The following is a 72,089-nucleotide window of genomic DNA, read 5'->3' as shown; positions in this document are numbered from 1 at the left end:
TATTTTTTTTAGTAAATTCATTTTCTTAACCTGGTAAACTGCGAATATACACGTTTCAAGGTAATTAGTTCCTGTCATGTAATGATATCATCACTAAATTGTTTTGTTCGCACAGTTCAGGTAGTGTGATATTAAAGCCTCGAACGAAAATTGTTTTTACTATTAAAACCTTGCATGAAAATTGTGGCACGAATCTTGCTGGTAGTTTGTCTCTTTGTCTATGCAAAGTACAAAGAGAGGAGCTAGATTATACATTTGGTTCAAGAAAAGCAAACTGTAGCACGATCCTTGGTGGCAGTTTGTTTTTGTCTAGGTGGAGTTTTAACAGGAGACAGCTTACGTTTGCCTATATACACAAACAGACAAGTTCCAAGTTTTTCTCTTCTAATTTTAGTAAGTTTTTCTCTTTTGTTGTTTATATTGCTGAAGATAATGAGCACCTTTCGTCATTTCAAGTACAGCCAATATTTAGGTTGATGAGCGTTGCGCAGGGGAATTTGGTATTTTATGTGTGGTGGACTGTACGAATTCATTTCACATGTATTTTGTTTGGGTGAGGGTTAGGAAGAAATGACAAGCCAAGCATTACGACTACAAGAGAGAAGCAAAACTCCATAGACAGATAACTAGATGAATATTAGGATCGGAGGAGGAGTGGGACGACAAATTAAATAGTACTCGTAGTATATATGCACAGAAGAACAAGTTTGAAATGTCAGATTACACTTAACAGGTTAAAACAAGATAAGAAGGAATATGCACGTAACACAATGTCCTTAAAGTTTGTCATTTGTCATTTGTCATGTGATGATCTTCATTCTTCCAATGATTCAGAAGGTTGCTTTAACCTTATATTAGCTACACTGTCGAGCTTAACAAATGAGGTATATACAAATAATGCATCACCTATACCGCATTCCCCAAGGATGAAAACTTTTAACATCTGATCCTAGAAATTATATGCATTTTAATTATGAATATAAAAGTGAAAATGTCAAAACTAGGGGCGTTAATGGAGCTAAGGGATAAGTCACATTTGTTAGTCAGACTAGAAGTGTTTTTGTGCATGGGCAGAAAGGGAAGAAGATTGCAAGTAATCGATGAAATTAAAATAGTTTATGTTTGACTAGAAAATATAGAACTTGGTTCAACTAATTAAATTTATATAAATAAGGGTTAATCTTAGTTAACGATAATATTCTAAAGATGAAATTTTAAGAAGTGCAATAAATAATACGTAGATATACTTCAATAGCAACGGTGGCACACAATCAATATTTAAGAAGTCAAAGGAAGTAATGTAGCATTAAATAGTGATGAATAGCAATAAATGACATTTATCTAAATAGACCGAATGAGTCATCCAAGAAAGGATGAAATCAGTGAATGTTCTTCCTGACAATGATGAGTGATGGATAAGCCTTTGAATATCTGAGTTATTCTCGGATCTAGTGAAAAAGTGTAGATAAGAATCTTAGTGAAAAGATTGTGTTTGTATCCTTGCAACGAGATCTGATTCTCTCTTTTAAAGTTAAAGAGTATTTTACAAATGAATATCACATGTCCCCTATCATTGTGTCTCTTTCTATTTATAGAGAACATGTTCCTAAACAAGTGCAGAGAATATCTACTAGAATATTCTCTTTTATGTCTTATCTTGAAACTAGCCGTTATAACTCTTTCAAGGGTACTCGACCTCGGCCTTGATCCATGATGACTTCCTCGGCTTCATCCCTTGCTGACTCTTCGACCACGGCCTTCACTGTTTCTTAGATTACTTCGACAAGCGATAGCTGGGAACGTTCCACCAATACGAATATGAACAAAACATGTGCATCCAAACACTCGCAAATACCTATTATAGTACTGCCCCAGTAAAAAGTTCGTGAGGTGCCGCTGCGGTTTTGACTTAAGTATTCTAAAGATAGATTTTGACCCATACAGTTTATATACTTGGTTCTCCGCCTCATTGAAAGAGGCGGGCGTATGATATTGATAGGGTAATAATCTAATTATGTCATATACTTATAGTTTATATCGGTCTCTACCTTTTATTCTCTAACTTGGCAGTACAGCATTTCATGGAAGGTGCAGTAAGGGAAAAACAAAAAGATATTATTAAAGTTTGGTAATTAGAGTTCAACTTGTCCATTTTAAAATCTAATATATGTATCTATTCTTGTGCACTGACTTTATGACCCCTCTTGTCGAGATGTGTCAACTTAAGAATTTCTACATTATTTCATATCTGATTCTACTTCGCAATTTGATTAAGGAAGTCACTTTATTTGTGTCGGGAGTTATACAAGTATGAAACTTCGGTTAGTTTAGAAAAGAAAAGTACTCGTTACGTATTCTGATTTACCAGTTAAAGTTTAGTGCCCTAAACACAAAATACGATTAATCGACTGTAACGGTTATAATAAAAGATGATACTGATATGGTTTTCGAGCTGTTAATAACCAATCTCCAATCATTTTGTATTACCTGGGAGCTGGTACTAGTAATTGTAATTGGGCTAAACAAGTGGTATGCTGCTTGGTTTAAGAAAATGTCTTGTAATGGGGTATAAAAAGATTATCTGAAACTGATCCAATGGTGCTACCTCCTTGTGTTTCGCAACAAGGTGACCCATGGAGGATGCTTCAGAAGTGAAAGCTATTAGACAAATCATTGAAGAAAAGGGGTAGTTGCCTAGCATTAATATAGTGAAGCTAATAAATTAACACCTCCTTTTCGGGGAAAAAAAGAAAAAAGAAAATAGCACCTCCTTAGCATGCTTATCAGCAATACATGGAGATTACTAGTTTTTGGCAACTACAGAGAAAAATTAGAGGCCTTCTACAACTGGACAAATGGCAAATGATATCTATCAAAATTTGAAAATTGAAAGCAACAGAAATTTGTTTTGATCCTCTTTGAAATAGGAAACCACATAAGGGTAGACTGCTTACATCACTAGCACTTAATCAACAATCAGAAGAGAGAGTGACGAACTCTAGCTGGCTATCAGTTCTTTTATAGATGCAATGCGTTAACCAGATGTCCGAAATGCCTACTATCCTTGCACATAAATGACGTTAGGAAAAATTCTGAAATCAAGCAAGCAGGCGAAGAGGAAATTCAATTAAAGGTCCCCGTGAAAGTGCCTTTCTCACTATGAAGAGTCAAAAGAGCTCCACTCTGCCTGAACGGCTCAACCTAAAAAACAGGCAGATTTAACAGCAGTACTTTAAGATTGATCACTTAATTACATTTGGTAAAACATTAAAGGGAGAATTTGTACAATTCGAATCATGCTTTTTAAGCCTATAGTCGTGTCTCCTATGCTGAGACTTGTTCAGCTATTAAATTAATTGAGCTGAAATAAAAGTTGGTTCCCTCACAGAAGATCAACAATGATCAGCCAAAACACTTTTCGATCATTTAATATTACAATGTCTAATTTAACCATACAAAAACTAAAAGCACAACGGCATTTGACAGAATACATAATGGTGAAACTAACAAAAATTTCAAAACTTATACAAACTTCCCACACTGGCAACCGCAGAAATGAGCAGCATGGTATTGAGCTTCACCTGAAGGCTGGATAAGATCAACATACTCACAATAGGCAAAATGATGCAAGTTCTGAATACAATGAGAACACTGATACTTGAAGATATGTTGCTACAAACATTTGCCTGAACCAGTGGGAAACTTAGGCTAACTTTTAGACTTCAAATAATCAATCATAACTTGCATTCAGGAATTTGAGTAATTCATTTCGTTTACTCTCTGCTTCCTTGTCCTCCTTTGTCTTGTCTAGCTTCAAGAGAATCTACAAATAAGAACATATAATCACTAAAATTCCATAGCTTTAACCCCACCCATGTTTCAAGGCGATTAGTAGGCAAGCTAAAGGCAGCAAACACTAGTAGCATAGTTTCCTGACAATCCAAGAAAGATGAACGGACCTTTTTGCCAGAGACAGCACTCCGACGGACGCCATCATCCTTATCACGCCCCAAAAACTGGATATGGTAGATTATGTATATGAAAAAAAGAAAGAAAGGAGAACAACTCTAAAAGAGAAACTAAAATTAAGTATGAGAAAATAAAACCTTAGAAAGCTGCACAGGACCACTACTTTCCTCCTGCTGCTTCTGCATATGGCTCCCATTGCCATCATAACCCACAAACAAGTAACAAAACCAGGCAAACCATCAAGCACCCAGCCACCATGTCACAGACCACAGCTCCAAATTCGAAGAGCCATAAAAATAAACAGGCAGAAAAGTACTATCAGCATCTCATACATTAATAAGCACAGTAACTGCCAACAGCTGAAATCTAAAAAGTTTATATGGACTATGTAACAGTGTGCTTAAAGTTTGTATGCTCGGAGCAATAGCGTACAACATTAAAAAGGCCAGCTCGGTGCACTAAGCTCTCGCTATGCGCGAGGTCCGGAGAAGGGCCGGACCACAAGGGTCTATTGTACGCAGCCTTACCCTGCATTTATGCAAGAGGTTGTCTCCACGGCTCGAACCCATGACCTCCTGGTCACATGGCAGCAACTTTACCGGTTATGCCAAGGCTCCCCTTCTAATAGTGTACAACATTAAAACATAAAAAGCAGAAGAAGTCTGACTGCATGGTCATGCGAACAAAAATCTACCTCTTTAGTTTTAAGCTTATGACGTTTTTGCCTGTGACTTTTCCCTCTCTCTTTATCCTTCTTCTGAAAAGGAAACAAGCTGGTAATATGTCAATGTTCAAGCAAAATATGTAATTGAAAAAATAATAACCAAATCTTCTCAAGCAACCACCTTAGTGGCTCTATCTTTCTGTCTGTGTCTTTTTGAACTGTTGACTGCTTCACGTTCACTGTCTGAAGAACTATAAGCAAAAGAGTTGTAACTAGATGGTTACAATGGAAAAAAGAGGCAATCTAATTTAGAAACACTTGAGACCTCCCAGTAACAGCAGGCTGGAATCTACACACATTGTGGAACAGGCAGAGGCATGCAACAGTTTTATAAGAAGCAACAACGCAGAGGCATGCAACAATCATGCTCATCTTGAAAGCCCCATGCTTGGATTTGAGATATTCCAAAATAAAATAGGACCTTTAAGAATTTGGATACGAAAGAATTCCTTTGTTCTGGAAAGAGAGAACTATTAAAGCTTCCATTTCCTTTTTCTTTCTGACCCCTAGTTTCCGGTCTAAGTTCCCACAAGCTGGTGTGAACCCCAATATCTCATGTCGAAACTGTGACAAAGCAATATTTATTTGCTCGTTCTGCCCCAGTTCGGCAAAGATCCAACTGTAGGATCTATTGAGAGCAATGTCTTCATCACCAAGCAACTAAATAGGAAAAACTCAAGATATTTTTCTAACATTAAGTTACCCATATAGAACACTGTTTTACCATATTAAAACTTCTATTACTTCTCTTTCTCTTATCTTCTTAAGAGGATGCCTTCGTCCTAGCGAAGGCTGACCTCCCCAGCTTTGGTTAAACTTTCAGCAATTAACAGTGACTTAAAAGATATAGCTAAGGCGCTAGGAAAACACCTCGCCTTCTATTTATAATGATAATGATAAGGTGACAAACATCTTAAGTGACGAATACTGCAGTTTCCAATACTTCTTAGGCCTAAAACACTGATTTCGACATAGAATAAACAAATACAAAGCAAACAATTCGAACAATCATTTGACAACAACTAATTGTTTACTAGAATTAACACTTAGGATTAATTTACACAACTAATTAACCCTAAGTTCATAAAACTAGATCGTCAAATCCCTAAACAACTCTCCATCAAAGCAAATTAATCTATGTAAATAAACCTGTAGTCTTCAGAGGAAGAGGAAGAAGAATAGCTGTCGGAGGATGAATGACGGCTACGACGACGTTTGGTGTGAGAGCGGCTCTTCTTGAGAACCTTGAGAGCGTCCTTATCTTTGTCTTTTCGGTGGCGCCGATGACGCTTACGATCCCGGTGACCAGAAGACGACGAAGAGTCCGACGCCGATGAGGACGATGAGGCGGCCATCGAGATCGGCGGATGAGTTGGGAGCTTTTTCTTTCCCCTTGTGAAGAGACAAATTGGTGCAAATTGTATCTGCAAGCAACGCTACTTGAATTTTACGTTTTTCGAAAGGGTAATCTTGGTATTATGCTAGTACTCCATTTCAATTAAACCCCTAGTTCTAAAGACCAGCTTATGACTTTTTTATCAAACTTTTGGGAAGTCAAAACTACCTTTTTTTTCCCTTTAAAAACGATCCATTTTTTACGAGAATTTTGGGGTGTTTGGCAAGGGAAAAAATACTTTGAACTAATGATCAACAGCAGAAGCATGTTGTGGGAGAGAAACTACTAATTTCCTGAATTACACTTCTGGTTTTTATTAAACAATAAAAAATTACTGTAGAAACAGAGAGTGAGGCCGAAGCATGCTATTTTATAGGAATTTTTACCTACCTACATTAAATTATAAACTTAACTAGTGAACTTGTGAAAGATTTCATTATATTTATAAGATGATCTTTTTCTAATATTCAAATACTAAAAATAATAAAATCGGATATGTACACTTAATTGTTTACCTTCTCGTTCTCCAACACAATATCCGATTTCATAACGAGGAGAGGTAAGATAAAGGAACTAATTACATCTATTTATTTTCTTTGCATGAAATGTTTACAGTTTACTTTGAAATGTTTACAGTTTACTTTGTTGTTTGGCACGAATGCAACAAAAATAAAGAAGACAAATTTTTGATCTTTGTCTAATTTTGATGTAATATAACAAATTGAGGTGAATAGCCTCATTTGTTTTTTTTATTTTATAATTAAGACGTCAGAATCTGAATACATATCTGAATATCAAGATATGTATTAAGATTAAGATATCTGAATTCGAATACACATCTGAATATCAAGATATATATTAAGATCTGAATACTAAATGATTTTTAACGTCTGAATATATAAAATCTTTATTTGAAAATTAATAAATATAAAATTCAAATAAAATATTAATTAATCTAATATTCTATCAATAAAATATATTTTTTTTAAATATGGTAGTTGCTGGTGGTGATGATGGCTAACGATGGTGCTTGTGAATGCCGACTAAAGACGTGGTTGTTGGTGGTTTTGGTTGATGGTGGTGGTTCTGGGTAGTAGCTAGTGGTGATTGGTAGCAATAACGATTATGGTGGAGGATAGTGGTGGTGCATGGTGAATGTTAATAATGGTGGGTGGTGGCGATGGTTGTGGTTGTGATTGGCGATGAGTGATGATGGGTGATAGTAGTTTATAATAATGGGTGGTGTCATCTATGTTTATTAATGGTGATGAGGTGGTTGATTGTGGTAGTTAAGGTGGGTGAGTGTGTGGTTATGGTTGAGGATGATGGTAGTGGAGGCGACTATGGTTGCGGGTGGTGGTAGTGGTAGTTGATAATGGTAGGTGGTGGCGGCAGTTAGTAATGATTGTGGATGATAGCATCTTAATGAAATCAAGTCTTGGTTATAGATCTTAATCATACAGACCTATTCACACTCATTAAGTGGTTGTGAGTAAAAAAAACAAACACACTTAATTATTAGATCTGAATGTTTAAGATTCAGACTTTAAAATCAAATACACTTAATGTCTGAGAACTGAATGATTAAGATTCAGATCTCCACTAAGTGCAAATAAATGAGGCCTACGTTTATCTTGTACTTTCGTCTTCTTTAAGTTTCTGAAGGAAAATGACTCTTATATATCGCAGCTCTATATATCCTTCATTTATTTATTTCTTGCTCGTTGTTCGAAAATTATTTTTGGTTCTTCCTTTTCTTCCTTTTTGTCCCTTCATTCTAACTCCTCCTTATCTATTACTTATTCACCAAAATCTGAAGCCACGTTTCTAAACTACTCTTATATAAGGAAATCATGTTCACCCTATGTAACGATCCGACCGGTCGTTTTGAGTATCACAGCCCCCTTTCCCTATTTACTACTCAATTTGGGCTTTACAATTGTTGTGTGACTTACTAGGGTAATTGGTTCGGGTTCGGTTAGGTATTGGAATGAATTGGAACACTTAGTTCCAAGGTTTAAAACTTAAGTTGAAAAAGTTGATCGGATATTGACTTATGTGTAAACGACCTCGGAATTTAATTCTGAGGATTCCAATAGTTATATGGTGATTTTGGACTTAGGGGCGTGTCCGAAAAATTATTTGGAGGTCCGTAGTGGAATTAGGCTTGAAATGCCGAAAGTTAAATTTTTGGGAAGTTTGACCGAGGGGTTGACTTTTTAATATCGAGGTCGGAATCCGATTCTGGAAATTGGAATAGCTTCATTATGTCATTTATGACTTGTGTGCAAAATTTGAGGTCAATCGGACTTGATTCAATAGGTTTCGGCATCGAATGTAGAAGTTGGAAATTTCATAAGACTAAAGTTTCAAGTGAGTTCGTACAAGACCTAATTTCAAATGAGTATAACTCTCATGATATGAAGTGTTATATGGTGTATTACCTATAAAATGAAAGATCTTTGAGTCTAGTTTCTAACTCTTCAAACCGTTTGTCATTTGGACATTCCTACAAGAAGTTATGACCAAATTACCAAAAGCTGAAAAAATACGATTATGCGGCAAACTGTGCGACCGCAAATCAATTATGCGAGCCGCAAAACAGGTTTGCGACACGCAAAATGGTCGCCGATATGCCCAGCACACACCACTTCTGGGCATCAGTTTTGCGATCCATTGTGCGACCCGCATACCTATTTGGCGGTGCATTGTGCGATCACATACATGTTTTCGGAGGGGTAATTTTTTTATTTTCATAACCCGACCCCATTTTGATAAATAAGCTTTGGGGCTTATTTTGAGGCAATTATCTGATGATTTTAGAGAGAAGTGAGAGTGTTCTAGAGAGAGGAAGTAGATGAAGTGTCTTGTTCATCAAATTCTTGTCCAAGCCTTAAAATCCAACAAGAAATCCCTCAAGTTCTTCATCAAAGAGGTAAGGTTTTAACCTCTAATCTTCAATTTCGAGTTTGAGTAATGATGGGTGATTAAGAGTATGATTCTTGGGTATAAAAGTATTATTTATACGTATCAATAAGGTTTATGGAAAGAGTGTTGAGTTCAAATGGGTAAAGATTGGGTTGAAAATGGTAGAAATCTTCAAAAACTTCAATTGAAGATTTGAGGGTCGAGTTGATATTGGAATTTAGTAAAATTTGTATGGTTGAACTCGTGGTTGGATGGTCGTTAATATTTTATAACTTTTTCGGGTTCCAAGACGTGGGCCCCACAAACGTTTTTGGGGCGTAATTTTGAATTTTGTGAAAAATATTAATATTTTAATATGGAATTAATTCTTATAAATTTTGTGAGCTGAATAAAATTAATTGTGACTAGATTCGAGCCGTTCGAAAGTTGATACGCGCAGAATGGGATTTCTGGAGCATTATTTAGCTTGCTCGACATTGGATTTGGCTTGTTCGAGGTAAGTAACAGTTTTAAATCTGGTCCTGAGGGTATGAAACCCTGGAATTTTGTATCATGTGATTATTTTGGAGGTGACGCATATACTAGGTGACGGGCGTGCGGGCGTGCACCGAGGAGATTGTGACTTGGTCCGTCCTTGGGAAATTGTAAAGCTGAATAACTGATTTGTGGGGTCCATCCCATAAATTAAGGAAGAAAAATTTCTTCCTTTGATTGGCAACCATCTTCTCTTTTGCATTGTCAAAAATGGTAGGCTGCAGAAGGAAAATGTCAAATTGTTAGGCGGAAGAAAGAAAAATTTGCATTGCAAATTTTCAACTAATCCTTCATTCTGATTGGTTGAAGAGGTAGGCTATTTCTCCTATAAAAGGAGAGCTTCGGCTTCTTCATTTCAACACACAGAAAGAGAAGCAACACAATAGTTGCAGAGAGTATTTCTCAGGCATTGTGAGAAATAGATTGTGTAGAGGAAAAAGAGAGAGTGAGCGATATTGTAGTGAGGTGGGAATATCAAAAGAGGGTTATTTCTTTTGAGTGTTGTAGTGATCTTTGGAGTATTTTACTCGGACCTACAAAGTGTAAAATTCCTTGCTATAGTGATATTGGTTGCTCGTCTCGGGGCCGTGATTTTTTCCCTTATTCAAAAGGGATTTTCACGTAAAAATCTTGGTGTCGTTGTCACTCTTTTATTCTTGTTAACTACCGTATCTCGGTGCTACATTATTATTTCGCTTTAAGTACCGTAAATATTATTTATGTGGGGGTTTATTCCCAACAACTAGTATCAGAGCACATTTTCTGTTTGTTCACAGAAATACTATTCACTGTCGGTAGTACTATACTCGGTGAAAAATAAAAATGTCCGGAGTAAAGTACGAGATATCAAAATTTAACGGAGATAGCGGTTTCTCAACATGCCAAAGAAGGACGAGAGATCTGCTCATCCAACAAGGATTACACAAGGTACTAGATGTTGATGCCAAAATGCATGATACTATGAAAGCTGAGGATTTGGCTGACTTGGATGAAAGGGCTGCTAGTACAATCAGGTTGAACTTATCAGATAATGTGATAAATAACATCATTGATGAAGATACCGCATGTGGCATTTGGGGAAGGTTGGAAAGTCTATACATGTCCAAAACGCTAACAAATAAATTGTACCTGAAGAAGCAACTATACGCCCTACACATGGGTAAAGGTACGAATTTTTTGTCACATTTAAATGGGTTTAACGGACTAATCACACAGCTCGCCAATCTCGGAATGAAAATTGAGGAAGAAGATAAAGCCATCTTGCTGTTGAACTCGTTTCCATCTTCGTACGATAATCTGGCAACAATCATCCTGCACGGTAAGACTACCATTGAGTTGAAAGATGTCACATCGACTCTTTTACTCAATAAGAAGATGAGAAAGAAGCCTGAAAATCAAGGACATGCTCTCATCACAGAAGGTAGAGGCATGAGTTATAAAAGGAGTTTGAACAACTATGGTAGATCCGGAGCTCGTGGGAAGTCTAAGAACCGGTCCAAATCAAGAGCTAAAAATTTCTACAATTGTGATCAACCAGGTCACTTCAAAGGAGATTGCCCAAATTCAAGGAAGGGCAAAAGTGAAACTAGTGGCTAGAAGAATGACGACAACACAGCCTCCATGGTGCAACACAATGATAATGTTGTCCTCTGTATAAATGAGGAAGAGGAATGCATGCACTTATCAGGTCCAGAGTTGGAATGGGTGGTTGATACAGCAACATCTTACCATGCCACACCGGTAAAAGATCTTTTTTTTGCAGATATGTAGCAGGTGATTTCGGCCTTGTGAGAATGGGTAACACAAGTTACTCAAAGATTACGGGGATTGGTGATATTTGTATCAAGACAAATGTCGGATGCACATTGGTTCTGAAGTACGTGCGACATGAACCTGATTTGCGGATGAACTTGATCTCGGGAATTGCTTTAAACCGAGATGGATACGAGAACTATTTTACAAATCAAAAGTGAAGACTCACCAAGGGATGATTGGTGATTGCAAAGGGAGTTGCTCATGGCACATTGTACAGGACAAATGCATAAATATGCCAAGGTGAATTGAACGCGGCACAAGATGAGATTTCTGCAGATTTGTGGCACAAAAGAATGGGTCATATGAGCGAGAATGGATTGCAGATTCTTGCCAAGAAATCACTCATTTCTTATGCCAAAGGTACAACGGTAAAACCCTATGACTACTGTTTATTTGGTAAGCAGCATAGAGTCTCATTTCAGACATCGTCTGAAAGAAAATTGAATATACTTGATTTGGTATATTCTGCTGTTTGTGGTCCAATAGAAATTGAATCGATGGGCGGTAACAAATATTTTGTTACTTTTATTGATGATGCTTCACGAAAATTATGGGTTCATATTTTGAAAACCAAAGATCAGGTGTTTCAAGTTTTCTAGAAGTTTCATGCTATGGTGGAAAGGGAGACAGGCCAAAAGCTAAAGCATCTCCGAAGTGACAATGGAGGTGAGTACACTTCAAGGCAATTTGAAGAGTACTGTTCTAACCATGGGATCAGACATGAAAAGACAGTTTCTAGAACCCCACAACACAATGGCGTAGCCAAAAAGATGAACCACACCATTGTGGAGAAGGTGAGAAGCATGCTCAGAATGGCTAAATTGCCTAAGTCATTCTGGGGTGAAGTAGTTCAGACAACCTGTTACTTGATCAATAGGAGTCCATCAGTTCCGTTGGCGTTTGACATCCCAGAGAGAGTTTGGACCAACAAGGAGGTGTCCTACTCGCATGTGAAGGTGTTCGGTTGCAAAGCCTTGCACATGTACCAACTGAGCAGAAAATAAAGCTGGATGATAAATCTGTTCCTTGCATATTCATCGGATATGGAGATGAAGAATTCAGATACAGATTGTGGGATCCCGTAAGGAAGAAGGTCATCAGAAGCAGAGATGTAGTCTTTCGAGAAAGTGAAGTTGGAACTGCTGATGATATGCTAGAGAAGGCCAAGAATGGTATTATTTCTAACCTGATTACTATTCCTTCTACTTCTAACAATCCCACAAGTGCAGAAAGTACGACCGACGAGGTTGACGAGCAGGGGGAGAAACCTGGTGAAGTTATTGAGCAGGGGGAGCAACCTGGTGATGATGTCGAGCAAGTGGATCACCCTACTCAGTGAGAAGAACAACCTCAACCTCTGAGGAGATTAGAAAGGCCAAGGGTAGAGTCATGCAGGTACCCTTCGACGGAGTATGTCCTCATCAGTGATGAGAGGGAGCCAGAAAGTCTTAAAGAGGTGATGTCCTATCCAGAAAAGAACCAGTGGATGAAAGCCATGCAAAAGGAGATGGAATATTTGCAGAAAAATGGCACGTACAAGTTGGTTGAACTTCTAAAGGGTAAAAGACCACTCAAATGTAAGTGGGTCATTAAACTCAAGAAAGATGAAAATGACAAGCTGGTCAGATACAAAGCTCGATTGGTGGTAAAAAGCTTCGAGTAGAAGAAAGGTATTGATTTTCATGAAATTTTCTCACCTGTTGTCAAAATGACTTCTATTCGATCAATCTTGAGCTTAGCAGCTAGCCTGGATCTTGAAGTGGAGTAGTTGGACGTGAAAACTGCATTTCTTCACGGAGATTTGGAAGAAGAGATCTATATGGAGCAGCCAGAAGGATTTGAAGTAGCTGAAAGGAAATACATGGTGTGCAAACGGAATAAGAGTCTTTATGGGTTGAAGCAAGCACCAAGGCAGTGGTACAAGAAGTTTGACTCATTCATGAAAAGTCAAACTTACACAAAGACATATTCTGACCCATGTGCATACTTCAAAAGATTTTCTGAAAATAACTTTATTATATTATTGTTGTATGTGGATGACATGTTAATTGTAGAAAAAGACAAGGGGCTGATCGCAAAGTTGAAGGGAGATGTGTTCAAGTCATTTGATATGAAGGACTTGGGCCCAGCACAACAAATTCTGGGTATGAAGATAGTTCGAGAGCGAACAACCAGAAAGTTGTGGCTGTCTCAGGAGAAGTACATTGAATGTGTACTGGACACCTCTTGCTAGTCATCACACCTCTTGCTAGTCATCTAAAGTTGAGCAAGAAGACGTGTCCTACAAGTGTGGAGGAGAAAGGGAATATGGCTAGAGTTCCTTATTCTTCAGCAGTCGGAAGCTTGATGTATGCAATGGTATGCACCAAACCTGATATTGCTCATGCACTTGGTGTTGTTAGTAGATTCCTTAAAAATCCTGGAAAGGAACATTGGGAAGCAGTCAAGTGGATACTCAGGTACCTGAGAGGTACCACGGGAGATTGTTTGTGCTTTGGAGGATCTCATCCAATCTTGAAGGGCTATACAGATGCTGATATGGCAGGTGACATTGATAACAGAAATACTGGATATTTGTTTACATTTTTAGGGGGAGCTATATCATGGCAGTCTAAATTGCAGAAGTTTGTTGCACTTTCAACAACTGAAGTAGATTACATTGCCGCTACAGAAGCTGGCAAGGAGATGCTATGGCTCAAGCGGCTTCTTCAAGATCTGGAATTGCATCAAACAGCACGCACTAACCCCAAGGCTGATAGCTCGTACCTGGATCTGCACACAAAAACATGTGCAAGAAGGGCATGAGTACACCACAATGGTACCCAGTAAGTGCCAAGCCTAACCTCGGTCGAGTAGTGACGAGGTCAGGTCAAGGCCCTACCGGAGTAAATATAATAAATTAAACAATAAAAAATATAAGTAAAATTTAAAGTAACATAGTTAGAGAAAATTCTCGAAAATTTAACAGTTAAGGGAGCCCTCGGCTCAAAACAAGGTAAACACAGTGGGAAATCTCTCGGGATACCGTCTCGTAGTTTCAAATGAATATGCATTATAGGGGGATCTCCCGGAATACATTCGTAGTCCCAAGGTAAATATGCAGTGCTGGGGGATCTCCCGGAATACGTCTGTAGTCCCAAAGTAAATATGCAGTGCTGGGGGATCTCCCGGAATAAGTCCGTAGTCCCAAAGTAAATATGCAGTGCTGGGGGATCTCTCAGAATACATCCGTAGTCCCAAAGTAAATATGCAACGCAAGATGAAATGACAGGTATGACATCGAGTTATACAGTTTATACTGGACACAGATAAGGCAAATAAGGACTTAGCTAAACATGACGCACAGAATGTCAATTAGGCAGTTAAAACACGTAAGCATACTTTTCTAGTCTAAACTATACATTTAAACATATTAGTACAACTTAATAAGAGAAGCAATTTATGATTTAAAAAGGTTAAACAAGATTTTTGCAATAATAGCCCGTGTACGTACTCGTCACCTCACATACACGGCGCCCATACACCAAATAATATCAAGATATCCTAAGGGGGGAGTCCCCAACACAAGGTTAGGCAAGCCACTTACCTCGAACCGCTCAAATTAACTCGATATCACGTTTTTGCCACGAGTATCCGACTTCAATTGGCCCGAATCTATTCAAAACAGTACAATATCATCAATACGCACTAATGGAATGAGTTCCACAAGAAAAAAACTACAAAATTAGGCCAAAACCCGAAATTAGCTCAAACCCGACCCCCGGGGCCCACGTCTCGAAACCCGACAAAATTCACGAAACTAGAAACCTCATTCACTCACGAGTCTAACCATATCAAATTTACTAAAATACGACACCAAATGGTCCTCCAATCCACAATTCAAACTTCCAAATCCCTAGCCTCCAACTTCCAATTTCCACCTTAAATACATATTAACTAGGTGGAAAACATATGGCAAGGCAAGATTATTGAACAAAAATAAGCACAAGGAACTTACCTCAAGAAACGCCTCGAAAATGCTCTCAAAAATCGCCCTAACCTGAGTTTGCAAAGCCAAAAATAATAAAAGTGGCAAAGCCCTTCGGTTTTAATCACTGCCCAGGTATTTCCGCACCTGCGGAATCTGGGCTCGCACCTGCGGGTGCGCTTGTGCGGAAAACGTGCACATCTGCTCAACTCACTTACCCCATCTGCCTTCGCACCTACGACGAAAGGGCCGCACCTGCGCGCTCGCGCCTACGGACATCCCTTCCGCTTCTGCGCATCTTGCGCATTTGCGGGCATCGCAGATGCGACACTTCCTCGCACCTGCGACCCCAGGCCAACTCTTGACTTTCTCACATCTGCTCCGGCAAGCCTCGCTTCTGTGAGGCCGCACCTACGGACTCCCCACCGCAGGTGCGAAAACACCAAAACCAGCAAAAATCAGAAATTCCTCTAAGTCCAAGCTTTCACTCGTTAAGCATCCGAAACATACCCGAGTCCCCCGGGGCCTCAACCAAAAATACAAACCAATCCTAAAACACCATACGAACTTAGTCGAGCTCTCAAATCCCATCAAACAACGCTAAAATCACGAATCACCCTCTAATTCAAACCTAAAGAACTTGAAACTTTAAAATTCTACAACTGATGTCGAAACCTATCAAATCACGTCTGATTGACCTCAAATTTTGCGCACAAGTCATAATCAATATTACGAACCTACTCCAACTTTCGGAATCGGAAAACGACCCCGATATCAAAAATTCTACTACCGGCCCAAAACTCCAAAAATTCGACTTTCGTCATTTCAAGCCTAAATGAGCTACGAACCTCCAAAACACAATCCGGACATGCTCCTAAACCCAAAATCACCTAACGGAGCTAACGGAACCGACGTAATTCCATTCTGGAGTCTTCTTCACATAGTTCCGACTACGGTTCAAATCCTAAGGCTTAAACTCTCATTTAGGGACTAAGTGTCCCAACACACTCCGAAACTCAAAATCAATCATCCCATCAAGTCACAATAGCAGAAACAGATTTGGGGAAAGAAGTTAATAGGGGATCAGGGCTATTACTCTCAAAATGACCGGCCAGGTCGTTACATCCTCCCCCTTTTAAAACAATCGTTCGTCCTCGAACGAGTATAAAAACATACCTGAAACTGTGAAAAGATGAGGGTACTGGCTGCACATATCCTGCTCGGTCTCCCAAGTCGCCTCCTTGACCGGCTGACCCCTCTACTAGACCTTTACTGAAGCAATATTCTTTGACCTGAGCTTTTTGACCTTTCTGTCCAAAATGGCTACTGGCTCCTTAACATAAGATAGATCTTTGTCCAACTGGACTGAGCTGAAATTCAATACATGAGTCGGTTCACCGTGATACTTTCGGAGCATAGACACGTGGAATACCGGGTGAACTCCTGCTAGGCTAGGAGGCAAGGCAAGCTCATAAGCAACCTACCCAACTCGCCGCAATATCTCAAAAGGACCAATGTACCTCGGGCTCAGCTTGCCCTTCTTCCCGAACCTCATGACGCCCTTCATAGGCGATACCCGAAGCAAGACCCGCTCACCAACCATAAATGCCAAATCACGAACCTTACAGTCTGCATAACTCTTCTACCTGAACTGGGTTGTGTGAAGTCTCTTCTGAATCACCTTCACCTTATCTAGGGCATCCTAGACCAAATCTGTACCCAACAATTGGGCCTCACCCGGCTCAAACCATCCCACAGGGGACCGGCACCGCCTACCATACAAAGCCTCATACGGTGCCATCTGAATGCTGGACTGATAACTGTTGTTGTAGGCGAACTCTGCAAGTGGCAAGTATTGGTCCCATGACCCTCCGAATTCCATCACGCAGGACGAAACATATCCTCAAGAATCTGAATCGTGCGCTCGGACTGCCTGTCTGTCTGAGGGTGAAAGGCTGTGCTCAGCTCTACCCTAGTACCCAACTCCTGCTGTACGACTCTCCAAAACCGGGATGTGAACTGTGTACCTCTATCTGAAATGATGGATACTGGAATACTATAAAGGCTGACAATATCTCTGATATAAATCTTAGCCAATCTCTCTGAAGAGTATGAAGTCAACACTGGAATGAAATAGGCTGACTTGGTCAGCCAGTCCACGATCACCCAAATAGCATCGAACCTTCTCAAAGTTCATGGAAGTCCAACTACAAAGTCCATGGTGATCTGCTCCCACTTCCACTCTGGGATCTCTAACCTCTGAAGTAATCCACCCGGCCTCTGGTGCTCATATTTGACTTGCTGACAGTTGAGACACTTGGCCATAATCCTAACTATATCCTTCTTCATCCTCCTCCACCAGTAGTGCTGTCTCAAATCTTGATACATCTTCGCGGCACTAGGATGAATGGAGTCTCGCAAGCTGTGGGCCTCCTCGAGAATCAACTCCCGAAGACCATCTACATTGGGGACACAGATCCGGCCCTGCATCCTCATCACACTGTCATCACCAATAGTCACATCTCTGGCATCACCTCGCCGAACCCTGTCCTGAAGAACTAGAAGATGAGGATCATCATACTGGCGCTCCCTGATACGGTCATAAAGAGAAGACCGAGCAACCACACAAGCTAATACCCGGCTAGGCTCTGAAATATCCAATCTCACGAACTGGTTGGCTAAGGCCTGAACATCCAAAGCTAAGGGCCTCTCAGCTGCCGGAAGATATGCCAAACTCCATAAACTCTCTGCCCGGCGACTCAAGGCGTGGCCACTACGTTGGCCTTCCCCGGGTGGTACAATATAGTGATATCATAGTCTTTAAGTAGCTCCAACCACCTCCGCTGACGCAAATTAAGGTCCTTCTGCCTGGACAAGTACTGCAAACTCCGGTGGTCAGTGTAAATCTCACAGGGAACACCGTAAAATAATGACGCTAGATCTTCAAGGCGTGAACAATAGCTGCTAACTCGAGATCATGAACTGGATAATTCTTCTCATGCACCTTCAACTGTCTAGACGCATAGGCAATCACCCTACCGTCCTGCATCAATACCGCCCCAAGGCCAATCCTCGAGGCATCACAATAGACAGTGTAGGACCCCGAACCTGTAGGCAATACTAATACTGGGGCTGTAGTCAAAGCTGTCTTGAGCTTCTGAAAGCTCTGCTCACACTCCTCGGTCCACCTGAACGGAGCACCCTTCTGGGTCAGCCTGGTCATAGGTGCTGCAATGGATGAAAATCCCTCCATAAAGCGACGATAATACCCCGCCAAACCAAGGAAACTACGAATCTCCGTAGCTGATGACGGTCTGGGCCAACTCTGCACTGCCTCCACTTTCTTCGAATCTACCTTGATCCCATCACAAGACACTATGTGGCCCAAGAATGCCACTAAATCAAGCTAGAATTCACACTTAGAAAATTTTGCATACAATTTCTTCTCCCTCAAAGTCTGAAGCACGGTCCTCAGGTGCTGCTCATGATCTTCCTGAGACCGGAAATATACCAGGATTTCGTCAATAAACATAATGACGAAGGAATCAAGATAAGGCCAGAATACACTATGCATCAAATGCATAAAGGCTGCTGGGGCATTGGTCAGCCCAAATGACATGACAAGAAACTCATAGTGACCATATATGGTCCTGAAAGCAGTCTTCGGGATATCCGGCTCCCGAATCTTCAACTGATAATAGCCAGAACGCAAGTCAATCTTGAAAAACACCCTGGCACCCTGTAACTAATCAAATAAATCATCAATGCGAGGCAAAGGATACCTGTTCTTCACTGTAACCTTGTTCAGCTGCCGATAATCAATACACATAGAACCATCCTTCTTCTTCACAAATAAGACTGGAGCACCCCAAGGTGATACACTGGGCCTGATGAAACCCTTATCAAGCAACTCTTGCAACTGCTCCTTCAACTCCTTCAACTCAGAAGGAGCCATACGATATGGAGGAATAGAGATGGGCTGAGTGCCCGACAACAAATCAATACCAAAATCAATATCTCTGTCGAGCGGCATGCTCGGAATATCAGCTGGAAACACATCTGGGAAGTCCCTCACTACTGTAACTAACTCAACTGTAGGGGTATCAATACTGACATTTCTCACATAGGCCAAATACGCATCACACCCCTTCTCAACCATTCGCTGAGCCTTAAGAAATGAAATGACCCTGTGGGGAGTATACTCTAAGGTACCTCTCCACTCTAATCTCGGCAAATCTAGCATAGCCATTGTCACAGTATTAGCGTGACAATCAAGAATAGCATAATGGGGCGACAACTAGTCCATGCCCAAGATAACATCAAAATCTACCATATTGAGAAATAACAAATCGGCTCTGGTCTCAAAACCACTAAGAGCAATCAAACACGACCGATATACGCGGTTCACAATGAGATAATCTCCCATGGGAGTAGATACATAAACAAGGGAACTCAATAAATCTCGAGATATCCCCAAATATGGAGCAAAATAAGAAGACACATATGAATACGTAGAGCATGGGTCAAATAATACTGATGCATCCCTATGACAGACAGGGACGATACTTGTGATAACTGAATCTGAAGCAACGACCTCTGAACGGGCTGGAAGGGCATAGTACCTGGCCTGGCTTCCCCCTCTAGGGCGACCTCGACCTCCTCGACCTCTACCTCGAGTTGGTTGAGGAGGTGGGGTAGCAGCTGGTGCTGGAAGAATGGCCGGAGGACCCGGTGGAGCATGTGGAGGCTGATAAGTCTGTGGAGGTGCACCCCTCCTGGCTCTGGGGCAATCTCTAACCAGGTGACGAGTGTCACCACATTCAAAACAACCTCTCGGAGGACGCAACGTCTGGGACTAACTCGGACCTGGCCTGCTGGACTGGCCGGTAATAGCACCTCGAGTAGGAGGCATACTGGATACTGGCGGTACATAATAGGGCTACTGAGGTCTAGGAGGAGCCGGGACACCGCTGGCTGCTGGAAGAGCTGAATGAACATGGCGACTCACAAAACCCCTACCATAGCGTGCTGCTGGTGCACGAGCTCCAGTGCATTTCTGACCGCCCGGAGCTAAGTCCAAAACTGTTGGTGTGCTGGTTCTGGTTTCCTTCTTCGCTAACACGGAAGGACCCTCGCATTCACGATGAAGGATTTGGGGGGACTAGACTTTTGTTCTTCGCGTTCGCGAAGACGAGACCGCATTCGCGAAGCTTTAGGACCTGTGGCCTTCGCGTTCACGATGGCCTTGTCGCGTCCGCGTAGAAGGATTTTGGGCCAAGGGGTTTATGGTCATTTCTCTTTCGCGTTCGCGAAGGGCTAATCGTGTTCGTGATGCTTGGGATGGCCTAGCCTTCGCGATCGCGAGGACTCTGTCGCGTTCGCGAAGAGGAACTTGAGGGCCTGGACAGGCTTTGCCTTCGCGATCGCGAGTCCCTTTTCGCGTTCGCGAAGAAGGGGCAACTGGGCAGAGACTTTATTAAAGTGAGGATTTTGTCTATTTTGTTCATTTATCTCTTTTGTTGGATGATTTTAAGGCTTCTTGGAGAAGGGTTTTTACCTAGCTATTGAAGGTAAGTAATTCCTAGCCAATGTAAGTTTAATACATAGATTATGGGTAGATTTTAACATGTAAAGTTGTGAAAATTATGAGTTTAGTTGAAAAGCCTAAGTTTTGATAAAAATGAGATTTAACTACGAAAATGATTATGGAATTGGGTAAAAATTATATATTTGAGTTCGTGAGGTTATGGGTAACAATTATCTTCAAAATTTTTTGGCCAGGGGGTGAATTTTAAGAATCTTCCAATTTGGGTTGGGTAATTACTCTAATAGCTTAATTATTAACTTTTGAGCATATATTGATTATTTTACATAACATTGTGGCTAGTTTCGGATTTTTCAGTACCAAGTTGGGTCCTTAGAGTGAATTTGTGGCCGGAAAGTGAGCTTTGAGACGAGGTAATTCTCTTGCCTAACCTTGTAAGAGGGAATTTATCCCATAGTTGATTTAAATTGCGATTTGATTTTAATTGTGGGGATTACGTACGCACGAGGTGACGAGAGTCCGTGCATGGCTACTAATTATGCTTAAGTCCGGGTAGTTTAAGACCCAAATCATGAAATACTTATGATGTTTGTACCCTACTTGTTAATTAAAGTGCTTAAATTATATTGAAACTTGTTAAAGGATTTGTAAAGGCCGAATTTCACTTGCTTGAATTTTTGGTAGGTCACTTGACCGTTAATAGAGATTGTGCTTCTTTGTGTATTAGCCTTATAATAGCTTTTAAATCGGATGTTCATAAAGTAATCTCTCTTCTTGTGGAGCGGGCCGAACGCCTCGACAGTATAATAGATGCATCTATGATTTGTGTCGCTCGACCCTAAGCATTGTACACATTATTCTGGATCGGGCCGTATAACCTCAGCATAAATCGTGCGTGTTAATGCTTGGAGCCCGAGTATATTTGATACTATTTTCATGAATTGAGAGATTATAATTTATTTAATTGTTCGAAATTTATTTGGAATTAGCATGTATTAGTGAAAGACTTTTGGAATTTACTATTAGTTAAAGAATTATTTAATCACTGCTGTTTTTATGCTTAACATTATTATTCACATATTCTATGCCTATTTAGCATTCATGTATTTTATTGTTAGTCCATAGTAAGTGTCCAAGTCGACCCCTCGTCACTACTTTTTCGAGATTAGACTAGATACCTACTGGGTACATATTATTTATGTACTCACGCTACACTTCTGTACTAACCGTGCAGGATCTGAGGCAGGTGCATCTGGTAGTCATCCCGGCGCGCACTCCTGATACTCCGAGACTTCGCGGTGAGCTGCCTTCCGAGTTCGTTCTGCAGTACCCGAAGTCTCTCTTTTGTATTTACTTTCTGTCTACTTTATTTCAGATAGTAGTTAGTGTTTTGTATATTCTACTAGTAGCTCATACACTTGTGACACCAGGTCTTGAAAACATGCTAGCAGACATTTGATGGTTTTTGAGTATTTATTACACCACACTTGCTCTCATATTTATTTACGCTTTATTTTATTAAAATTTTCACCTCTTACTTACTTAATAAATAAAAATTAACTATTTCGAGATTGTTAAAAAAATAAATACATGGCTAGTTCACCGTTGGCTTACCTAATGATGACGTTGGGTGCCATCACGGCCTATAGGGTAAATCGGGTCGTGACAGGTTGGCTCGCCCGATTCACCAGCTGGCTGACTACGAATGAAGTCCTCCACATTACTTTGGTAGCGACCCTATATTATTTTAAATTAAATTAGTATATAAAAAATCTTATAAAAGTAAATTATAATACTTAAGGAGAATTGAAAGCTTACATATGTAGTTTCTGCCCGGTCCTCGACCCACCTATCTGCATCCCCCACTTTCTTCTTCTTTAAAATATGCGTTTCCTTGAATAACTCATCATGGTGCATTGGATGCCCATACTTATTTTTCCTGAAAATAAATTATTTTGGTTAATAAATAGAATTGATATACTTAGAAAAGTAAAGACGTAATAATTTAAGCAATTATTAATATTCTTTTTATTGTCCCGATGCTGATAGCACCCCCAGTGTGCAAGGAGCCTCTCTTCTCGGATGAGCGAGCTTTCTTCCCTAGGCTCTTCTGTAAGAATTGCTCGGTCTGTCATTGCCTTAACAAATCATCCCGTAAATACTGCAGACACTAGTCAGGCCTCTTGTTCTTCTTTCTACCATCCGAGAAATAATCCGCCAATCTCTTCCCTTAAGGTGATAGAACACAAGTCTTTGAAAAATAAACTAATCTCTGTGATGTGTTTCCAGATTCTTTCAGGCAAACCGCAAAATGCAATAGGCACTAAGGTCTCCATGAAAATATGACAGTCATGACTTTTCAAATGGCTCAACTTCCCTACCTCCATAGTTACTTTTCCCCCCAGATTCGACGCATAACCCTCAAGCATCTTCAACTTCGTAGCCCAATTACAAATTTGTCGTCTTTCTCCAAAGTGAATGTATAACTTGCTTTGGGATTGAACACCTTACCATTGTTCGCTGTCTGCAAATATAATTCAGGCCGCCTGCAATATTCTTGTAAGTCCATTCTAGCCTTCGGGTTATCTTTTGTCTTACCTTTAACATCCATTACCGTGTTGAACAAATTATCAAAATAATTCTTCTGAATATGCATGACATCAAGGTTGTGTCGAAGAAGATTATCCTTCCAATAAGACAACTCCCAAAATATACTCTGTTTCGTCCAATTATGAATAACACCATATCGGGGAATCTAGAAGGTGGAGCCTCAGTAACTTTAGTGAAGTTCTGGACCCTCTCTCAAATTTCCTCACCTGAAAGTATAGGAGGTGGCGAATCATATTTCACTTTATTCTTTTTGAATGTATTTTTCATCCTTCTAAACTCATGATCATCAGGCAAGAATTGACTGTGACAATCAAACCATGATTACTTTCGACCATTTTTGAAAGTGAATGCTTTACCATTTTCTATGCAGTAAGGACAAGCTAGCTTCCCAACAGTCATCCACCCAGACAACATTCCATACACAGAAAAATCGTTAATAGTTCATATTAAATTAGCACGCAAGTTGAAATTTTGCTTGGTTGATATGTCATATGTTTCAACACCATCATACTACAACTGTTTTAGCTCATCAATCAAAGGTTTCAAATATACATTAATCAAACTTTTCAGATTACGTGGACCGGGGATAATACAATTTAAAAATATAGATGGACTAGTCATACACAACTCAGGTGGCAGATTATAAAGTGTAAGAAAGATAGGCTAACAAGAATATGGTGTCGTAGATATAGAAAAAGGCGTGAAGCCATCCGCACACAAACTTAACCGAATGTTCCTTGGTTCACTAACATAATTTGGATGTGTCCTATCAAAGTGCTTCCAAGCTTCTCCATCTGAAGGATGACACGTAATACCAGGTGGTATTTTATTTTATATGAGGAACATAACTCATCGACGCATATAACCTCTTTAACCTAGGTATACGAGGAAAATAATGCATTGCTTTCATATCAACCATATTGCGACTGGAAAGCCTCTTGAAACTAGTTTTTTCACAAAAATTACAACTTTCTAAATTTGTATCATCTTTATAATATAACATGCAACCATTTTTACAACAATCAATTCTCATCGACTAAAGTCCTAACTTAGAAACCAATCTCTTTGCCTTATAGAAATCACCATATAAGTTGATATTTGGGTCAACTAGTTCACTCATAAGGTCAATGAAAGAGTCCATGGCCGCTTGAGAAATATTCCAATAAGATTTGATACTTAGTAATCTAATCGCAACAGACAGCTCAGAGTGCACACTTCCTTCACGTAGTGGACGACTAGCTTCATCTAACTGTTCATAAAAACGTTTTGCATCATCATTAGGAGTTTGTTCAATATTTTCATTGGGCTCACCCCCGGAGTGCATCCCAAAAGCATCCGCAACCATATCATGAATTCTAGAATCTTGATTTCTTTTCTCCACCGACCTACTACTTTCACCAACAACCATGTTATGAAATATTTTACGGCTACCATCAATCTCTCCATGATTAGTCCACACAAAGCAATTCTCTATAAACTCCATCCTATAGAGATAAAGCTTAACTTCCTCCAGTTTTTTAAACTTCACACAATCGCACTTGACACAAGGGCACATAATTACTACTTCAATTTGGTATGATGAAAGTGACATTGCATGTCTAAACAAATTCATCAACCCCTTTTACAAAATTCTCCCTCAATCCCCACCGATTAGGATAATTCCTATTGTACATCCAAGTACGATGTTCCATATATACAAATAAAACAAAAATAAATTGAGATATTTCCATAAGTATTAGAACTACTTAATCTATTCTACAATTATAAATTAATTAAATTATTTTTAGTTAATTAAGATAATTAATTTTTACTAATTGCACCAAAATTAAATTATAGTAAATATAATTAATTATAATTCATTAAATTTAAACATAAACTATAAGTTCAATTCATATCCTAAAAGTTGAACCCATACCCTAAACAATCCAATTAATACCCTAAACAAACAAAACATAAGCTCTATCCAAAACGTTCAACACTTACCTCTAAAAATTCAATTCATACCCTAAAAGTTCAATTCACAAGAACAAATCCTAAAAACTCAATTCAATTCAAAGTTAAACATTCAATTCCTAACTAAACTATTCAAGTCAATACAAACTTAAACATTCAATTAACACCATATGCAATCAATTCAATTCAATTCAATTCAATTAAAACAAGACCTAAACCCTAGATTTCAATAAAATGCAAATTTAAACAATCAGTTTAAACACTAATGAACTAATTCATAACGAATTAACAAAATATTAAATTTATACAAAAAAGATGTAAGTTCTAATTCAAACCTAGAATTTTTAGAAGGTGGGGGGGAGGGGCGGCAGTGGCGACGCAGTAGTAGTACCAGCGGAGGGTCCAATGACGACTTGGTATGGCACGCACTGTTATAAAGGCATTTTCGAGCCAGCCCCGGGGCGAGGCATACCAAAAATACCCCGGGGTGATGGTGTGGGGCGAAAGTCTCAAGAGGCGTATGCCCGGACGTTTGGGACGTACGCCCGCGTGTTCGGGGCGTATGCCCGGGCGTTCGAGGCGCGTTTTTTTTAGTGAGGAGTAAGCTCCATAGACTTTTTTAAATTAAAATAAAATTTGTTGAATAAATCCTTCTTATAATACCCAAATTCTCAAAAGTCAGTTTGGTAATTACTCAAAAGGTTTAAAAAGGAACTTAAAAGTATTAAATTTAAAAGTCAAGACCTTTTTATTGATTTAAGCCCTAATTCATGGTCTTTCCTAATTTTTTTAATCTTGTCCGCTAGTCTGCTAGTATCTCCCAAAAGCAACGAATATTTAATTTTTTTTACAAATACAAAGAGAACTACATTCTCCTTCATAGCAGGAAATTCAAAGTTCAAATTGGAGGTTAATCATTCTTTTTGTCCCCCCATATAGAAAACTTTATTCTTTTAGATTCAAATTACTTGTGCTTGTAAGTAGCGTATAATAGATTGTTTTGATTAGTTTTTTGTGAGGATGGAGCGCGCGTGCAAATTTAAAGTTCAAATTTGAGGTTAATCATTCTTTTTGTTCCCCCATATAGAAAACTTTATTCTTTTAGATTCAAATTACTTGTGCTTGTAAGTAGCGTATAATAGATTGTTTTGATTAGTTTTTTGTGGGGATGGAGAGCGCGCGCGCACACACACACACATATATTATTTTCGATTTTTATGCAATTTTACATGTTTATAAATATTTACTGTCATTATATTATTTTATAAAATATTAAAAAGTGAATACCTATGAGGCTTACGCCCCGTGCCTCGGAATATGTAAAACGCCTCACCTTACGCCCACGCCTTTTAAAACACTGGTGGCATGGAGGAGTGGAAAATGAGATGTGTGTGAGGGAAAAAAGAAGGAGTGGGGGAAGTGGGTTGTGGGTGTGAGGAAGAAGAGAGTGAGTGTTAGAAAAATTGTAGCGGAGAAGAAGAGAAATGAGGGGGAAACTCGTAATTTTAGATCAGAAATTAAAATATACTGACCGACTTCGGTCGGTAAAGTTAGTCGGTATAATTAAGTGACCCTTGACTGTGTTTGACCACAGTTAACTGACCGACTTCGGTCGGTAATTTAAAAAAAACTAAATTAGTTATTTTGTGTTATTATTTCTTAAAATATTATAAACCTTTTAAAAAATTATAAACTATAAGTATATATTTTATTCTCACACACACACATACTAATAAATAATTATAAACTATAAGCATAACCTTTATAAATAATTATTATATTAACTAATTACTTTTAATAAATTATAAGCATATATTTTATTTAGACATATATATAATTAATCACTCATAATAAAAAAATAAAGGTATATTTATGAGACGTTTATTTTATTCGAATTCCACATTTCGTCTTATATTCATTCGTTTTATAACTAATTACAAATCACATAGATTAATAAATTTCGGTCGAGACGTTGTATTCATCAATCTACGTTAATTTTCTAAGTTATAATTAAGTATATGAGTCATTTCATACACACACACATATTATATTGTAATTGATGATCAATCACATACATTACTACATACGAAAACTTGATCAATTGATGAATTGGTAAACCAATATTATTCTATTTTAAATATGTTTAATCGATTGTTATATTAACTCATTTACTTAATGCTAATAGTTTCTTTCGTTTATTTAATTTGTGATACATTCATACATATATACATGTCAAAGAAGTTTAATATTTTTCTATATTTTATTCATTCATTACTAATAATGCATGACATAAATTATTAGTGATGATGATTAATTTCAGGTGAAGGCATTCATATTGGTGAGCATAATGAACATCGTTTTCCCAGGAGGAGCAATGGCTTTGAGCCTTGTTGCTGGTTGTAATGTGTTCCATGGAAATGCCAGGAATACTTTCATTGGAGTTTTATGTGCAGTTGCTACTATCGGCATGTATGCATTCCCCTCTTTCTGTCATGGTAAAATTAAGAAGTTGATATTTCTATAATGTTTATTAATCATAAAAGTATTTCTGAGTTATTTGCTCCTGCAAGTCATAAATAATGACCATCTTCGTCTAATTCAATTTCACCGTTATTCTTCCCTTTACCTTGTATATTCTACAATTTATCAGATAACAGTAATAAGGACGAAGAGTGTGGAATATATGCCATTTCTCCTCTCATTTTTCCTGCTACTGAATGCTGGGGCTTGGTTTGCATTTGCTATGTTCCTCCAAGATCCTTATCTCATTGTAAGTACTTTCTCACCAATATTCAGCTTATAACAAACCTCACATTAGTTATATAAGATTCCAGTTATATATATTGTCACTATAAAAATAATTAATGCTTATTATAGAATTTTATTTGTAATTAGTGTACTACCTTATAAGACACCCGATTGTGTAAATTATTTTTTGTAAGTAATATAACTTGTTATAACAGATTATTACCAATTTACCATTATATTAAATGGTCACCATCAATGCTTATTAAATAGAGTACATATAATAACTTAAACTTATATCAGACTAATTAACGTGTCTTGTTTCACAAAATCAGGTGCCAAATGTGATTGGACTAGCCTCAGGGTCAACACAGCTCATCATCTACATTATCTATAAGAACAAACCTTCACCAGTGAGCTCAGTAGAAATGGTTGATTATAGTGTAGATATTCACTCAGTTAAGGCAGGCGAGGAATGTAGCATCGCAGTGCATAGCACAAAAGAATCGAAAAGCAAAAGCATATCGGAGCCAGCATTATCAAAGCGTTCCAGCTTTCACCAAATAATGAGAACTCTCTCATCGACTCAATCTGCTGTTCGAGCTCGATTCTGACTTAGAGTCTCGATATTCGGGGTGAGTGTTGGTTGGTCTATGCATTTCCGATAATCTTCGCTTTGTCTCGTAGTTTGATTTGGATATGAGCTCGGTAATGATACCGAGCTTGTCATTGATCGATCTTAGAGCTCGAAGCTTGACGCCCTTACTTCGGACCTTGACATGTCGTCACGCGGATACCCTTTGATCGAAATATTATCATCTCGACCAGTCCGTACGACTGACTTAATCGGTTTTGACCGTACACATACATTCGCAGTACAAAATAAGTGACAAAATATTATGGGTAGTCTTTGCTACTTGTTCTTGAAAAATAAAATTTGTCAGAAAATATTCTAAGTATACACTATGAAAATACACTATTTTATCCTCCATAGAAAATTTTCATTAGACGACTAGACATCAATCTTTATTGTGTATAATCTTCTTTGAAGACACCAACTACCAAGGAAAAACAAAAACAAAAAAGGGAAGCTTAGATTTAGAGTTTCAACTAATATAATTATAAGAGAAATTTTCATAAACCACTATGTTTTAATGATTATTAGCTTGCTATAGCTATCATTTACTAAATTACTTCTTATAATTATGTTTTCAGTTGTTATAGACTGTATTCGATGTACTTTTGCTATTGTATTCATGAATATAGTAGCAAAACTCGACGGAAAACAGGAGAGTCCAGCTAAGCAGAGAATGTATTCGACTGTATTCGCGAGCTGTATTTGTGAATACAGTAACAGAATTTGAGAAAAAAAAGGTCTTCAGTAGTTTAAAAACGGTAAGTGAATCAATTAACGCCATAGACTCCTAATATAACTCAACAAACTCAATTATAACATACAAAATTTGTATTTTCAGTTATAGAAAAGATTCTCATCAACCGAAAACACCCCAAAAACAGAGCAATCTTGAGAAATTCAATCCATCCTTTCTTTTTTTAGTGGTATCTTTACTAAAATATTTTTTAGTGGTATCTTTACAAATAGATTTATATATTGAAATTATATAATTACATTGAATACAGTTAAATACATAAAAATATATTGAATACATGAAGTATAGCAGGTCATCTATAGTGCAAAAACATATGAATACATACTGCAGATACATTTGAATACATATATACATATGAATACATAATTTATATTAATTAAAAAAAATATATGAATACATTCATGGAATACAGCGAGACAGTGAATACAATGAAATACATGCAATACAACGAGATTCATTGAAATACAATGAAAAAAAGACAATGAATACAATAAAATACATCGAGATACATTGAAATACAATGAAATAAAAGGTAACAGACTCTTCAAGTTCCCCAGTCCCAAACTCTATCCCCAAACCACCGATATCCAGGCCGCCACCATGTGGGGTGTCGCCGCCGGTTAAATGAAGACAATTGTTGAAGAAGCACCAATTTAAAGGATCAAACGAAAACTAGAGACAGAACTTCTTCAGATCTCACAAGCACCAATTTAAAGGATCAAACGAAAACTAGAGACAGAACTTCTTCAGATCTCACAAGGCAAACATGAACAATCAATTCAAAATCTAAGAAAAATTTAGAATGTGTAACACAATTGTGTGAAAGAAATCGCCGGCCGGAGGGGGTTAGGGGTGACACTACAAGGAAGGGGGGAAGTGGTCGCTGGCTGGATCTATCGTTAGCGGAACACAACCCCTGCTAGGGTTTCTAAAAGCATGGGAGGAAAAAACCGGGGGAAAAAGAGAAGAAAGAGGAAAGAGAAAGGAGGAGAGAAGGAAGAGAGAGGAAGAGGGAAAAATAATACATAGTGTATTTAATGCCTTAAAGATAGGAAGTGACCATAAATAGATATTTTGCTATAAAAATTAAAAGGTAGCTATAGGAGATAATTTTTTAAAAGGGTATTTATTTATAATAAATAAGGTATCAACCTTTGATATAAGAGGTAAAATTTCGGAATTATAACGCTTTCTTATACGTAAGACCCAAGAATACAAAAATGAAGTTTGGGCCTATATTCTAAAATTCTGAAATTTAGTGGGCATCTTTTAGGCCTTTCTCAATATCATCTTCATTGTATGAGCCCAAAGAAGATGGGCTAATCGAGAGAGTCTTCACTAGTTTCTCGCTATACTGACGAGCTAAAGATGGCTTTGGAAGGCTTTTCCCTTTGTGAAGATTTCGATTATTTTTATCATTCTCATGGGCTCCATCAAGATCATTCAGTTGGATTCCTCTTCTCACTAAATGGGCCGAGCCTTCTTTTTCTTCCTTTTGATCTGTAGATTTTGTTGGGGTTGACTTGTAGTAAATGAAGTACAGGATCAGTTGGGCTGAGCCCAATAAGAAGCCTATCCCATTAGGCACCTAAAATCGATGATTTAAGAAAACAATAGAATTTTAATGATAATCAATATAAAACACAAATGTTTGATAATATTTCAATAAATACTACATTGATAATAATAATGGACCAAATAGTTTGTGGCTTAGAAGGAGGCGATGTCAAATTGATATGTGCAAAAGAGGAGCATTAAATATTTGTCCTAATTCCAAATGGGGTTCAACTTTCCAATCTTTCTCTTTATATTTGCGTTTTCTGCTTTCTTTTAAATCGGTGATGTTCAAGTCAATTTCCGCACCCTTAAAAAATGCATTAGTATCTTTCACCTCCCAACATCATTGGCAGGGGTGTTCACAAAAAACTGAAAATTCTAACCAAACCAAAAACTGGATCAAAAAACTGATAATATTTTGGTTTGATTTGATTTTGGTTTTGAATTTTAAAAACCGATCAAATTTGATTTAGATTTGGTTTTAAGCAAATAATAATAAACTTTTTAATTTATGGTAGATATTTAATCTTTTGCACTCTTAGTCGGTAGTCTAGTTCTTTATCATTATAATAATCAAGGTTTTTGCCTATACATTCTAGTTTGATGGAAGTTACTAAATCCAAGAATCTATTTCATGTTAAAAATATAATTTATTTTTAATTGAGTCTTTAAATTACTAATTAATTCAATTATATATTATTAATATATATTGGTAAATGATAAATTTTCTTAAAGAATAATTGGTTTGATAGCATTGTATCATAATATAGTCGGTGGGAATTGTCTCATATTTTAGAGAGAAAAAAACTGACAAAAATGGAAATAACAAAAAAATCGACATAAATCGAACCTGTAAAAAACCGAGTTACTTGATTTGGTTTTAATATTTGAAAAACTAACTTAATTAGTTTGATTTTTTTAAAGAGGAAAATCAACCCAAATCGAACCATGAAGACCCCTAATCATAAGGTAACAAATAATTATATGTACCAACAATTAGACATATCAAAAGCAATAATATACTAGTAACTTTTTTGGTGTATTTTCTATTACTTCGATTTACATCAATGAGTGGATTGGTTCAAATTCTACCCAAAAAAGAAGGGTTTTTTTTGCCGAAAAAGTATATAAAACTTATATAATTTTTGGCGTATATTATTGAAATTTATTCATTCACATCTAGTATAGCTCATGACACACCAAATATTTTCCAGACCTACATCAATACAAGTGAAAATTCAAAGAAAGGAAAATCAAAAAGAAAAGAAGAAGAAGAGAACTTACTCCAATATAATAATCTTTGACAAAGACTGCATAAGCTGCCCATACCCCTCCATTAAGGAACTGGAAGAAGGAAAGGAAAAATGGCATGTACTCCACTCTCTTCATTTTTATCACAGTTCTCTGTACGCCAAGCAATACAGTTGAATAAACAAAAACTGCAATTTTAAATTGCTTGAAACCCGGAAAATAAAATAAGAAAGAAAGAAATGAAGAGACATGTTAAAATACATTAATAGCACATAAAATTCCTTGTATTGATAATAAGTTAAATGCAACGAAAGAAAGAACAAAAAAATAGGAAAAAGGGATAAGAAATTACCGTAGCTGATAAAGGAGATGCATACATGACTATGTTCAAACCAGCAGCTAAAAGTCCGACCAATGTGAGCTGAGTATTTCCATGCACAGCTAGTAAAGTGATTGCTATTACAGCCCCAAGGAAAGCTATATCTATTATTGCCACCAGCTTAATGGATTGAATCTGCAAAAAAGAAAGACATCAAATAAATCAACTTTTTAGTTCCTTCAAAATAAAAATCAACTAGCTTTTGACGTTAAAAGGTGATAAAGACCAGAGTTTTAACATTGAAAATTTAATAGTATTAATTACCTTGAGAGTTTTGGGGGCATAGATAAGAAAGAGAGTGACATATACGATATGTAAGATGGCACCAGTGCCATTGACTGTGACCACAAGCAAACCTCCAGGCTTTAGCAACCCATAAAATGTCCACAAACTTGTGCTCAATAGTGTTGTAATATATGGTATCCCTTTAAAATCCTCTGTTGATTTCTTCTTGATTATCCTTTTGAACGTTTTTCTGAAATATTAATAATTCAAACTTAATGATCATTGTGATCAAACAATGAAAAATACATTAACCAAATGCCTTTTAATTATAATCGTCACAAGTTTCAACTTTATCATGCGTTGATTATAAGTTGGCTGTGCAAATCTTTGTTTTGAGAATTCTTAAAAAATAATATTACTGGGTACCATATTACTTTATTCCAATAGTAGGAAGCAAAAAACAAACTACTACTCCGTACTACGTAAACGTAGGATTATTATATACAACAGATAATGTAATTTTATTTTATGTAATGATCAGTGTAACCAACGAAATTAGTACTACGAGGAAAATTCAAGACTTACATTGGGGCAGCAAACATAAGTATGGAGATGACATTCCCTGCAGAAACATGGGTGTAAATTAAAAATCATTACCAGTATATTTATTTGACAAAAATAATGATTTCTTTTTTCATATTAATTAATAAACTAAAAATTTCATTAATTGTTAAAGTTCCACCTTCGGTACTTTTAAAGATTTAATAATGAAACTTACCAATTATGCCTAGGATGAAGCTGAAGTTAGCCATGGAATTGAACTAGAAGATAGACAAACAAAGATGAAAGTACCAAGGCTATTTATCAAGAGTTACGTGAAGGAGAAAGAGGGAAATAAGAAGTAGTGGATGAGGATGGACTATAGTGGGAGACAAAAGTGAGAAACTGTAGTTGATAGAAAACATAAATGCTGGCGCAAAACCCAGAAGTTGCTGCTGATGATTCAAAAGGTCCCAAATATATGGTGGGTATTCACTATTCAATATTACAAAGACAGGACACGTTAGCCTCTGTTGTTACAGGTACTTCTTACTAAATTCGGTGATGGGTTTGTGACCGACTATCCGAGTGCGCCAATTTGAAATTTATGAGTTTTATGGTACAATTTTATGCTATCACTATATAACTCATTATATATTTATAATTCTGAGTTTAAAATTTAAATAGTAATTTTTCAGATAGCTCTATATTAGAAATATTAATGGTTCAACCAAACCAAGAAAAATCATATTACATCCGCCTCTGCCAATACCATCAACACTGGTTTACAGAAAAAAACAATACTTTCTACGTCCTCGCTTTCAATCTTTGATTTAATTTGATCATGGCTGGAGTAATTATGATGTTTCTTAGTGGGATTTGGATTCCGATGTTGAATAGAATGAGTGTGACAAGTCTGATCTGATGGTAACCATAGTAAAGTGGGTGAATTTGAATTCAAAAAAAAAAAAAAAAGGAACTGTGGACTATAAGAATTGAATCGGCAACATAATAAAGGTTTTGAATAAGTTATACTTTTAGATTATATTACGAGAATTCAAAATATAATATATAGAGATACAAACCAAATTTTATTTTACATATACAATATAATTTTTCGGCTTACGGGCTCCTTAAATCCGCCCATGATCCTAAATGGATGTTGTGGACGTAGTATTGGTGAGGAAGAGTTTCTTAATATGAGGAAACATATCTTCAGTGCATGCTTTTTTTTTTCTTCATTATCTTCAATGCATGCTCGAATAGTGTAAAACGCGGGACTAGTCCATCGTACTATAATTTGGTAAAAACTACATTAATGCCACGTGTTATGCCAGAAGTATATATTAAGATGTGATCCTACTAAAGTCAGTGACACACCCACAACTTTATGTTCGATATATATCATATATTGGTCATGATTAGGTTAGTAAGTAACTCTGGTTATAAAATTATGTTAGCTTTAAAACTTTCCCAAATTAATCTTTTCTTTTAATTGTTTTCGAAGAGTAATCTTTCAAAAGAATATATTTACACAAACACAAACAAGAAAAATTGTATATCAACGCCAGCTTAACTACTCAAAAGAAGAATGCAACTATCATGTAAAATCATAGTTAGATGGCTTTCCCATGATTTATATGGAAGCATATATGTGTACTAGTAAAAGTGAAACAATAGATTTTATGGTTGCGAGGAGACATAGCATGAGGAATGCTGGAGGTTATTCAATTTCATTTGTTTAGGCTGGAGACATATAGCTTCTCATGACGTTCTATCTAACAGCATAAATTGTAATTCTTAAAAGCTATGGCAACAAATTAATGAATGAACACTTAAAATTTATTCCGATAATTGGAAGAAGCAACATAGGATTAAAAAAACTAAAAGTTGACTAAAGATTTAGTTTAAATGAAAATGGATAATAGATCCATATATATCTGTCTATTAATCAAAATTTATCAATCTGCAATACATTTTATTATTGGATTAAAATTTTGTTCATTATTTTCTCAGATATAAGACAGAGGATTATTGTTTCGTCTAAAAACACACTAGTAAACAAGAGAAAAATTCACTCAATAAATTACCATGCTGCACCTATTATAATTCTTCAAAACCTAATCAGATTAGTAGCGAATTATGAGAAGTTAGGGGGGAAATCATTAATAGAGGTCAGGATAATGAGATAATTGGAGGGACTGTTTACATTCCACGTGGTTAATTTCTGTTCTTTGGCAATCAAACCCCCAAAAGATACAAAGTTGAAGGGATAAAAAACAGAAAAAAAGATTAGACAAGCATGATTGATGAACTTCCGTCGTGTAGTAAAACTTTTAATTAGGAAAAAAAAAAAGGTGAATGTTACAGCCACTAACTTGGATTCTTTCCCATAAATGTAACTGTAGGCACCATGAGTTGCAAGTAGTCTACATCTTGGCAATTCTTGACAATTATGTTTTCCCTAACTTTCAAATAAAGAATGGTTGTTATGTAGGGTCATGGTTCTAGGAGGCATAATTGTTGATGAATCTGAATTCGAGATTTTGACAGTTATTTGAAACTTTCGAGCTCTTTTCAAATTATATGGTATTCAAAATTTACTGTTCAGATATATCATTTATATTCGTATCAAAATAGGTCTATTAAGAAAGTAAAGTGCACTTATAGCCTGTTTGATCAAGTTTTTTCAAGCCCAAAAATATTATTTTTTTAAAATTCGTTTTTTAAAAAAATATTATATTTGGCCAAGCTTCTAGAAAGAAAAAAAATATTTTTTACTAGAAGTAGAAGTAGTTTTTGAAAAGCAGAAAAAAATAACTTATTACCAAAAACACTTTTTTGAAAAGCGCTTTTAAGAAAAATACATTTAAGCGATTTCTAAAAGTTTGGTCAAATACTAATTGCTACTCAAAAGTGTTTTTCATATTGATTAGCCAAACACAAACTACTTTTCACCAAAATTACTTTTTTGAAAAATATTTTTCAAAATAAGCTTATTTTAGAAGCTTGGCCAAACAGATTATTCATCAAAATATTCTTTATACAAAGAATCAGATTCGATTATGCGATTAAAAGTAGAATAGTTTCAACCGTTCCTGATTCCACTATGCTCAATCGTGATCTTAATTTGTGTAAAGAACTGGATAATCTTTAGAGCTATAATTCAATTAAATGATGAATTCCTATTCTTAGAACGTAGACGTGCAACTACTGTTATAAATTTTGTGACGTTTGATGGCCATTTTTGAACAGGGAAAGGTGGTTCTAAATTCCTTAGTTGACTTGGTAACTAAATTGGCAGACAGAAAGTAACCTAAGATCAGAAAAGACGACATAATTTCGAACCTTCTCTAAAGTGAACTATGTTCTTTCTGTCTATATCGTTTGAACATGATATTGCTACTTTGCTTTGAGATTTATTTGCTACATCATCCAATTACGCCTATCCAGCCCAAAAAGTTGGACAGATGAATCATGTCTTATACTAGCTTTTTATTTTGTAAAAGTATAATTATTATTATTTTGTTTCAAACATGTCATATATTGTTGGTAGTGTAAAGTTAAATATATTGCAGAGGACACGGAGGCGAAATTGTCAAGAAGGGTCGAGCTTCAATATTTCAACAAATTCGCGCACGAGCTCTTCAACAAATTGTCAAGAAGCTAGATACTTATCGCTATGAACACCCAACAGTAAAAATGAAGAGAACTGGCATGTATTCCACACTCCATACTCTTTATCCTTATTGCTGCTATCTAATTATAAGATGAAGAATAGAAGAAAAAGGAAGGTTAAAAACGAAGTTTGATTAGATAAGGAGTGCGCACGAGGACATTTAGCGCACTGCTATTGGTCATTATACTTATGTCTTAAGGAAGCAAATGATCAAGGTGATTCAACAATTCTTTTTCCAGATTAATAATTGTTATACATAAATCTATTATCCTTAAAGAGTGTGTTTATAACCATTCCGAGCTAGACTTGGGTGTCAGTCGAACTTAATTCGTCTACAAATAGATGGTGAGGGTGGAGGTGATCATAGATATTTAGGTTCAAATTAGGGTGTGAAATATACAAATATAATTATATCAAATTCATACGTGAAAGAAAGTATTACTATCTTAATTTATATAAAGTTATTATCTACTATTTTGAGAAATCAATTTTCTTTTTAAAAAAAAAAGGGAAACTAGTTAGACGGAGAACATGAATGTCGGCAAGACCTAGAAATCGCTAATGATGAATAAAAGGTGCAAATACATGAACAATATACTCATAACTAGGAAATGGACACGTTTGCCTCAATTGTTATAGCCTTGTCGGTAATTCATATTGATTGTCTGAATTCTGATGGGGTTGCGACCCACACCCACTATCAACTTTCACTTTCACATACCAGATTAATTTTTCGACCTACAATCCTTCTTCGAATCTTCCAGTTTTATCACCAGATTAATAGGGTCTACAAGTACTGGTAAATTTGGATTCCTGTTGATATATTATGGGAATGACAAGTCGCAAATGAAAAGGTAGCAGATTAAATACATAGTTGCATGCACTCTCTAAGACAATTAAATAGTAAAAAAGGTGTTTGCAAAGAAAATGTTTTTGGGGTCTTGAAATAAAAACAAAACAGAAGGTAAAGAGAAGATGATGTTTTAAATTTCGAGTCGAAACTAATATAAAATATATATATATATATATATATATATATATATATATATATATATATATATGTACGTACCTCTGTATAACAACATCCCTATAGAAACACTTCTCTATAAAAGCGAAATTTTTTCGAAACTAATTTTCATGTTATGTTATAATATATGTTCTCTATAACAACACTTCGCTATAACAGCAAAAAATATTCGGAACAAACGAAGTTGTTATAGAGAAATTTGATTGTATATATCGAGTGACTGTATAAGGGCATCCGATCCGGCTATATCACTTTCCTATATTTTTACTTTTGCTTTTTGCAAAACAAACCAACTTAGTGACTTTCTACTAATTATTAGTGAACCAGAATTCGAAGTTAGGAATTCAATTGACTTGGAGGAAAGTATCCGGAATCATCTGAATCATGTATTCTTACGTTCGCATCCTATTAAGTAGGGGTGTACATAGTCCGGGTTGATTCAAATTTTTCATTTAACAAATCAAATTAATTATCTCGAATTTTTAAATTTATATACCAAACCAAATCAACAATAGTCGGGTTTTTCAATCTCAGATTTTCTCAAATTTCTCAAATTTCTCGGATTTTTTTTGTGGTTCACTGTGAAGCATCTTACAGTAACATCAGACACAATAGAATATAACAAAAATAAGAATCCACAGATGAAGTAACAAGATCATCTATACTATTACAGTAGCTATCTCAATCTAAATATGAAAATTCTAGGCTAATTCAATCTAAACATGATCTCCAGTTAATCTTGAGATCATTGTTACAAATCATAAAATAAATTGAACACAAGATATCTTTACTAAGATCTTCCCAAAAGGTGTTCAAACTTGATAACACAATAGCAGCAGCTCAAAAGACCAAAGAATTTAGTCTTTGGTTCTTGAAACTTCATGGATCTCACCAAATTTCCAAAATCGAGCCTTAAATCTTCTGAAAAATAAATTAAAATTTTATAAAAGACTAACAGATGTGAATATTGACAAGATATACATAAATACAGTAGAATACTGCATAAAATACCCACTCAAAATCAAGGCGAAAGTCCATAACAAAATCATATGAACTAATAAGCGGAGGAATATCGCAGATCATTCATGAATGCATAATCCTTTATATTCAAATGGTGGGAGAAAGCTAGTACTGAAGATAGAATGAATAAGTTTTAGCCTTTTAGGTGTAACTCTATATATATTCTTCTCCACTAATATCCTTAGCATCAAGATTGAGCAGTGAACATCGAATAGTTGAAAAAGTGATATCAAACTGCTCGACGAACAAAAGATATATTAAGTCTACATCTACTGAAAACTTAAGTTTCACAAAAAGATTTTTCGAAGCATACTGGTCTAAAAATACACTTTTATATATTATATCTGCCAAAGATAAAATCAGTATTCTCATAGAAAGCATTAGATTTGAAAAATACAGGGGAAGAATGCTATGAGAGATCGTATATTATGAAACTTTAATTGACATCTTAAGAAGGTTATGGAATTCTGACTCAATTTCAAATAGATATTTTTGTTATCAAGAGGAAGAGAAAAAGAGAGCTATGAATTTAATGGTAAGAGAAACTAATCTGGAACTATTCACCTTTTTAACAGATTAATTGGTTCTGAACTATTCACCTAAGAAAGGAGTGAAAACTAGAGTGTGTAATTGGTTCTGAAGATAATAAGTTCAAAAAATTAATACTAAAAAAGTATTTAGAAGAAAAGATTATGAAATAGGATAAAACTTAGACATAGAACAAAACTTAGAGGAGAAAATGAGCAATAAATGAAAGAAGTTTCAAGAAATTTTACCTGAAGAAAGAAGCTTCAACGACTTCAGATTTGGAATCTTCAATTTGGGGAAGATGAAGTTACGGTTTTTGATATGGGTGGGAAGAAGTTGGGATCTTTAATTTAGGGGGGAGATTATCCTGCTTTTGGCGGAAAAGTCGATGCCTTATTTTTTTATTTTATTTTATTTTATTTATTTATTTTTTTTTTACATTTGTTAACTTTTGTTATTCCTTTTGGGCTTTATTTGGCTTTCTAGAAGTATATGGAGTGGGCTAAAATTGTAAGCCCAAATATAATGTTAATAATAAAAAATAATGATAAATTAAAATAAATATATATAAATTATATTATAATAAATATTTATTTTGTATAAAATAAATTTAAAATATCGGATTGGTTTGGTCTCGGGTTGACTTATTTTAGTTAATTTATTTTAGTTAATACCAAACCAAACCTATTATAGTCGGATTTTTTTTACATACCAAACCAAATCAAACCAAACCACTAGTCGGATTTTTTTCCGGTTTGACTCGGTTTGTCAGTTTGGTGCGATTTATCGGTTTGTTTTGTACACCCCTACTATTAAATAATAGTTTCAGATTTAAATTTGCCGAGTCATTTGATTAAGGAATGCTAAAAAAAGAGATAATACTTTCAAACCTTTATGGGTGTCCTAATACCATCATATACTTCTTAGGATTGATTTTTTCTGCACCCTTCTAAGCCAGCTCCCAGGCGCGTTGTGTCTAACTACAAATGAGCGCGTTTATTGCTATGATTTAATCGTGAAAATGAAAAAAAATAAAAAAGATTTTTGTCAGCAGTAATTACAACCCCCAACGGTAATATATTCATCTTTCCTCAAATTTAATACCCGACCCACCTTATTTCTTCTTCCACCATACCAACCTCACTAACCCTAATTTAATTTTACTACCAAATCAGCCACTACTGATGTTCAATATTCGATTTTTGAAGGCAAATTTAGTTAATTTTTGGTTATTTGAGCTAAATTCAGTCTTTTTCTACTTATTTTTTCCTATTTTTCTTGTGTTTTGAACTGCAGTTTTAGTATATAATGGGTTCGAAAAGGCTGAGTAGGCTTTGTACGGAAGAAGATGATCATGCATCTACTGAAGAAGGGCGATATAATCATGGATATTTGCTGCCATTGTTGACTTCTTGGACCCCTAGGAATCCTAGTAGAAGGTATTGGGCTTGTCCATACTATGGAGTTAGTTGATTTAATTTTCAAGATTAAATAAGTTAAGATATGAAGAAATAGAACTCTAAAATACCAATTTTGTTGTTATTCATGATAGGGTGCTAGAGCATGTGATTTTTGGTGTTGGAGGGATGGAGAAATTGACCCTAGATCAAAGTTTGGTATTCCTAAATTGAAAGAAGAGATTGAAAAACTTGAGAGCCACGTTGAAGTTTTTGAAAAACTGGACAATCCGATGACAACAAAGAAGGATGAACATGGGATTGATAAGATACACATTCAACTAGATTACTTGAAAACTGAAATGGAGAAGATGAAAGAAAGGGAGAAGAAATGGATGAGCAAAGTTGCTCGATCAAGGAAAATGGAGAAGGTTCTTTGGTTTATCATTTTATGTTGTTTAATTATCAGTGTTAGTACGAGGATGAATTGAAGTGTCCATAGGCTATTTGTTTCTCTTTTTGTTGAACCTTGTTGGTGTATGATACAAATCAATGTGGGTAAATCATTTTGTATTATGTACTATCTCTTTTTGGAATGAAGTTGGTACTTGTTTTGATTCTAAATTGTTTTGTTCAAGCATATTGAATCCTTGAAATGTATTAAAAGAAACTGAATATATAGTGACAACTCCTAATAGAAAGATAACATAAGTGCAGTCAATAATCACGGTTAAAATGCAGTCATTGTTGCTCCTTAATAATACCATTCGTTAGTCATACAATACAACTGCAAACACTAAAGATTGCATAATTACACCAGTCACAACAGCTAACTCAAAACATTGCAGTCACATCTGCCAATACAAAATATTACAGTCATAGCTGCTAATACAAAATATTGCAGTCACAGCTGCTAATACAAAATATTGCAGTCACAGCTGCTAATACACTGCCAAAGTACAGAAAATGTTCCTAAGGTTTTCAAGGTTGTGAGGATTGTATAGTGGAGCTTCCTTGACTTAACTGTGCAGCTCTTGACCTTGTCTGAATGACCTTTTTTTCTCTCATCTGATGGAGTTGTCTTTGTGTCACTGCTTCTTTTCCTTTCCACTTTATTCCAGTTGATGGTGTGTGCCCAATATCTCCAGTGACATCTGCTAAAGATATAATATTTCTGGGCCTACTTGAAGGCATTCCAGTCTGTTAGAGAAAGATAATATTTGTTAGTATAAACAAATAGTATCACTTTTTTGATATACAAAAGGTAATAAGAGGCCTTACATTAAGGATGGTGTAACCACTTTCTGTTTGAAGTACCCCCATTCCAACCACTCTTGGTCTTTTGCAGGGCCTTGTCTCATTGGTAGAACCTTTTGGTCTACCCCTTCCTCTTCCAGTTTTTGGTGTTGCACTTGCTCCCGCACTTGCTGCTGCATTTGCTCCTGCACTTGCTGTTGTATTTGTTGATGCATTTGCTGCTCCACTTGCTGTTATAGTTGAAGCTGCTGCCTTGGTCTTATGACACCCTTTCTTATTATGGCCTTTCTCATTACATGCTCTATATGTCATCTCCAGTCCCCTCCTAGACAATTTACCTGTCTTGTTTTCAGTTTGCTCTTTTCTTCTAACTTTCTTTGGCATCCCTGACATCTTTCTGACTGTTGGTGGAATAACAGATACATTCTATGAGTGTGGCCACATTGACATATTAAAGGCAGGCTGAATGAAATGGTTGTACACTTTCAAGTAAGTCTCTTTGGTATACCAGTGAGAAACAAAGTTAATTGGATCCAATTTTTTGAAGTGAAGGGCAGCTACTGCATGAGCACATGGTATGCCTTTTAGCGTCCAAGATCTGCAATTGCATGTCATGGTTTGTAAAGAAACCAAATATTTCAGATATTCAGTTTCTTTCACTTCATATCTTGTGTCTCCATTCCACATAATATCACACTTCATTGACTTGGATGTGTTGTCTTGTAAAACCTTCAATGTCGTTGGTGAGATATCACAGATCCAACCATTGGCATATTCTCTCAGTTGCCCAATACTCCTCATCATTTTCACTTTGATTTCATCAAGCATTGTTATAATTGTCTTGTGTCTTGGCTCTATTATCCAGGAGTTGAAGCTTTTAGCTATATTGTTGTCCACACTATCACAGTTGCTGAAGGAGTTGAAGTATACCTTTGACCACCTTTCTTTGTTATACCACAACAAGTCATTAATGATTCCTTTACTACCTAATCTTTCCATGAAGTCAAGATTCTTTTTCAATTCTGCCTCATAAGTACTTCTGGCACACTTCCAGAAATAATTTCTTCTTTTAATGCCTCTCCATTTCTTTGACCAATTAGCTAGGATATGTCTAGCACACATCCTATGTTCACAGTTTGGCAGTACTTCATCTATTGCTTGATACAATCCATACATAGAAGAACAGAAGAAAATGCAATAACAAATCAGTAAGATTTATGGAAGCAACAGAAGAAAATAAACACAAAGATAACATAAGAATAGAATAAAGAACATAATACAAACCTTCTGCATGTTTGTTATGAATGTGAAATTTGTCCCATCTCCAAGTTCAAGGTCATCATTCAACAACCTTAAAAATCAAGTCCAATTGGACTTATTTTCAACCTCAACCACTGCCCAAGCTAGAGGCAGCATCTGGTTGTTACCATCTTTACAGACAGCAACAAGCAATTGCCCCTTGTAAATACCCTTTAAGAAGCATCCATCCAATCCAATACAGGGCCTACAACCAGCCTTAAAAGCCTTTTTCAATGCATCAAAACAGATGTAGAAGCCAACAAATATTTTCTTGCCACCTTCGAAAGTCTCTTCACTTAGTTTAACAACACATGTACTACTAGGATTAGACCTAAGCATTTCATCTCTATAGTCCAAAATTCTACTATACTCCAGCACATGGTCACCCATTATATCATTCAAAACCTTGTTCCTTGCTTTCCTACAAATTGATCTCCCAACATACAAACCTAATTCTTTTCTTACAAGCTGTTGAAACTTGAATATCCTAATGTTAGGTTGCTTTCTTATTCTGTCTTTGAATTTCTCAGCCAAGTACTTGCTGTTGCACAGTTTGTTCTTGTTAGTAGGTTCATATATGTGTATTGGAATGTACTTCTTCACAACAAAGTCTTTAGTCCCAGAGTCATAGCTAGCAAACAGATGCCAAGGACAACCATCCTTGCACTTACACCTCACCCTTGTTGGTTGATTAACATATTTATCCACAACAACTTTTTCTTCAACAACAAACCTAGTAAGAGCTTCTCTAAACTTGTCAACACTCTCAAATGCAAGACCAAGCTCCCACATAATTTGCTTACAGTTTGGGTCATGTGAGCACCTAATTTTTGACCATGCTTAAATTTTTTCCCACTCATCTCACCAATACCTCACTTCTCACTCCACTTTCTATTGCTCCCCACTCTTTGTCCCCCACTCTTTATTCTCACTTCACTTTTCCTTGTCCCCCATTCTTGTCCTCCATTCACCTCCCTCACTTACAAAAATGCACCATCTCCACAATCCCACAAAAAAAAATACAGCTCGTGCCTCCCTCTTCACTCATCTTCCTCAGCCTCTAAGCTCACCCAAAATGAGCTTTGCAAACCCCTAAAATTCAGTTGAAAAATCCACCCCAAAACAGCCCCAAATATCCATTAAAACTACTCTAAACCCAGCTTGAAACAACCACCAAACAGCCCCTCTAAACTCCAGCAAAATCCAGCAGCTTTTTAGCTGCAAAAAATACCAAAAATTAGCCTCCAAAACAGATCCAGAACAACCCAAAAATGAGCTGGAAATCCACCTCCAAACCAGTCCTCTTCTCAGTCCAATAATGACTCCAAAACAGCCTCGGACAACCTCCTAAAACACAGCAAAAGACCAGCTGTGAACAGCCCCCAAATCCAGCTCTAATATAATCCGAAACTGACCCAAAACAGCCCCAAAATCACTCAAAAATGCAGCTGAAATCACTCTCAAAACACAGCAAAATCAGCACATAAAACAGGACAAAAACAGTCCCAAAACAATCCCATAAACTTTAGCTAAAATCATTCCCAAAATCCAGCTGAAAGCAGCCCAAAACATCACTAAGAGCAATCTTAAAACAGTCCGCAAATCACCACGAAAGCTGTCGTCCTTCATCCAAAACCAGCAGCTCCTTCCTACTCTATTAATCACTACAAAAGAGCCGAGTTCGAGGCGGTTTGGTCGAGGTTCTTTGAGGTTCCGACAAGGCATTTGGTTTCCTATTCGAGGTTCTCATTTGCTTGACGATTCGAGAATATTTGCAACTGTAGAGGTCCGATCTTTTTATCTTGTTTGCTTTGTCTGTTTATTGTTTCATTTAGATGATATGTGCTAATATGCCTTTTGCTTGAATATGTTATTCTCTTTTTAAGCACATAATTTTTCTTAGTTGTTAATTCTTATCGTTAAGTTTATTGGCCTTTGTTGTTGAGTGAGAATCTACAAGGAAAATTTTAGAAAAAAATAAACTTGAAAAAATGAGGATAAGTGATGGTAACCGTAATGCATTTGGTCCTAAGGTTTGGTATTGTAAAATTTATTTTCTTTATCAAAATATTTTAATCAAGTTTAGTTTTTTCCTATCGCTAGTTTTATCATTTGGTCGAATTAATTTCTAACGTTGTCTTAATTATTTTATAAATTTTTTATCAATCCTTCAATAATCCTCTCTTGATTTGTAATCAGTACTAAATAAAATACTTCCATAACTCTTGAGCCTCACAATAATCTTGACTTATGAAATAAATAACTCACAAATCGCTAGTTTGCTTTAGGCGCACTTTTAATTAATTTATCGTGATTATGTATACGTTCGCGTGGCATAATTGTGATTTACAAAATTAAAATCGAAGTACGTGTTCGCGCAACTTTGGCCAAAACAATCTTAATATAATAAAATTCTATTAATTGTGTACACGTACGCATGACATGATTTTGGTACAATAAACAAAATGGATTCATACACGTGATTCGTTTCAAAGATAATTTCATATTTTAATAATTAAAAGCGGATAGATAAAATATGAAAACCAATAAATTACAGTTTATTCAAAATTAATTTAAGCCAAATTATAGTCAATAAAGCGACCGTGCTAAAACCACGGGACTCGAGAAATTCCGTACACCTTCTCCCCGGTCAACAGAATTCCTTACCCAGACTTTATTTTCGCAGACCAATAATAATATAGTTAAATCTTCCTTTGACTAGGGATTCAAATAAAAGGTGACTTGGAACACCCAAAAAATCAATTCCAAGTGGCGACTCTGTAAATAAAATAATTTCTACTCAAGTTTGTCACTTTAATTGGAAAATTCTTTAACCCACAATAATTCAAAACACACATATAATATCTTTTGGGGTAGAAAAAGGGTGTGACAGCTCTGGTGACTCTGCTGAGGACAACTAGAATTCGAGCTTGCACATGTTGACTTTTTATTTGGCTTTATTAATTTTGTATATATTTGTGATTTATTTGGGCCTAATGTGCTACTTGTCTGCTTTTTACCGCGTTGATATTGTTGAACCATACATATAAATTGTCTTCTCACGCACCCCTTCTGAGTCTTCTTGAATGTAAATTGGGCATTTGCTTGACATAACCCGCTTTCTTTGAGATAGCCAGGGTGTTTGTCACTCGGTGAAGGATTTTAGTCACACATATTTTAGGCGAGGATCACCACCAGCTAAGCCGGAAAGCAATGCTACCGGTACGCTGACCCTCATCGGCTCGAGTTGTCCGCTCGAGTAAGCCAGTCTAGATACCTTCTCCACCGGAATTTAAACCTAGAAGAACAAACCTCATGTCGGATATCCCTAGTAGGTTCGCTTTATTTGCATCACGTGTATTTGACTTAGCGGGGTTCGACATAGGACCCGAGTTCTGTTTTAGGATAGGTACCTTGTTTAAATCATTTTGTCATGTTATGTGCTACTTGTTGCATTATTTGGGAGGCTTGCATGTTGACCAAATTTAGCATAAATCAGTTCAATAAACAGGAAAAAGAAAAAAAAAGAAAATTATGTGGTCTAGTGCGTATGATTTTTAAAGATTAATTTTCATAAAAAAAAAAGAAAGAAAAATAGTTGATTTGACCGAACTACGCGGGTCCGATTCTTACCGGATGTGAGATGCGTAGGCAAACCTCATCGGTTCCGGCCCCCAATTTTCAAAAATCCAAAAAGATATTTTCCTTTAATTCCTTCTTTAGAAGTTTTTTTTTACACCAAAAATCCAAAAATATTTTCTTCTTTTTTAAAAAAAAAAAGTCTTTCTCCCAAAATTTTTTTTAAAAAAAAAATCAAAATCCAAAAAAATATTTTCTTTCTTTTGAAATTTACAAAAAAAAATAATCAAAATTCAAAAATATTTTCTTTCTTCTTTAGAAATCTTTCTTTCACCAATTCCCAAAAAAAATCGAAAAGAAATTGAAAATATTTTCTTTGCTAGGAGATTTTGTCGGATTAATTGTATATGAAAAAAAAAATTAGTTTATCTATTTTATTTCTGATCCACCGAATTATGCGAGTCTGATTCTCACCGGATGTAAGATACGTAGGCAAACCTCATCGGTTCCGGCCCCCAATTATTTTTATAAAACAAAAATCCAAAAAATATTTTCCTTTAATTCCTTCTTTAGGAGCTTTTATTAGAAAATCCCAAACAAATTTAAGAAAAAAGAAAACAAATCAAATCAAAATCCAAGAAAATATTTTCTATTTTTTTTAGAAGTCTTTTTCCCAAAAATTCAAAAAGAAAAATTAAAAAATATAAAAAAAATAGTTTCTTTCTTCTTTAGAAGTATTTCTTTCAAAAATTTTCAAAAACAAATCAAAACCAAAAATCCACAAATATTTTTTTTTCTCTTTAAAAGTCTTTCTTTCGAAAATTCCAAAACAAAAACCGAATGCAAAAATATATATTCTTTTTCTAAACGCTTTCATAGTTTGAGTGTTATAAAAAAGTAAAATAAAAATAAAAATAAAAAGAGTTAGTTTATTTACTCCATTTCTGATTTTTTCCAACAACGCAAGATCTGATTCATGCGGCGTCATGATACATAGGTAATCCCCATCGGATTCAATCATTGACATCAAATAAATCGAGTGAAAAAAAAGAGAAGAAATAAAAGAAACAAAAGAGTGACAAAAATAACAAAGAAAACAAAGAGCGAAAAAAAAGAAAAAAAGAAAGCAAGAGTGAAAAATCCAAAAGGAGAACACTGTGTCTAGTTTGACAAAGAAAATAGCGGAAAGTTTCTGTGAATATGCCATCAAATGGCACGAGCAAGCCACTAGGGTAAAGCCTCCAATGGATGAAGCAGAAATGGTTATGGTCTTCCTATAGGCCCAAAAGGCGGACTACTTCTAGAACATGATGTCCATTAAGGGTAATCCGTTCACCGAGGCTATCAAAATTGGGGAGATAGTCGATAATGATTTTACAATGGGCCGAATCTTGAGTCATGCTGCCTTTAAGGCCACATCACAGATCATTTAGAATTGTTCGGGGGGTTGATGAACATAAACAGGAGGGGAGAGAGACCCATGATGACTTCGAGCTCGAGGGGAGCCCACAGGTCATTCAACCAATCATACATGCTTCCTAAGGTCCCACAACACTATTATCCCCATCAAGATACTGCTTATGCCGTGGCACCGCCTCCCTATGCGGTGATGAACGTGCAACATTACACGCGGCCATAACATTATACACAAAACTGAGCTCCACCTCCCAGAAATGCACGTCCCTACCAAGCTCCATATAATCCCCAACCAAATATTCCCCAATACAATCCTCGCCCAAGAGAGCCCCTCAGAAGGAATCAGTTCACCCCTATTGGTGAATCATATTCAAGTTTGTTTCGAAAGCTAATCAGGCTAGGTCTGCTGCAGCCAATGGCCCCAAACCGGCCAAACCCCGAGTCCCCCTCGCACCAAGCTGATGCAAGATATGAATACCACTCTGGAGCAGTGGGACATGATACAGAGGACTGTTGGACCCTCAAAAGGGCAGTTGAAGAATTGATGATCCAACATTGAAAGCCACAATAGCTATTGCCGCAACAGAAGAGAAACCTAAAAACGGGCACCAAACCTGAAAAGTTCTCTGTCAGATGGGAGTCTCGGTAGCCGGTCTTGATATTTTTTTTGCGTCCGGATTATTTCAGGGTGTATTCCGGATGTTTTACTTCATTGCTTTATTTTCTGATGTAAACCCTTCTATTTTTAAAAATTTTTTAAAAAAATCTTTCATTTGTCTAGGAATGTCTCTTTTCTTAATCTTGTCACCTTCTTATTCTCTTTTCAGTTCTGTTAATACAGATTTTAATAACATGACATGCTTGCAGACTTCATGCCTAGATCCTAAAATGATGTCAGACCTCGAAATAATGAATCAAGAAGTAGAATGTATTGAAGATAAGGCTTGTGAGAAAAGAAACAAAGAATTGGAATGGTAGGCCTAAGCCAAGTCTGAATGAAATCGGAAAAAGTTGAAATTCCCTCTCTTCGGATCATTGTTGAAGACGAGATTGAGGATAAAGATTGGGTCAAAACCAGGTTGGAACAGTTAACTATGATTGATGAAAAGTGGATGTCCGTAGTTTGCCACATGCAGTTGTACCAATAAAGAATGGCCCGTGCCTACAGCAAAAAAGTGCGGCCTAGAAAATTTGAAGTGGGGCAACTCGTCTTGAGACGTATTTCTCCCGCATCATGAAGAAGCCAAATGAAATTTTTTTCCTAATTAGAAAGGTCCATACATTATAAGAAGAGTATTGCCGAAGGGAGTGCTGTATTTGGGAGATTTCGGAGGAAATGATCCTGATACAACTGTCAATGCAGATGCAGTCAAAAGGTATTACGTTTGACTACTTTCATAGCTTTAACATGCTCCGATTGGGATGACGAAGGCTTTCTTTCTCACTATCCAAACACTACCAATCCTTTGCAAATATTTTTGAGCCGGTTACCTTTCTTTGATTACCCTCTTTGGAACCTGAAAATGTTATTTCAAAAAAAAAAGAAAAAAAAACAAAGAAGGAAAAAAGAAGAAAAACAAAACAAAGAAAAAAAAAGAACAAAAAGAAAATCAAAAGAGTTCATGTGCTTAAACTACGTTCGACTTGATTCCGAAAAGGATACGCAGGCAGCCTCTCTCTGGGGTTCAGTCACACCAAAATAAAAATCTAAATTCCCTCAAAATTGAAACTGGGGTAGATGATATAATGTTTAGCGATGTTTTCTCCTGAAAGGTTCCAAAGTTGTAATTCATTCCAAATTCTTTTTACCCAAATCCTTTCAAGTCTTTCCGATCAATCAGTGAGAATGTTCAAGGATCGGAGAATATAGCTACTTGGATCCAATGCAATCAAAATGAGAGAAAAAAAAATGAGAAAATCTTATTGGTGAAAACCCTCACGGGGGTCGTAAGGCGATGGTAAACAGAGAAATTGAAAATGAGAGAGTCTTGTTAGTGAAAACTTGCAAAGAACACTATAAGGCGATGGTGAGAAGAGAAATGAGAGAAGTCAGCTGGTGAAAATCTGCAAAGGGCGCCTTTGATCGAAAAGAGGATCCTCACAGCCATCAACATCGACAGAGTCCTCTCAAGGTTTCTCGATTTTGAGGCATAAATTGTGATGAATTTCTGAGAGTCGGACAATTCACACAGATCAGGCATCCAGTCCAAAAGGCATATCATGTTCATTGAACTCCACAGGTACTCCAGATAAGTCCTTCTTTCCTTTCCCCGAAAGGGACACTTTTTGTATAAATACATTCTCTGTTCTACTGTTTGTTTTCTTTGAATCCCTTTCGGTCTAACTCAGGTCCGAAATTAAGACAAAGAAAGGATGGTAAGACTGATTTACAGAGATCTCATTTGATACAAGCTAATATGCAAAAAAGGCACCTACAACCTCGGCAGGGGTATCAAGTCAACCCCAACTAGCCATGGCGGCCGATGCTCTAAAATCAAAAGCTCTTAGGAGGAAATCGAATTGAAAGTGCCTACAAAGGCAAAATGAAGTTGAAAAGGTTAAGTCCCAAGTGGCTAACCGTTTTGGCAAAGTTTGAAAAGCCAAAGGTTCCCCAATGCTCTTAAATTGGGAGTTTTTGAAGAAAGAAGTCGAAAGTTAATTTCCACAAAGGCAAAATAAAGTTAAAAAAGTTAAATCACACGCGGCCAACCGTCATGTAAAAGTTTGAAAAGTCAAAGGCTCTCTGGGGCTAGAAATGCTAGTAATATTCACGAACCATTTAGTGACAGGTTGAAATCATCATCAAAAGAAGATGGGCACAAAGCCAAGCTGCCAAAGACATCAAGGCCACAAACTGGCCACCACTTTTAAAACTCACAATTTTTCTTTGTTTGGAGTAGGAACAAAGTAGTGCAGAATGGCGATTCCTAAAGGACGAATGTCACCAAACGTAAGTTTAATTAAAATCTCCACTTTCATTTATTTTTTAGCATGCATCACTACTGTTCATACCTCTCATTTTCGTAACTTAACCCATGTATAACCTTTTCGCCTAGTGGGATCCAGCTCATAGTTCCGGATAGAAATACTTTTTGCCCACGCTAATTTACGTAGCTTAACCCAGGTAGAATCTTTTCACCTAGGGAGATTCAGCTCATATTTTCGGGTAGAAATACTTTTCGCCCAGGCTTGTTTTTCGTAGCTTAACCCAGGTAGAACATTTCACCTAGGGGATCCAGCTCATAGTTCCGGGTAGGAGTACTCTTCGCCCAGGTTATTTTACGTAGCTTAACCCAGGTAGAACTTTTTTGCCTAGGGGGATCCAGCTCATAGTTCCGGTTAGAAATACTCTTCGTTCGGGATGTTTTACGTAGCTTAAGAACCTTTTCGCCTAGGAGGATCCAACTCATAGTTTCGGGTAGAGGTACTCTTCGCTCAAGATGTTTTACGTAGCTTAATCCAGGTAGAACCTTTTCGCCAAGGGGGATCTAGCTCATAGTTCCGGATAGAAGAACTCTTCGCTCAGGAAGTTTTATGTAGCTTAACCTAGGTAGAACCTTTTCGCCCAGGGAGATCCAGCGCATAGTTCCGGGTAGAAATACTCTTCGCTCAGGTTGTTTTACATAGCTTAACCCAGGTAGAACATTTTCGCCTAGGGGGATCCAGCTCATAGTTTCCGGGTGAAAGTAATCTTCGCTCAGGTTGTTTTACGTAGCTTAATCCAGGTAGAACCTTGTCGCCTAGGGGGATACATCTCATAGTTTCTGGGTAGAAGTACTCTTCGCTCAGGTTATTTTACGTAGCTTAACCCAGGTAGAACCTTTTTTCCTAGGGGGATCCAGCTCATACTTCCGGGTAGAAGTACTCTTCGCCCAGGATGTTTTACGTAGCTTAACCCAGGTAAAACCTTTTCGCCTAGGGGGATCCAGATCATAGTTTCCGGGTAGAAGTACTCTTCGCTCAGGATGTTTGCGTAGCTTAACCCAGGTATAACCTTTTCGCCTAGGGGGATCCAGCTCAAAGTTTCGGGTAGAAGTACTCTTCGCTCAGGTTGTTTTACGTAGCTTAACCCAGGTAGAAACTTTTCGCTTAGTGGGATCCAGCTCATATTCCGGGTAGAAGTAATTTTCGCCCAGGCTCTCTTTTCGCAGTTTAACCCAGGTAGAACCTTTTCGCCCAGGGGATTCATTTTCATTTCAGTAATACATGGCACCAATCCCTGGTTATATTTCTTTTCCGTAATACGGGGTACCAACCCCTGATTACATTCTTTTTCCATAATACAGGGTATCAACCCCTTGTTACATTTACTTACCAGTATCAGGGTACACCAATCCCTAATCGCTTTTCCAATATAGAGTCTCCACTCCTTAGTTTCTTTCATTTTAGACATAGAGTCTTCATTTCCTTGTCTCTATTTTTTTTTTCCGGGGCACACCATTCCTGACCTTTTATTGCTTTCAATAAAGAACTAGTTTAGAATTTTGTTTTAATAACTCACGAAATTTGGGGGTACACCATTACTTGAACTCAAACGCATTTTAGACATATGGTCTCCATTCCCTAGTCTCTATTTTTTTTTCCGGGGTACACCATTACTTGAACTCCAATGCATGGCCCATTAATATGGCAAGATCTTCATTCTTAATTCTAAATAGCAAATCTCATTAAGATGAAATCCTATTCAAATAATCTGTTGACAAATCGCTTGAAACATGTAAAAAGAAACTACAACATGATAATGTGTATAAATAAAACAATACAAAAAATTATCACATGAACCTCTATAAGAACATCACACAAAATAATGAAATAATTAACAAAGGGAGGATAAGCAATGAACCTTTAAGCAAAAATTTTCCTTCAGAACTTGATTAATGCAAAAACAATTCTGAGTCGAGCAAATACACCAAACCAAGGGCAAATCGACAGATGAGCAGAAAATCTAGCGACGAACCTTCTAAAATTCGAGCCCGGACCGAAACTCGACTCTACCTCGTGAGGCTGCTGGTTTTTGGCGTGAGAGAGATGACTATCAATGAAGCTTCACAAGGTGTTTTTAGGCTTGAATTTGAGGCATTTTTGGGTAATAAACAGGGTGATGAATTGCTTGAATTTTCGAAAGAAATAATGAAACGAGTAGAAATTCACTTAGCGCAGAAAAAGAATTTTGTTTTCTCTCAATTCTCTCCTCTATTTTTCCTTACTTCTCCCTCTCCCTCTCTCCTCACATTTCTCTTCTATTTATAGAAAATAAATCGGGATTGTTTCAGATTTTTTTAGTATTTTATTATTTTTTAATTAAAACAAAAATCCCACTTCCCATTTTTCTTCTTTTTAAAAAAAAATAATTCCCCACTTTCCTTTAATTTTTTTTGTTTAATTTCTCACCTTTTACTTTTTTATTTTATTTTATTTTTTTCCCACTTATTTTACTTTTATTTTTAATTTCCACTTATCTTACTTTTTATTTTTTTAATTTCTACTTTCTTTTACTTTTTTAAAAAAGAAATTCAGCTACATTTACTTTTATTTTTTAATTTCATCTTTCTTTTACTTTTTATTTTTTTAAATTTCCACATTCTTTTACTTTTATTTTTTTTAATTTTCCACTTTCTTTTACTTTTTTTTTAAAAAAATTTCCACCTACTTTTAATTTTAATTTTTTGTTCCATACTTTTAATTTTCCTATTATTTTATTCCCATCCGAAAATTAAAAAAATATTTTTTTCGGTATTTTTAATTTAATGTATTTTAAAATAAAGATAAAAAATAAAAATAATACTAATAGTAAAAATTTGACCTTTAAATTTTTTTTAATTCTTATCCTATATTAAAAAAATGTAACAAAGCTAAAAAAAAATATGTATTAAATTTATAAAAATATTTACATAGTAGAAGGTGGTAAAAATTCAAATATAGTCAAACTATAGGTGCTTACAGCTGCCCCTCTTTGCTTGGAAACATGAAGAGTTTTCAGGCAAAGACTAGGTGAGCCGTGTGACTAATATTTGACCACACCGTTATTCAAAAGAAAAAGAAATAAAAGATAGGGTATAATCGAGTCCTTGTTTTGGACTGCCTACATATCACGGGTTATAGGGGAATCAGGTCATGTGTAGTTCAAGGAGAATGGTGGAATGATGAGTTGAGGAGTCGAGTGAGTTTCCTTCGAGGCTCCGGTCCGCGATCCTACTATTATTAAAAAAAAAAGAAACTAAACAAACCTATGAGCTATGAGTTACAAGATTCCTATCTATGAGTCTTCTGAAACTTGATCTTGAGTCTTGACTGGTTCTTCATGCAGACTCTGATCTAAACCTTGATTCTCGCTAGTTGTAGGTGCTAGTTCATTGTTCTATAGCTTCTTTTAATCATAATGGGACTCTAATGCTCGTGGCTTCAGTCATGTCTTGAGCATTCTACATCTTTTCAACTGCTTTTGCATTTTGGATTCACCTATTTTTTCTTTTCTTTTATTCTGAATTGAGACTTCTTCTTTTGGCCATCTCGAACCCTGTGCCTCGAGGTAAAACCTACTCAGACACCAAAACAAACAAACGAACGAAATTTTTCTGCCCCAGTTTGCACTAAAAAAATTTCGTGAGTTATTGTAAAAAATTCTAAACTAGTTCTTTATTGAAAGCAATAAAAGGTCAGGAATGGTGTACCCCGAAAACAAAAAATAGAGACTAGGGAATGGAGACCCTATGTCTAAAATGAAAGAAACTAAGGAGTGGAGACCCTATATTGGAAAAGCGATTGGGGATTGGTGTACCCTGATACTGGTAAGTAAATGTAACAAGGGGTTGATACCCTGTATTATAGAAAAAGAATGTAATCAGGGGTTGGTACCCTGTATTACTGAAAGGAAATGTAACCAGGGGATAACACCCTATATTACGAAAAAGAAATGTAACCAGGGGTTGGTGCCATGTATTACTGAAATAAAAATGAATCCCCTGGGCGAAAAGTTTCTACCTGGGTTAAACTGCAAAAAGAGAGCCTGGGCGAAAATTACTTCTACCCGGAATATGAGCTAGATCCCACTAGGCGAAAAGTTTCTTCCTGGGCTAAGCTACGTAAAACAACCTGAGCGAAGAGTACTTCTACCCGGAACTTTGAGCTGGATCACCCTAGGCGAAAAGGTTATACCTGGGTTAAGCTACGTAAACATCCTGAGCGAATAGTACTTCTACCCGGAAACTATGATCTGGATCCCCCTAGGCGAAAAGGTTCTACCTGGGTTAAGCTACGTAAAACATCCTGGGCGAAGAGTACTTCTACCCGGAAGTATGAGCTAGATCCCCCTAGGAAAAAAGGTTCTACATGGGTTAAGCTACGTAAAACAACCTGAGCGAAGAGTACTTCTACCTAAAAACTATGAGCTGTATCCCCCTGGGCGACAAGGTTCTACCTGGATTAAGCTACGTAAAACAACCTGAGCGAAGATTACTTCCACCCGAAAACTATGAGCTGGATCCCCCTAGGCGAAAATGTTCTACCTGGGTTAAGCTACATAAAACAACATGAGCGAAGAGTACTTCTACACGAAACTATGAGCTGGATCCCCCTAGGGGAAAAGGTTCTACCTGAGTTAATTTACGAAAAATAACCTGGGCGAAGAGTCCTTCTACCCGGAAACTATGAGCTAGATCCCCTTAGACGAAAAGGTTCTACTTGGGTTAAGCTACGAAAAACAGCCTGGGCGAAGAGTACTTCTACCCAGAAACTATGAGCTGGATCCCCCTAGGCGAAAATGTTCTACCTGGGTTAAGCTATGAAAATAATCTGTAATAGTGATGCATGCTGAAAATAAAAGAAAATAGAGATTTTGCGAAACTCACCTTTGGTGACATTCGTCTTTTAGGAATCGCCATTCTGCACTGCTTTGTACCTGCTACAAACAAAGAAAATTGTGAGTTTTAAAAGTGGTGATCGGTTTGTGGCCTTGATGTCTTTGGCAGCCTGACTTTGTGCCTATCTTCTTTTGATGATGATTTCAACCTGCCACTAGATGTTTCGTGAATACCACTTGCATTTCTGGCCCCTGAGGGCCATTTACTTTTCAAACATTTACCTGACGGTTGGTCGCGTGGGACTTAACCTTTTCAACTTTATTTTTGACTTTGTGGCATTTCACTTTCGACTTCTTTCCTCCAAAACTTTCAATTTGAGAGCATTGGGGAACCTTTGGCTTTTCAAACTTTGCCAAAACGGTTAGCCACTTGGGACTTAACCTATTCAACTTCATTTTGCCTTGTATGCACTTTCAATTTGATTTTCTCTTTAAAAGAGTTTTTGATTTCTAAGCATCGGCCGCCATGACCAGTCGGGGTCGACTTGATGCCCCTGCCGAGTCTGGGTGCCTCTTGAATATTAGCTTGTATCAAACGAAAGCCCTGTAAATCAGTCTTGCTATCCCTTCTTTGCCTTAGTTTTGGAATAGAGTTAGACCGAAAGGGATTCAAAGAACAACAAACAATGGAATTGACAATGAATTTAGACAAGAGATATCCCTTTCGTGGGAAGGAAAGAAGGGCTTATCTGGAGTATATGCGGACTTCAATGAACATGACATGTCTTTTGGACTAGATGCCCAATCTGTGTCCACTGTACGACTCTCAGAAATTCATCACAAACCTTTGCCTTGAAACCTAGAAACCTTGCCTAGCACTGTGTCAATGCCAATGAGTGTGAGGATACTCTTTTCGATCAGTGGCGCCCTTTGCGGGTTTTCACCAATTGACCTCTCTCATTTCTCTTCTCGCCATCGCCTTATAGTGCTCTTTGCGAGTTTTCACTAACAAGACTCTCATTTTGGTGTCTTTACTCACCATCGCCTTGCAGTGCCCGTGAGGTTTTTCACCAATAAGATTCTCTCATTTTACTTCTCTCATTTTGTTGTATCAGATCCAAGTAACTGTATCTTCCAATTTTTTAACATTCTCGTTGATTGATCGGAAGGACTTGAAAAGGATTTGGGTAAAAAGGATTTGGATTGAATTACAACTTTGGAACCTTTCCGGCGAAACCATCGCCGAACCATTATAACATCTGCCCCGGTTTCAACTTTTGGGGGAATGTGAATTTTTGTTTTGGTATGACTGAACCCCAGAGAGAGGTTGCCTACGTATCCTTTCGGAATCAAGTTAAACGTAGTTCAATGAAATATGAACTTGTTTGGATTTTTGTTTTGTTTTCTTTTGTTTTTTTCTCTTTTATTTCATTTCATTTTCTTTTTGTCTTTTCTTTTTTTTTTTCTTTTTGTTTTTTATTTTTTATTTATAATAACTTCCAGGTTCCAAAAAGGGTAATAAAAAAAGAGCCGGCTTAAAGGGTTTTCAAATAGTTGAATATTTGGATGGTGAGAAAGAAGCCTTCTTCATCCCAACCGGAGAACATTAATGATATATAGAGGATCTAACATAGTACCTTTTGACTACACTTGCGTTGACAGTTATTGCAATGACATTTCCTTCGATGTTTCTCAGGTATAACACTCTCTTTTGGCAGTACTCTCATTACCATATATGGATCTTTTCAATCTGGAGCCAATTTTTCTTTACCTGTTCTGAGTCTTTGTTTTATTTTCTTAAACTTATCTTCCTTGCATTCTGATTCTTGATTCATTATTTCAAAGTCTCACAGCGTATTAGGATCTAGGCATGAAGTCCGCAAGCATGTCATGTCATTAAAATCTGCATTAACATAACTGAAAAGAGAATAAGAAAAGTGACAAGATTAAGAAAAGAGACCTTCTTGGACAACGAAATATTAATCATTTGATTTTTATTTGATTTTTTGATTTTTTTTCTTTTGAATTTTAAAGATAGAAGGGTTTACATTGGAAAGTAAGACAATAAAGTAAAACATCCGGATCACACCCTGAGATAATTCGAACACAGAAAGGATAGCAAGACTGGCTACCGAGACTCCCGTTTGATGGGGGACTTTTAAGCTTGGCGGCCGTTTTTTGGCTTTTATTCTGTCTCAGCAATGGATGCAATGGCCTTTAGTGCCGGATCAAATTTCCCATCTTCACAGATCATTCTGACTACTGGCCCATTGGTGTGAGTAGGCAGAGGATTGTTCATCATATCAGGGGGCTCTTCATCCCTAAGCACTATTGCCTTGACCTCGATAAGGTCTTCCATTGCTCTCTTAAGAGTCCAACAGTCTTCCGTATCATGTTCCACTGCTCCAGAGTGGTATTCACATCTAGCATTAGCCCGGTGCGAGGGGGACTTAGAGTTTGGCCGGTTCGGGGCTATTGGCTACAGTAGACCTAGCCTAACTAGCTTTTGGAACAAGCTCGAGTATGATTTACCAACATGGGTGAACTGATTCCTTCTAGGGAGGCTTTTTTTTTCTTTTCTTTTTTTCATATCTTGATTTCTTTTTCTTTCTCTTTTTGTTATTTTTCGCTCTTTGTTTTTCTCCGTTATTGTTTTTGTCACTCTATTCTTTCTTTTTCACTCAATTTTATTTTTCGGTTTATTTTTTCACTCAATTTGCTTATGGTTATGATCGAATCCGATGGGGATTGCCTACATATCATGACGCCGCATGAATCAGATCATTATGTAATTCAAGGGAAGATCAAGAATAGTAAATAAACTAACTCTTTTTTTTACTCATATACAAAACAGACCACGAAAGCTTCTAACAAGGAAAATATTTTTGAATTTTAAATTTTGATTTTTTTTTTGAGAAAGTTTTGAAAGGAAAACTTCTTTATGAATAAAGAAAATATTTTTGGATTTTGCTTTTTTTTTTAATATATTTTTTTTATGTTTTCTTTTTTTTTTTTTGGTAATTTTTAAAAGTTTTTTTTTTTTTTTGGATTTTGATTTTTTATTTTTGAGATTTTTTTAAAAGAAAGACTTCTAAAGAAGAAAGAATTTTTTTTTGAATTTATTTTATTTTTTTCGAAGAAAGACTTCTAAAGAAGCAATAAAAACATATTTTTGGATTTTGATTTGATTTTCTTTTTCGATTGAAAGACTTCTAAAAAGGAAAAAAAAATATTTTTTTGGGATTTTATAAGGAAAGACTTCTAAAGAAGGAATTAAATAAAAATATTTTTGGATTTTTTTAAATTGGGGCCGAAACCAATGGGGTTTGCCTACGTATTTCACATCCGGTGAGAATCAGACCCGCGTAGTTCGGTAAGAAAAGCATGACCTTTTTTGAAAATATTTGGCGTATTTTGAAATGACTCATTTTTTTTATTTTATTTTTTCAAAATTTCGACAGAGTTTTGGGATTTTCAAATACCTGAATTTTCAGAAATCGGGTAAATTTCTCTCTCTTGCCTCACTCTTGATTTTTCTTGATTTTCTTCCCTATTCTAGAATCTGATCAACATGTAAGCCGAAGCAAATAAATGTATAAGTAGCACGTAAAATGCATCAGGATGGTCTTTTTATTTTGGGTACACCTGTCCTAGACGGACCCAACTCCTGTATTGAGTCCCCAAAGTCAAATGCATGTGATGCAAACAAGCGTACCTACTAGGGATCCGGCATGAGGTTATATTATTCTAGGTTTAAAACATGGGTGTATTGTTCTAGACCTGGCTTACCCGAGCGGACAACTCGAGTCGAGGTGGGGGCAACGTACCGGGAGCGCGAAAGTCTACCCGGCCTAGTTACTAATCCAGCCTCATTCTATTTGGGATGAACTCTAACAGAATAGTGGGCCACACGCACGTGTGCACCATAAATTCAGAAGACTGAGAAGGGAGGCGTAAGAAGGCAGTTTATATAGTTCAAATAATATCAAAGCGGTAAATGAGCGGCAATTAGCACATTAGGCCCACAAATACAGTAATATCAACAATCAAGAAAGCCAAGTATAGATCACAATACATGCTCGAATTCTGAACCCTGAACCAGAAGTTCTAGGTTATTGTCCCCAACAGAGTCGCCAGAGATGTCACACCTCTTTTTGCCCCAAAAGATATATGTGTTATGGATTGTTCTGGGTTAAAGAGTTTTTTCAATTAAAGTAAATAATTTGAGTAGGGATTATTTTATTTACAGAGTCGCCACTTGGAATTGATTTTTTTGGGTGTTCTAAGTCACCATTTATTTGAATCCCTAGTCAAAGGAAGGTTTGACTCTTTTATTATTGGTCTGCGAAAAAAAAGTCTGGGTAAGGAATTCTGTTGAATGGGGAGAAGGTGTAAGGCATTCCCCGAGTCCCATGGTTCTAGCACGATCGCTTTATTGACTATATTTGGCTTATATTATTTTTGAATAACCTGTGTTTTATTGGTTCTCATGTTTTACCTATGTCCGCTTTTATTGCTTGATTAGATTTATAAAAATTATCTTGAAATAATTCACGCATACGTGTACTCATTTTTGTTTGGCGTTAAGAATCATGTCAAGCGTACGTGTACACAATCAATAACACATTTATTATTATTCGAAGTTGATTGGTCAAGTCGTGTGAACGCGCACTTGTATTATTTTCCTAAACTAATTTGAAATTATTGTAAGACCAAGAGTTTATGGATAGAAAATTATTTGGAAGTCGGGAAATATATTAGTTATTTAAAGTATTGAAAAGTCATTTACACTTAGAAATATTTACAACTTACTACTCTATCTTTGAAATTAGGAGATATTTATCCATTATGGAAGAATGAGCTAATTATTAGTCTAGTGACAAAATTATTGGGTCTGATAGATTTATACTCAATCCAACTCATGTCTAATTCTTTCTTTCCGATTAAATGTGGTAACTCATTTCTGGTTCACTTACTTGAACTCCAACGCATGACCCATTAATATGACAAGATCTTCATTCTTAATTCTAAATAGCAAATCTCATTAAGATGAAATCCTATTCAAATAATTTGTTCACAAATCGCTTGAAACATGTAAAAAGAAACTACAACATGATAATGTGTGTCACACCTCCTTTTTTTCACGGGGATTAGGAGAGTTTTTCTAATTTAAGTGACATTAAGAAATGGGGTTATTTATTTAGTTCAGAGTCGCCACTTGGAATAATTTATGGTGTCCCAAGTCACCGATTTATTTTAAATCCCAAATCGAGGAAATTGACTCTTATTGATGATCTGCGAACACAGAAGACCAGGTAAGGAATTTTGTTAACCCGGGAGAAGATATGAGGCACTCCCGAATTCTGTGGTTCTAGCACAGTCGCTCAACTATTAATAATTGGCCTAATTATCTGATTTAATACATATTTGAGACCTATTGTGCATTTTTACCTTTTAAACCGCTTTTAGTATTTATGAAATTTATTTGAACAAGTCGCGATATCGCGCACTCGTTGTTTTTGTACATATTGCGAATCGCGTCATGTGAAACGCACCCGCGATTTACAACGTGTTAACTTTTATTATTATTGAAGTGATGTCCGAGTTACGTGAAACGCACACTCGAATTGGGATTACGTATCATGACTATGCCACGGGAACTGTACCCATAGTCACGATGATTTATTTATTAATCGCGCCTAAAGTATGTTCATGAGTTTAAATATTTTCCTAAGGTTTTGAGATTAATGAACTCTAGGCAAAACGGGTGAACAAAACAAAAATAATTCACATAGTTTCTGCCTAAATTTGGCCTAACAGATAAGAGTAACACATACTTAACTAATATTAATCACTGAATGCACTATTTTAATAATTGTGACCCATGAGTGTTGTTAATCATCATTCGACTTAGCAGGAAGTAGAATGAACATATATCTTGATCAATGAGTCAGAAAGGCTTCAAACCAAATCAACCAAATAAAATAAAATGTAATCCATGAAAAATCATTTCAAATCCCAGAAAATTAGTTAACTGAAGTGTTGTATTGACTTCAAAATCAAAGTGTGGACTCAATCTAAGCATAAAAGGAAATAGTTTTTCAAAAGAAGCATAGTAGTTGCATTGGTGGATTTCAACGGTGATATGTAAGCCTGGAATAAAAAATCTTGTTCAATTTTTTTTGAAAATGCTATCTCAGAAGAAACAAAAGAAACTTTCCCACACATAGATCCAGAAATTAATTTCAAACTAGAAAACTTCAAATAACAAACTGAATCCAAAACGAAACTTGAAACTGTCTATTTTTGCCGAAGGACTTAATTAAGGCGATAAATTAGTGAACATGAGATTTTAATTCTACTTCTTTCGAATCCAAACACTGTTCTGCACTATCGATTTGTGATCTAAACTAATTAAACTACGGCACAAGGAAATCAATAACAAACAGACTAACTAAGCGAAGAGGACATGTCGATTGCTGCAATTTTCAACCAAGAGCAGTTAATTTGAATTTAAAAGATCCAACACAGGAAGCATAGATGAGACGAAACCATGTTAAGGTGAAATAACATCACCTCACACGATCAACCCGATAAAAAATTCACAAGCATGTAAGGTCACGAAAATAGAAGAAAAGGATGTCAGAAAATGGACCTGAGATGTGCTTTCTTTAAACGAGTAAAATAGTGAGTACAAATATATGCTCGGACCAACTGTATGCACGAAACGGCAATGAAATTCAAACCAAACAGCTATGGAGACGACACAAGAATTCGGACCGGCAAAACTCGACCTCGACCGAATACCTTGAGCGGAAACTCGAGTCGGCTTCAATCCTCAACTTAATCACTCAACTTCAACCATTTTTGGAAACGAAAATTCAAATAGAAGAAATTGAAAAAATATTTTTTGTATTTTTGATTTTTTGGAATTTTTGCTAGCCTAAAAAATCTGGAAAAAATTGAATACAAGAACCCTAGAATCCCCTTTTCTCTCTGCCCGAATCCCTCTCTGTTTCTCGTTTCTCCTCTCTTTTCGTGTGTGTGAGTGTGTTGTCTAGGGTAGGTGTTATTTGTAGGAATGTGCTAGGAAAGTGCATGTTAATTAGTTATTGGATGATGATAAGAGAGAATCTTTTGGCATGTGATAATTTTCCATTGGCTCCTTTTTTTTTATCTTTTTTTTAAAGGCAATCTAAAATTTAAATTACTACACTAATATTTTAAACTAGATAAAATTATTACATTTATCTAGTTTAATGTGACCTTTTTTTAAGAGCACCAAATTAGATGAAACATATATTTTTTGTATATTTTCTTTTTCTTTTTGCAAAAAAACACAACTAATATCTAAAAGTGTGACTCTTTTTGTATGATTTTAATTTTATCAAATAAACCTATTAAAATAAGTGAAATAAAGGTTAAAATATGTAGATTAAACTTAAAATTATTTATAACTAAAAAGTGTTTAAAAATCCCAAATATAGTCAAAAATTAGGTGCTCACAATGTGTATAAATAAAATAACACAAAAAATTATCACATGAACCTCTATAAGAATATCACACAAAATAATGAAATAATTAACAAATGGAGGATAAGCAATGAACCTTTAAGCAAAAATTTTCCTTCAGTACTTGATTAATGCAAAAATAATTCTGAGTCGAGCAAATACACCAAACCAAGGGCAAATCGGCAGATGAGCAGAAAATCTCGCGACGAACCTTCTAAAATTCGAGCCCGGACCGAAACTTGACTGTACCTCGTGAGGCTGCTGGTTTTTGGTGTGAGAGAGGTGACTATCAATGAAGCTTCACAAGGTATTTTTAGGCTTGAATTTGAGGTATTTTTGGGTCTTAAACAGAGTAATGAATTGCTTGAATTTTCAAAAGAAATAATAAAACGAGTAGAAATTCACTTAGCGCAGAAGAAGACTTTTGTTTTCTCTCAATTCTCTCCTCTATTTTTCCTTCCTTCTCCCTCTCCCTATCTCCTCACATTTCTCTTCTATTTATAGAAAAAAAAATCGGAATTGTTTCAGATTTATTTTTTAATTAAAAAGAATTCCCACTTCCCATTTTTCTTCTTTTTTTAAAAAAAAATAATTCCCCACTTTCCTTTATTTTTTTTAATTTCCCACTTTTTACTCTTTTTTTTGTTTTTGTTTTCCACTTATTTTACTTTTTTTTTAAATTTCTACATATCTTACTTTTCATTTTTTAGTTTCTACTTTCTTTTACTTTTTTTAAAAAGAAATTCAGCTATATTTACTTTTATTTTTTAATTTCATCTTTCTTTTACTTTTTATTTTTTTAAATTTCTACATTCTTTAACTTTTATTTTTTTAATTTTCCACTTTCTTTTATTTTTTTTAGAAAACAATTTCCACCTACTTTTATTTTTAATTTTTTATTTCATACTTTTTATTTTCCTATTATTTTATTCCCATCCGAATTTTTTTTTAAAAAAATATTTTTTTCGGTTTTTTTAAATTTATTTTATTTTAAAATAAAGATAAAAAAATAAAAATAATACTAATAGTAATAATTTGACCTTTTAAATTATTTTTAATTCTTACCCTATATTAAAAAAGTGTAACAAAGCTAAATTAATATGTATTAAATTTCTAAAAATATTTACATAGTAGAAGGTGGTAAAAATTCAAATATAGTCAAAAATTAGGTGCTCACAATAAAGATCGCCTTCCCCTGGTTACATTTCCTTTTTCAGTAATACAGGGCGCTTACCCCTGATTACATTTTCTTTTTCAGTTATATAGGGCGCTAACCCCTGGTTACATTTCCTTTTAGTAACACAGGGCACCAACCCCTGGTTATATTTTTTTTCTCAGTAATACAGGGCAACATCCCCTAATTACATCTCCTTACCAGTATAGGGTACACCAATCCCTAGTTGTGTTCTCCAACATAGGGTACACCACTCCCTAATTGATTTGATCTTAAATGCAGGATACATCACTCCCTAATATCATTGCCAATATAGGGTATCACATTCCCTGGCCACATTTTCCCAACATAAGGTACATCAATTCTTAGTTGAGACATTCTTTTGGGACAATAAAGGAATACTATCAAAAAGTAGTAGTTTACGGTACACCATTCCCAATTTTTTTATTGCTTTTAATAAAGAAGTACTTTAGAATTTTGTTACAATAACTCGCAAATTTTTTTTAGTGAAAACTGGGGCAGAAAAATTTCGTTCGTTTGTTTGTTTTGATGTCTGAGTAGGTTTTTGTTTTACCTCGAGGTAGAGGGTTCGAGATGACCAAAAGAAGAATTCAAAATCTAGAATAAAGAAAAGAAAAGGAAAAGAAGTGAATTCAAATGCAGAAGCAGATGGAAAGGATATGGACAGCTCAAGACGACTGAAGTCACGAGCATTACATCTCTTGTTTTGATTATAAGAAGTCGTAAAAGAATGAACTAGTACCTGCAACTAGCAAGCATCAAGGTTCAGATCAGAGTCTGCGTGAAGAACCAGTCAAGATTCAAGATCAAGTTTTAGAAGATTTATAGATAGGAATCTTGTAATTCATAGCTGATAGGTTTGTTTAGTTTCTTTTTGATTTTTGATGTAATAACTGGACTACAGACCGGAGCCTCGACGGAACCTCACTCGACTCTCCAACTCAGCATTCTATCATTTTCCTTGAACTACACGCGGCATAATTTTCTTATAACCCGGGATATGTAGGTTATGCATAACCAAGACTCGGTCGCACTCTTTTCTCTTATCTCTTTACTTTTGAATAACGGTATGGCCAAACATTAGTCATATCGCTCATCTTTTCTTTGCCTGAAAACTTTTCATGTTTCCAAGCAAAGAGAAGCATGCTGTGAGCACCTAATTTTTTACCATGCTTAAATTTTTTCCCACTCATCTCACCAATACCTTACTTCTCACTCCACTTTCTCTTGCTCCCCACTCTTTATCCCCCACTCTTTATTTCCACTCCACTTTCACTTTTCCCACATGCTTGTCCCCCATTCACCTCCCCCACTTATAAAAATGCACCATCTCCACAATCCCACAAAAAAACACAACTCGTGCCTCCCTCTTCACTCATCTTCCTCAGCCTCTAAGCTCACCCAAAATGAGCTTTGTAAATCCCTAAAACCCAGTTGAAAAGTCCACCCCAAAATAGTCCCAAATATCCATTAAAACTACTCTAAACCCAGCTTGAAACAACCACCAAACAACTCCTCTAGACTCCAGCAAAATTCAGCAGCTTTTTAGCTGCAAAAAACACAAAAAATCAGCCTCCAAAATAGATCCAGAACATCCCAAAAATGAGTTGGAAATCTACCCCCAAACCAGCCCTCTTCTCAGTCCAAAAATGACTCCAAAACAGCCCCGAACAACCTCCTAAAACACAGCAAAAGACCAACTACGAATAGCCCCAAAATCCAGCTCTAATATAATCCGAAACTGACCCAAAACAACCCCAAAATCACTCAAAAATGCAGTCCAAATCACTCTCAAAACACAGCAAAGTCAGCACCTAAAATAGGACAAAAACAATCCCATAAACTTCAGCTAAAATCAGTCCCGAAATCCAGCTGAAAGCAGCCCAAAACATCACCAAGAGCAATCTTAAAACAGTTCGAAAACCACCACGAAAGTTGTCGTCCTTCATCCAAAACCAGCAGCTCCTTCCTACTCTGTTAATCACTACAAACGAGCCGAGTTCGAGGCGGTTTGGTCGAGGTTCTTTGAGGTTCCGGCAAGGCATTTGGTTTCCTGTTCGAGGTTCTTATTTGCTTGACGATTCGAAAATATTTGCAACTTTAGAGGTCCGATCTTTTTATCTTGTTTGCTTTGTCTGTTTATTGTTCCATTTAGATGATATGTGTTAATATGCCTTTTGCTTGAATTTGTTATTCTCTTTTTGAGCACATAATTTTTCTTAGTTATTAATTCTTATCGTTAAGTTTATTGGTGTGATGACCCAAAATGTCATCTTTAAATTTAATAATTAATTTTGTATTCTAAGACCTCAAAAAGCACTATTTATTATTCCTCGACTTGCGTGCGCAGTTCGTAAAATTTTTCGAAAAGTTTTCAGATGAAAAATAAATTAAAATGTGAATTAGAGTTTTAAAACTCAATTGAGTTGACTTTGGTCAACATTTTGAGCAAACGGACTCGAATCAGTATTTTGATAGTTTTGGTAGGTACGTATCGTGATTTGGGACTTAGGCGTATGTCTGTCACGACCCCAAATTCCCTCCGTAGGATGTCGTGATGGCACCTAGTCTTTAAGACTAGGTAAGCCTATCAATGCAGAATAATAATAAATATCTGAAATAAATAAACTATAATTCAAACAATTTCAACTCCCAAAATCTGGTAGAAATAAGTTACAAGCTTCTAAGAATTTATTCTTAGTGTCTCTATATGTCAAGGTCTAGATAAAATATAAGGAAGCAACATAAAATGATAGAAGGGGACTCCGGAATCTGCGGACGCTGGCAGATATACCTCGAAGTCTCCGTGCGTAGGTAACTCAATGACGTCTAAGCTGGTAAAATGTACCTGGATCTGCACAAAAAGATGTGGAGAAGCGTAGTATGAGTACACCACAGCGGTACCCAGTAAGTGCCAAGCCTAACCTCGGTAGAGTAGTGACGAGGTCAGGTGAGGCCCTACTGGAAAATGAATCAAATAGTATGTCACATTTAATGACACCAAATAATTGCAAATAATATCTCATGAAAATCAAAACAGAATTTCCTTCAACTTTATGAAAATCACAATAATAATCAAAGGCAACTACGGCCATAAATTAATATCAACAAGGGCACTCCCTAGGTACCGCCTCGTAGTGACATACTTTTTCCCGAAATAGTGTAAATAAATTCACAATATCTCATTTTCTTATATCACCGCGGGAGCCTTCACAATTTATTTAAAGAAAATATTTTTTTCGAAATAGCATCCCGCGTTTTAGCCACACTTATCACATCGCATGACTTCTAGTAGTTCCCCTACTAGCCACGCGTATCAAGCCACCCTTATCTCACCGCATGCGTTTTAACACCCAGACCTTATACTACCGCATGCGTATCAATATCACAATATATCACAATTTGCACCCCAAGTGCTCAAATAATTTAACTTGCCAAAATAATTCAACAACAATATTTTTTCACAATAAAGAGCTCACGGCTCATGCCAAAATAAATCATCAATAATAGTTTGCCACAATAAAGAGCTCACGGCTCATGCCAAAATAAATCATCAATAATAGTTTTCCACAATAAAGAGCTCACAGCTCATGTCAAAATAATTCATCAATAATATTCTTCCATAATAAAGAGCTCACGGCTCCCTCACAATGAGTATAAAAATATTCAGGAGTAAATAATTTAGGAAAATAATATTTCAAAATCTTTACTACGTTGCTTCAATATCAAGTTTAAAAATGTCAAATACTTCATATTAATAATATTTAATTTAAAGAAAAACAACCTTCAAATAATGCACAGAATAAAAGAAACCAAGTTTCAACTAAACAGGTAAAACAATTAGTAAGAAAAGATCAAACAAATTTGAAGTATATATCTCACATCAATGATGAAGAATATAACAAAATAAAATAATTTAATAAATGCGCAACAGTGATCTACACAATTTAAAAATATAATCTTTCGCAAATCAACCCGTGTACACACTCGTCACCTCGTGCACACGACTTTCAACACATTTCAATAATCACATCAATATCAATTCTAGGGGAAATTTCCCCCACACAAGGTTAGACAAGTCACTTACCTCGACTTGCTCCAATTTAACCAAGTGTTATGCTTTTTCCTCGAATTTCCGACTCCAATCGACTCGTATCTAGTCATAATTAATTCGATACAATCAACAAAAATTATAGTAATCACTTTCATAAGAAAATATTACATTTTTATTAAAATTCGAAATTAGCTCAAAATTTGCCCGTGGGGCCCACATCTCAGAATCCGGCGAAACTTATAAAATCCGACAACCCATTCAATTACGAGTCCACCCATACCAATTTTACCAAAATCCGATAACAACTCGACCTCCAAATCTTAAATTTTCGTTTTTGGAAGATTTTGCAAAAATCTTGATTTTTCATCCATAAATTCACGGATTCATGATGTAAATGAGTATGGAATCATGAAATATAATCAATATAGGATAAGGAACACTTACCCCAATGTTTTCCCGTGAAAATCGCCCAAAAATCGCCCAAGAATCGTGCTCCAAAAATCCAAAACGAAATGAATGAAATAACCATTTTTGGTCCTTAAGTTTCTGCCAATCCGTCACTAAAAGTCCATTTTTTGTCACTAAAAGTCCACCAGAAACAGCTCTACTAGTCTTACTTCAATTGATCATAACTTTATGTACAAATGTCCAAATGATAAATGGTTTACTTTTCTAGAAACTAGAATCCACCGACTACAACTTTTATGTTTTGCAATTATTCTGATTCCTTATACATTGCGAGATATTGGCTCCCAAAGTCGGCTGCATGCATCAGAATTTCTGGCGAAACTGCTCTACCAGCCTTTATTCAATCCATCATAACTTTCTGTACAAATGTCCAAATAATGCATAGTTTAACTTTCTGGAACCTATAATCCAACGACTACAACTTTCATGTTTTGCACATTTTCTGATTCCTTATGCATTGCGAGATATAAGCTTCCAAACTTGGCTCCACGCACGGAATTTCTGCAACAGAAATTTCTGCTGCAAACAGAAATTTCCAGCACTTTGTCCGAAATCTATTCCGTTTACCTTCCGAAATCCACCCGAGACCCTCGGGACCTTAACCAATTATTCCAACATGTCCCAAAATACCATACGAACTTAGTCGAGGCTTCAAACTACATCAAACAACATCAAAACGACGAATCACACCTCAAATCAAAATCAATGAACTTTGAACTTTCAAATTCTATATCTTGTGTCGAAACACATCAAATCAATTCGGAATGACTTCAAATTTTGCACACAAGTCATAAATGACATAACTGAGCTATGAAAATTTTCAGAATCGGATTTCGAACTCGATATCAAAAAGTCACCATCTCGGTCAAACTTCCCAAAAATTCAACTTTCGGCATTTCAAGCCTAATTCTACTACGGACTTCCAAATAAAATTTCGATCACGTTCCTAAGTCCAAAATTACCATACGGAGCTGTTGTAATCTTCAAAATTCTATTCCGGGGTCGTTTGCACATAATTTGACATCCGATCACTATTTGAACTTAAACTTTTAATTTTTCATCAAAATTCCATATCTCGGATTAGGGACCTCGGAATTTGATTCCGGGCATACGCCTAAGTCCCAAATCACGATACGGACCTACCAAAATTATCAAAATACTGATCCGAATCCGTTTGCTCAAAATGTTGACCAAAGTCAACTCCGTTGAGTTTTAAAGCTCTAATTCACATTTTAATCCATTTTTCACCTGAAAACTTTCCGAAAAATTTTATGGACTGTGCACGCAAGTCGAGGAAGGATAAGTAGTGCTTTTCGAGGTCTTAGAACACAACATTAATTATTAAATTTAAAGATAACATTTTGGGTCATCACAATGTCCGAAATCAATTTCCGAGGTCCCTAGCCTGAGATATGGAATTTTGATGAAAAATTAAAAGTTTAAGTTCAAATAGTGACCGGATGTCAAATTATGTGCAAACGACCCCGGAATAGAATTTTGATGATTCCAACAGCTCAGTATGGTGATTTTGGACTTAGGAGCGTGATCGGAATTTTATTTGGAAGTCCGTAGTGGAATTAGGCTTGAAATGCCGAAAGTTGAATTATTGGGAAGTTTGACCGAGGGGTTGACTTTTTGATATCGGGGTCGAAATCCGATTCTGAAAATTTTCATAGATCAGTTATGTCATTTATGACTTGTGTGCAAAATTTGAAGTCATTCCGAATTGATTTGATGTGTTTCGACACAAGATATAGAATTTGAAAGTTCAAAGTTCATTGATTTTTGATTTGAGGTGCGATTCGTCATTTTGATGTTGTTTGAAGCCTCGACTAAGTTCGTATGGTATTTTGGGATATGTTGGAATAATTGGTTAAGGTCCCGAGGGTCTCGGGTGGATTTCGGAAGGTAAACGGAATGTATTTCGGACAAAGAGTGCTGGAAATTTCTGTTGCAGAAATTTTGTGCGTGGAGCCAACTTTGGAAGCTTATATCTCTCAATTCATAAGGAATCAGAACATTTTTAAAACATGAAAGTTGTAGTCGTTGTATTATAGTTTCCAAAAATTTAAACCATTTATCATTTGTACATGAAGTTATGATCAATTGAAGGAAGGCTGGTAGAGCAGGTTTTGGTGGACTTTTAATGACGAAAAATGGACTTTTAGTGACGGAAAATAGACTTTTAGTGACGGATTGGCAGAAACTTAAGGACCAAAAATGGTTATTTCATGCATTTCATTTTGGATTTTTGGAGCACGGTTCTTGGGCAATTTTTGGGCGATTTTCACGGGAAAACATTGAGGTAAGTGTTCCTTATCCTACATTGAT

General features: G+C 36.3%; 4 protein-coding genes and 1 long non-coding RNA gene across 5 annotated transcripts; all 5 read right to left on the bottom strand.

The window, feature by feature from the left end:
- Positions 1-3,399: 3,399 nt before the first annotated feature.
- On the bottom strand, positions 3,400-6,127 carry LOC107829128 (uncharacterized). The gene is made up of 6 exons (XM_016656575.2): positions 5,843-6,127; positions 4,815-4,884; positions 4,664-4,726; positions 4,107-4,148; positions 3,960-4,016; positions 3,400-3,823 (listed from the first exon to the last, which is right to left on the bottom strand). The coding sequence occupies exons 1-6, from the start codon at positions 6,046-6,048 to the stop codon at positions 3,731-3,733; spliced, it is 531 nt and encodes a 176-aa protein (XP_016512061.1). The 5' UTR covers positions 6,049-6,127; the 3' UTR covers positions 3,400-3,730.
- Positions 6,128-29,926: 23,799 nt separating this feature from the next.
- LOC107818842 (bidirectional sugar transporter SWEET16) lies at positions 29,927-33,934 on the bottom strand. The gene is made up of 6 exons (XM_016644891.2): positions 33,768-33,934; positions 33,575-33,611; positions 33,029-33,239; positions 32,738-32,899; positions 32,419-32,538; positions 29,927-31,165 (listed from the first exon to the last, which is right to left on the bottom strand). Exons 1-6 carry the CDS (start codon positions 33,799-33,801, stop codon positions 30,833-30,835), a joined length of 897 nt encoding a protein of 298 aa, XP_016500377.1. The 5' UTR covers positions 33,802-33,934; the 3' UTR covers positions 29,927-30,832.
- A 4,892-nt stretch (positions 33,935-38,826) lies between these two features.
- LOC107778524 (uncharacterized) lies at positions 38,827-40,254 on the bottom strand. Its single transcript, XR_001646397.2, has 2 exons — positions 40,032-40,254; positions 38,827-39,156 (listed from the first exon to the last, which is right to left on the bottom strand). It is a non-coding gene; the product is annotated as an uncharacterized LOC107778524 (long non-coding RNA).
- A 2,609-nt stretch (positions 40,255-42,863) lies between these two features.
- Positions 42,864-43,613, bottom strand: LOC142173699 (uncharacterized). The gene has a single exon (XM_075239323.1). It carries the CDS (start codon positions 43,611-43,613, stop codon positions 42,864-42,866), a length of 750 nt encoding a protein of 249 aa, XP_075095424.1.
- Positions 43,614-43,796: 183 nt separating this feature from the next.
- LOC107778523 (uncharacterized) lies at positions 43,797-44,528 on the bottom strand. Its single transcript, XM_016598801.1, has one exon. The coding sequence runs from the start codon at positions 44,526-44,528 to the stop codon at positions 43,797-43,799; it is 732 nt and encodes a 243-aa protein (XP_016454287.1).
- Positions 44,529-72,089: the final 27,561 nt, after the last annotated feature.

The sequence above is a fragment of the Nicotiana tabacum genome, chromosome 19, assembly GCF_000715075.1.
Source record: "Nicotiana tabacum cultivar K326 chromosome 19, ASM71507v2, whole genome shotgun sequence".
Taxonomy (NCBI): domain Eukaryota; kingdom Viridiplantae; phylum Streptophyta; class Magnoliopsida; order Solanales; family Solanaceae; genus Nicotiana; species Nicotiana tabacum.
The sequence above is the reverse complement of the archived record's forward strand: the minus strand, read 5'-3'. Positions and strand labels throughout refer to the sequence as shown.

Bases quoted from the DNA above. Each gene is read 5' to 3' on its own strand.
- LOC107829128 (XM_016656575.2), bottom strand. From the start codon at position 6,048: ATGGCCGCCTCATCGTCCTCATCGGCGTCGGACTCTTCGTCGTCTTCT. The intron at 4,885-5,842 runs GTTTATTTACAT...TTTTGCTTATAG, and splicing joins TCTTCCTCTGAAGACTACAG to TTCTTCAGACAGTGAACGTG. The intron at 3,824-3,959 runs GTCCGTTCATCT...TCTTATTTGTAG, and splicing joins GTGCTGTCTCTGGCAAAAAG to ATTCTCTTGAAGCTAGACAA.
- LOC107818842 (XM_016644891.2), bottom strand. From the start codon at position 33,801: ATGGCTAACTTCAGCTTCATCCTAGGCATAATTG. The intron at 32,539-32,737 runs GTAATTTCTTAT...CTTGGCGTACAG, and splicing joins CATCTCCTTTATCAGCTACG to AGAACTGTGATAAAAATGAA. The intron at 31,166-32,418 runs GTAAGTTCTCTT...CATCGATTTTAG, and splicing joins TCAAAGATTATTATATTGGA to GTGCCTAATGGGATAGGCTT.
- LOC142173699 (XM_075239323.1), bottom strand. From the start codon at position 43,613: ATGTATGGATTGTATCAAGCAATAGATGAAGTACTGCCAAACTGTGAA.
- LOC107778523 (XM_016598801.1), bottom strand. From the start codon at position 44,528: ATGTGGGAGCTTGGTCTTGCATTTGAGAGTGTTGACAAGTTTAGAGAA.